At 45.7% G+C, this 72,089-nt stretch overlaps 1 pseudogene; it reads right to left on the bottom strand.

Annotated features, from left to right (window-relative positions):
- Positions 1 to 34,179: 34,179 nt before the first annotated feature.
- Positions 34,180 to 67,609, bottom strand: LOC123080063 (uncharacterized; annotated as a pseudogene).
- Between the last annotated feature and the right edge of the window lie 4,480 nt (positions 67,610 to 72,089).

Below are 72,089 nucleotides of genomic sequence, written 5' to 3'. Positions count from 1 at the left end.
CCCTCCAGCCCTCTCCCTCCTCAGCCACCGCTCTCCCTCCACGGCTGTTTCCGTTGCCTTTCCATCCTCCACTACGTCAAGGATTGCCGAGACCCTGTTCGGTGCCGGCGGTGCCGCGTGTCTGGTCACCGCGCCTCGCCCCCCCGCTGCGCCATGGCTCCCAAGCCCCGTCCCACCCCTCCCAAGGCTGCGTCCTTCCCCGGCCGCTCGGCCCTGGACCACCCCGCCCCCATGCCCGTCGTCAGTCCACGCCCTACCCGCGGGCGCGCCCATCCACTCCCTCGACGCGCGCCGCGTCCATCCCGCCACGGCGCCTGGAGGTGGGCGAGTCCAGCTCCACCCCTCCTCTGCGGTGAACGGGGCTACGACCCCGCTCGTCGTGCCGGCCTTGGAACGGGGAGAGGTGGCGACACCTGAGTCTCCTGCGGCGGTGGCTGCCATGGCTGCGCCTCCCCCGCGCCCCCGTGACATCACCATCTCCGGGGTCGTCAGTTCACCGCCCCTTCCCCGCCGGGCGCATTGGTGCAGCGCGGGGCCCCGGACTCTCCGGCCCCGGCGTCTGCCTCGGCCGACATCCCCCCCGAGCTGCTGCGGTTCCGCGACCAAGCTTCCTCCTCGTCTGAGTCGAGGGTTTCCCTCTGCTCCGCCTCCTCTGTGTCGTCGGGGAACTCGCTTCCGTCTGTCATCGCGAACTCCGAGCGCCCGGACGCTGTGGAGGTGTTCATGCCGGAGGGCCACTATGCGGCTGCGGAGCGACTCACGGTGGTGGTCATCGTCCCCCCCAACGCCTTCCACAACGACACCCTCGCGGTGCAGGCCGCCGTGCTCGACAACCTTGGCCACCTTCTCCCGGAGGTGGTTCAGTCGTCCGTCGGCGCCATGTACCTGCGCTTTGCGTCTTGGGAGGATAGGAGGGAGGCTCTCCGGCGCCAGCCTTTCATGCACGAGGTAGCACGCATCAACCTCTTCCCTGAGGAGGGGTACGATCGTGTCTCCCCCCGCCTGGACGTGTGCGCGGTGCTGGCCGCCACCGGATTTCCGACGGAGTTCATCAACCCCACCTGCATCCCTGCCATGTTCTCGGGGTTCGGCAGGGTGCTGGAGATCGATCCGCTGGTGCTCTCCGGCAGGGAGCTGGCCACGCTTCGCGCCATGGTCCTGCTGAAAAACCCGCGGAGCGTGCCTTGCGACGTCTGGCCTCTGGGCGGCCGATGGGGGGCGCGCATTGTCGCGGTTCGCCCCGTCCGTGCGTGGAGCCGGGACGACTCCTTTTCGGCTGACGGGACCTACATCCCTTTCTTTGCCGAGCCGCCTCCTCCGTTCGCGCACAATCAGGCGGTCCTTCTTGGGCAGCCTGTGGGCGCGCGGGCTGGGGGGCCCGATCCCATGCACGTTGGCCGCTGCGGGGGCGGGCTCCAGCTCGCCTCCATGCTGCGGCTCTTGCGTGCCCCCCCCGCTGTCAGGCAACACGGTGCAGCGCCTCCCTGCTCCTTCCTCGGGCGCGGCGACGCCGCTTGCCTGCATTGCTGCGGGTTCGCCGGGGCGGGCGTCCGTGTCCAGTGGCCGCTCTAGCGTGTCACTGGTGGAGATCGAGGAGCCTGCTGTGGCTGTGGTCGTGCCCCTCCCCGTGCATCGCCGGAGCGCCCGGATCGCCCGGGACGAGCCATCCAAGTGCATGGGTATGGAGGAAAAAGCCATGCGGCTGCGGGCCCTTCGCGCCGCTCTCTCTGGCTGTTCGCCTCGCCTCAAGTCCAAGGTGGCGAAGGACAAGATGCTCGATGGCGTCGTCAAGCCGCTGAACTCCGTGGAGGCGGCTGCTCTCCGCGCGTCGGTGGCCATCCCGCGCGCTCCGGTGACCTCACGTGCTGATGATTAGGGTGCCTCCCTGTGTCAGTTCCGGTATCCATCGCGCGGCTGCGCCTATCCCCCCGTCGCGGCTAGCATCGTTAGGATGCATGGGCGGAATACTACAGCGTTTGTGCTGCACCGCCCTGCCGTTTACTTCTGTTCTTCTAATCATGGCTTGTCGCTGAGGTCGCGTGATGGCCGTTCTGTTGTCGGTGCCCCGTTATGTAATGGATAATCCTCCCCGCGTTAAGTTCTCTTTCTTGTGCTGGAATGTGGAAGGGCTTGGGGACGTCGACAAGTGCGACGTGGTCCGAGATTCTATCAACGCGGTGGATCCTGTTGTCGCTTGTATTCAGGAGAACAAGTTGTCGGAGTTGTCTATGTCTAAAGCTCGTTCGTTCCTTCCTTCTCGCCTTGACACTTACGTGGTCAAGGATGCCGAGGGGAGTCGAGGAGGGATTGTGATGGCTTGGAACAGCCGTGTCTTTACACTCACTTCCTCCTCGACGTCTCGCTTCTCTCTCACTTCTCACCTGGCCTCTACGACAAGCGCTCTCCCTTTCATGATCACCAACATATACGCGCCCGCATATCCTGCCTTGACGGCTGATTTCGTTGATGATCTCATCACGGTTGCCGAAGGCGTCTCGGGTCCGTGGCTCCTGCTTGGGGATTTCAACCTGATCGGGTTTCCTCACGAGAAGAACAACGATCGGTTCGACGCCCCGCGCGCGGCGACTTTCAACTCTCTGATCAAAACCCTTGCTCTCCACGAGCTGGCTCTGTCCGATCGTCGGTTTACCTGGACGAACAAATACGACCCCCCCACACTGGCTCGCCTGGACCTGGTCTTCTTTGACTTCGCCTGGGACACGGCCTTCCCAGACTCGGCTTTGTCGTCCCGTCCCCGCCCTACCTCGGATCACGTTCCCCTGGTGGTGGAGACGGCGACCAATGTTCCAGCTTCCTCGCGTTTCTTCTTCGAGAGTGCCTGGCTCCGCAATCCTCAATTCCTTCCCTTCACTCTCCCCTCCTGGTCTAGCGTTGGTGACGGGCGGTGTGCTGCGGGGTCCCTGGCGGCTCGCAAGAAACAATCCAGGGCCTCGGCCAAGGTTTGGAAAAGATTACACAAACGTATTCCAACCTTTGATAATGACTGCAAATTCGTGATTGACTTGGTGGACTTCTGGGAAGAATGCCGCCCCCTAACCTTTGATGAGTTGCAGCTCCGAGGCGACTCCAGGCTAGCACTAGCCGACTCGATCAGGCGCCAGAGCTCGTACTAGAAGCAGCATGGGAAGTGCCGGGCGGTCTGCGAGGGAGACAAGAACACTCGTTTCTTCCACGCGAGCGCCTCCAATCGTCGCCGAGCCAACATGATCCGTTTCCTGGACGTGGGCGGGGTGATGGTGCTCGACCACGCCGGGAAGGCGGAGGCGCTGCTCTCCTTCTACTCCGAGCTGTTGGGGAGGGCGCGTCCCTTCGTCTGGCGGTTCGGCCTGGCTGGCCTCTACCGCGACGCCACTCAGGTCAACGCGGCTGCCCTGGAAGCGCCGTTCTCGCCCGACGAGATCAAGGATGCGGCCGGGCTTCTTGATCGGTCCAGCGTGCCTGGGCCGAACGGCCTCGGCCCCGCTTTTTACCAGGCCGCCTGGGACACCGTTTCCGGAGACCTCCAGCGCCTCTTCGCCGCGGTCCACGCCGGGACCGTGAACCTCAACGCCATCAACCGGGCATACATCACGCTTCTGCCCAAGGGCGTGGGTGTGCCCATGCCCGGTGCCTTCCGGCCCGTCTCCCTTCAAAACGGGGACGTCAAGATCCTGTGCCGCGGGCTCACCTCGAGGCTGCAGCAGCAGATCAGGGGCATCATCGACGTCGACCAGTCCGGGTTCCTGGCGGGGAGAAGCATCTCTGAAAATTTCGTGTACGCCGCCGAGGTGATCCAGTGCTGCCACCGGCACAGCGCCCCCGCCCTTGTCTTCAAGCTCGACTTCACCAAGGCGTTCGACTCGGTCGATTGGGGGGCGCTCCGGCGCATTCTCGAGGTGCGCGGCTTCCCCGCCAGATGGTGCGCTTGGATGGACTTGATCTTTCGGTCCTCCCGGTCGGCGGTTCTCCTTAACGGTGTACCGGGGAAGTGGTTTATGGTGCGCCGCGGGCTGCGCCAGGGGGACCCGAGCTTGCCCTACCTCTTCCTCATCGTCGCCGACGTCCTGCAACAGATGATCCGGCAAGACGGCGAGCTCCGCCACCCGCTGGTGGAGGGTGCCCCCCCTTTGGTGCTCCAGTATGCCGACGACACATTGGTCATCCTCAGGGCGGAGCGTGGCGCGGCTGTCCGCCTTCGCCGCATCCTCGACGATTTCGCGGCCGCGACGGGGCTGGACATAAACTTCTCCAAGAGCACGCTTGTCCCCATGCACGTGCCTCCGGAGGTGTTGGAGGAGGCCGTTGGCGTGCTCGGCTGCGCCGTCCAGGGATTCTCGCAGGCCTATCTCGGGCTTCCGCTGTCATGGGAAAAGCTCATCTTCTCCGACTTTATCCCCATGCTTGCGAAGGTGGACAAGTACCTGGCGGGCTGGCGGGCTCGGCTACTCTCCCCTGCCGGGCGACTGGTGCTGCTCAGCACGGTGCTGGATGCCCTCCCGACGTACGCGATGGCGGCCATGCTCCTTCCTCTAGCGGTGCTCAAAAGGCTGGACTCGCTGCACCGCGCCTTCCTCTGGAATGCTGCCGACCGTGCCATCGGCGCGCAATGCCTCGTGGCCTGTGAGCGGGTCTGCCAAACCAAGGAGGAGGGGGGCCTCGGCGTTCGGGACCTTGCAACGCAAAACCGGAGCCTGTTGATCAAGATGCTGCACCATCTCCACGCGGCTCCCACGTCCTCGCGATGGGCGGTGTGGGTATGGGCGGGGCTGGACGGGCACTCCATGCTCTCGGCTTTGGGCTAGGTCGGCCGACGAACACGCCCGGGCGCTGTCCAAGATGCTGCCACTCTACCGGAGTCTAATGACGGTGGAGGTACGGGACGGGCGGCGGACGTCCTTCTGGTTCGATCATTGGCTGCCGTGCGGGGCAGTCTCGGCGGCCTTCCCTGCCCTCCTTTCGCACGCCACGGACACGGAGGCCACTGTGTGGCAGGTGCGCGCCCGCGGCCTAGACCGGGTGCTCGTACCCAGGCTCACCACCGTCGGGGGGGGGGGGGCGAGCGGGGTGCCCTCCTGGCGTTGCTAGCTGAGGTTCGGGAGTCCCCTGGCGACGACGAACGCTACCCTGTGATGTGCCGAGGCGTGGGCGGGGGCGTCGCTACGGCTGCCGTCTACACCCTAGAACGCTTTGGCGGCACGCGGGCCTCCTTCACGGACTTCATTTGGGGGTGCGATGTGCCGTCCCGTGTCCGGTTCTTCGGGTGGCTCCTTGTGCAGCGGAGGATCCACACGAGAGATGTCCTGCTCCGGAAGACTATTGTAGCGGCTGCGGAAGCCTCCTGCCCCATCTGCGCATGTGTGGTCGAGACGGCGGATCACCTGATCTTCGATTGCCCCTTTGCCCGCTCGTTCTGGCTGGCCGTGGGCGTGGAGGTGGTCGGGAGGAGTTACCATGTTGGAGTGCTCCAGGACGTGGACGTGCGGGAGGCGGCTGGTGATGTTGCCCATGCCTCCTTCACCCTCCTTTTGCTGTTGGCAGCTGTGGAAGCATAGAAATGCCGTGGTGTTCCAAGGCGCCCGACCTTCCCTGGCCCGTTTGCTCGGGTGCTGCCGGGAAGACTCGGTCCTTTGGAAAGGCCGTTTGAAAGTGGCTGACCAGGCGTGTATAGATAGGTGGCTCCGCGTGTTCTCTCGGGCGGTTTAGCCTTGGTGCTCTTGGGTCTGGCGTTTGTGCCGCCCCCCCCCTCTCCCCCTCTCTCTCTTCATCGCTCTCCATCTCTCTCGCACGCATGTGTAAAACCCTGCCCCTTCCTAGGGGTGTGATGCAATAGAAAAAGAAAAAAGATTCAGGTGGAGGGCTTCGCCCTCCCCTGGTGACCTTAAAAAAAATAAAATAAAAATAAATCTGGGGATAAAAAGAGCACAAGTAACTGACAACCTAATTCTGTCCAGAAATTACAAGTGTACCTTAGTAATCCCCCAGGCCAACGTATTACCATAAACTGGGTCAGCATTTTCCCATATGCCTGCCACTCACATGATCGGTTTCAAAATAAAATTTCGGCAGCATGACGCATGTCCCTTATTTTCAGTTGAAAAAAAAGAACTCTTCCCTTCCATGTAGAAACTTTGAGCTATCAGAGGTAGTCAAATCATGAAGTTTAGTGGCATGCAAATTTTCAATGATGCTACACTAGAAAAAAAAACATAAAAACAGTTTTAAAAGAAACTTCTAAATTGAATATACCTGCTGTCAGCCATCGTTGTTTAGTACTGAATTTCTTAATAGTTCATTGTGCATAGCTCCCCAAAATGATTTGTCTAGATAAAATAAATTGGGATGATATGAACTTCTCCACACTACAAGCACATTGGGACTAATCAGGCTTGAACAAAACACAAGATGGGACAAGCAAGAATGGAAGGGGGGACCCCATTTTTCAGCATCCACATGCGAAGGGATCGGTGAAATCCAAATCACGGACATGCATGATATCTGAAACATCATGCCGACAAGCTACTGTAAAACAAAGCCGAGCACCTCTAGAAGCCCTGTTCTGCATCTGAAGCATCCTATATTGCCTATCAAAAAATTCATCATTATGATTGTGGTATTCAACCGCAAGTTTAAGTGATTCTAGGATTCTGGCATTCAGCACAAAGAACACGATCAGTTATTTCCCAAGTTTCATTTGCCAAGATGGAATCCATATCACTACGGACCGCTTCCTTCCAGTAGTCAGCATCTTCAGATGCATAGGCCTCTGAAATAGAACTGGGAGTATCATCTATGAGATACACAAGAAATTCATCACCAAAGGACTTTGCAGTCCTCTGTCTCTTGCTCCTAGTAGGAACTTCATTGTTCTCCTCCACAGGACTTTCAAAATGTTCCATCAAAATGGAAGGTTCGGTAGTTGTAACTGATTCCTGATTCAATGAACTAGGCATCTCCTGACTAGATGAGGTAGCCATATCCTTCATGGGAAAGATATCTTCAAAGAAAGTTGCATCATTCGACTCCATGATCGTACTGACATGCATGTCAGGTACCTCAGATTTTACAACCAAGAATCTATAACCAATGCTATGAAAAGCATATCCCAGGAAAACACAATCCAAAGTTTTTGGTCCCAGCTTTTGCTTAATTGGCACATTGACTTTCGCCAAACAACCCCAGGTTCGTAGATAAGAGAGCTTTAACCTTTTCTTCTTCCATTCCTCGAATGGAGTTATCTCTTTGTTTTTTGTGGGAACTCGGTTTAGGACATGACATGTCGTCAATATCGCCTTCCCCCACCATGCCTTGGAGAGACCCGATGTGTCTAACATGGCGTTAACCAAATCAGTTAGAGTACGATTCTTTTTTCCAGCCACCCATTTGACTGAGGTGAACAGGGAGGCATCCTCTCATGGATTATACCATGTTCCTCAAAAAAGGAATCAAATTCATTTGAGAAATACTCTCCACCACGATCGGACCTAAGCCTCTTGATCTTTCGATCAAGTTGGTTTTTCACTTTAGCTTTATAGATCTTGAAATAGTTCAAAGCCTCATCCTTAGATTTCAGAAGATACACATGACAATATCTACACTACAAGAAATATGTCAACTTGTGACCTTCTGTGAGTGACCCTGGAAGAATTGGTCATAAATCTATGACCATTTGAGACCAATTGGTCAAAAGCCGTTCGGGGGGCTCCAAACCCTAAACTATATCGACCATTTTGGTCAGAAAGGTCGTAATTTCCTTACATGGAATGGTCATAAAGCAGACAACACTGGTCCGCTGCCTTATCTAGCTGATCATGACCAATATAGATGGCCATAACCTTGTAAATTGTGGTGGATTGCTATGACTAGGCGCCACCTCATTAGTTTTGCCTATGTGTCATGTTCGTGTGTCAATTTTTGCCCTAGGTTGTTAAGCAACCTATATTTCTGTCATTCCCAAAATTCCCCAAAAAATCTCATAAATTCTTTGGGTCATATCTTTGCCAAATATGTAAAAATCCTTCCTTTCCTAGTTCAAAAGTAATTCAACAATATTAATTTTCCTATTCTGTTCACAACAACATTTTGTGAAGGAAGTGCTATTTATATATTCTTGATTGCCCTCAAAATTTTTGGGCACTCTTTCCTGTCCAAATCATTGCCTGTGACAAAATTCAGCTCCATTTGCCTAGTAAATCTTCCTCGGCAAATTCCCAAAGTTTTTGTCCACCTAGAAGCATTGTGAAGGAAGTACCATTTTTATATATCCAAATGACATGAAATTTATAAAGTTACTTCATATGCCCAAATTATCACCCTCCTCCAAATTGCAGCTCAGTCAAATCATCATGTGAGCCTAGGTTCAATTTATATTTTATGGCCAGATTGGCACACTGCAAAGCAAGTGTTATCTAGACACCTCCTATTACCCTCAAACTTTTTGGGCACTCTTCCATACCCAAATCATTGCCACATGATAATATTAAGCTCCATTTTCTTGGTAAATCTTTCTCAGGAAATTTCCAAAGTTTCTATCTCGAGAGAAGCTTTGTGAAGTAAGTACTAGCTAGGCTTACCCAAAATGATCTGAAAATTTACCAGGGCATGACCATACCTATGTAACTTACCTACACCAAATTTGAGCTCATTTTATTTATCCAATTTCTCTCGCTAATTTTCCCAAGTTTCTGTCCATAGAATAGCATTGTGAAGGAAGTACCACTTTGGCATGTCCAAATGGTATCAATTTTCTATAGCGCTTTCCTATGCCCAAATAACCATCCTCCACTTCAGATCAATCCATTCATTATTTTGAGCTCAGCTTGAACATTCATATTTTTCTCAAGTGTGGTACTTTGCAAAGCAAGTACCACCTAGGATCCTCCTTTTGAGCTGAAAAATTGTGAAGATAGTCTTCTTAGTAGATGATCATCCTCAGCCAAAACACACGCCAATTCGCCATGTGCATTTCTCGTACCGCTAAACAAACACTTGGCTGCTAATTCATATTTGAGCATAGTTCGGTCTCCTCGTGATATTCTTCTATTGTCTTCTTCTTCCTGACACCTACCAGGGGAGTGCCCGACCCACTAGACATGCCTAGGCCGCCCGGAACGCGTGGCAACACCACGGTCATGCGGTGACCATGCGGCGGGCATGTGAGTTTACGCGCTCTGGAGTTGCGGCCCTCGGCCACCATCCAAACCTCAACGTATCGCCACCAAACCATGTATTTCTGATTAAATAGATACTTATGTACCTAGAAATCATTTTTGGAAAAAATAAAGAGCAAACTATGAGGCAGGTGTAGTTAAAATTTGACCCACTTCCAACTAGTTCGGCGGAAATTTGTCTTTTTCATGAGAGGTATATAAATACTTTTGACGACCAACCATTTTGTCAATTGTACATTAAATATGGCCTAATATATTATAAAAATGATTTGGTCCAATATTACAACAAATATATGGTAGGTCCTTCACAAAAAAAACTCATTTTGGACACTCGAAAAATATAAAATGATTTTTTCGTCCAAAGGAAATGAAAAATTCCTTAGGCAACATTGTTTGCCATCCCAATATGAACCCTTGTGCACAATATGAGATTATTTGAACAAACTATGCCATGAATGTGGCCATAAGATTGATCATTTGGCTTGAAAGCCATGCATCTTCACACCTGATAACTCGTTTCTGAGAACACTTTTTCAAAAGAATTGTCGTATTACAATTTTATTATTTTTCCTAATAACTAGGTCACATGTAATGACACAATGCGAAGGTTTTCCAATTTCTTGATTATTTTTGAATTTTTTATGGCCATTTCAAAATGGGCTCCAAACGGCGGGAATGACCGTTCCTAGCTAGTGGTTGAATCTTGGAATTGTTTTGGTGTTTCTCTGATTAAATATTCATTTATGTACCTATAAATGATTCTTGGAAAAAATAAAAAGCAAACTATGAGTCAGCTGCAGTTCAAATTTGACCATTTCCACCTGGATCGGCGGAAATTTGTCTTTTTCATGAGAGGTGAACACCCAAGTATTTGGTCAATTATACATTAAATATGTTCTAATATTTTATAAAATTTATTTGGTCCAATTTTGCAACAAATATATTGTAGGTCCTTCACAAAAAATGCTCATTTTGGGCACTCAAAAAATGGAAAATGATTTTTTCATGCAAAGAAAATGAAAACTTCCTTAGGCAACATTGTTTGTCATTCCAAGATGCACTATTGTGCACAATATGAGATCATTTGAACAAACTATGCCATGAATGTGGCTATAAGATTGATCATTTTGGCTTGAAACCCATGAATCTTCACACATGATAGCTCATTTATGAGAACATTTTTTTAAAGAACTGTTGTATTACAAGTTTATTATTTTTCCTGTTAACTTGGTCACATATAATGACACAATTCAAAGGTTTTCCAATTTTCCATTTTTTTGATTTTTTCATGCCCTTTTCAAAATGTTGTCAAAACTGCGGGCATGACCGTTCCTAGCTAGTGGTTGAATCTTGAAAAACTTTTGGTGTTTCTCTGATTAAATAGATACTTATGTACCAAAAAATGATTTTTGAATTTTTTTTAACAAACTATAAGGTAGCTGCAGTTCAAATTTGACCCGTTTCCAACTGGATCAACGGAAATTTGTCTTTTTCATGAGAGGTGAATCAAAACTTTTGACACCCAAGTATTTAGTGAATTATACATTAAGTATGTTCTAATATTTTAGAAAATTGATTTGGTCTAATTTTTCAATAAATATATTGTAGGTCCTTCACAAAAAACTCATTTTGGGCACTTGAAAAATGGAAAATGAATTTTTAATCAACCATGACCAATTTTTTTAGTCAACTACGACCAATTTAGATGGTCATGACATCGTACCCATGTGCTGCATTTTGATTGGTCTGTGGGCGTTTCACGTGGATCGTGGACCGAATACCGTCGGATGCTCGCGGATCCAATGGCAATCCTCACCCAAGCCCACCTAAGCCGAAACCCTAGTCCTCGTGGACATTTTCCATCCACCCCCGCCTCTTTTCTTGCTCCCCCCTCCACAGTCCCGTGACCCCCGACCCCAACCCCTCCCTCCCGCGACCTCCTCTCCCCCGATCCCATCGGCCGGCGCGACCTCCGCTCCACCAGCCCCGCCATCGACCTGCAACCCCACCGCCAGCGCGCGGCAGATCCAACCCAGCAGCAGCTCAGGTCGAGCCCCTACCCCACGACCATGGCAGGGGGAGCTCGAAACCCTACCCCGTGGCGGCTAGGGTTTCAGTCGGCTCCAACTCTGGCGTTGGTGTGCCTCCGGCGACTCCCGAGCCCTCAAGCGCCACTACGTCTCCTGGATGGCATCGAGGACGGCAGGTTCTTCCTGAACCTCGAGGACACGCGCCGCAGTCGGCCATCTCTGCCAAGCCCACCGATGGCGACCTCTAGATCTGGTATGAATTCCCCCTCTTTCTCGATCTGTGTGTGTAGGAGCTTCCTCAACTCACCTTATCTCCTTCCCAGGATGACTAGAACACGTCCGCCATGGGAGAGGAAGGCCTCTGGACGCCATGCTAGGCTGTTTCTCGGGACGCCATGGCCCTTCATCCTGCTGGTTCTCCTCGCTCCTCAAGGTCCACACATCTCCAGTCAATGGAGTCAGCTCCAGCGTCAAGGACACAACAGCAGCACCGACAGCAGCAAGGTTCACCCCGCCTCTTGATTTCATATTCTTCCACTCCATTGCCTTCTGATGCTCAGGGACTCCTTCTTCTTCTTCTACAACTTCTCATCATCTCCTATTGATGTGTGCTTGTATTGTGTCAAGGAAAGGAATTCAAGGCCATGGGATCTGCTTCTAGTATAGGACATGCTGGACCTGCTGCTGCTGCCGGTTGTGTTCCCCGACCAAGTCCCCAAGATGCATCCTGCTGCTCCTACCCCGGCCGTCCTCAACTTGCTCCTAGACAGCTACTGCAGGTGAGACAATTTCCTCCATCTACTCCAGGTAGGACTACTATGTAGTTTGGTTGTAGTTGTAACCGTTGTAGGTTGGGTGAAATCTTAGTTTGCCCGCCTTCAGATAATGAGATGGAAATAGCGCATAACATTGCCTCAGACATTTGCAATACATCTCTTAATTTAACATCCATTGGAATAAATTAGATGGGAATATATATGTGGTTTGATAAGCTGGTGCTGCTAGTTGTTATGGGAATATATATCTTAGTGCTTTTGGGGTTGTTCCTGTGGATTCGGCGAGTTTAGATTGTGGTCGGTTTAGAGGAGTCTCAGATGCGTCAGCTACGGACGACAGGGGATCTGGCTTTGGTGATTGGTGCATCTGGATCACCGATTCCTCGGTAGCTTCGGTTGGATTTGAAGTTCCTCGAGGGTTAGGATTCCACCACGGTCTAACTTTATACTGTAACTTTGTATTGCATATACTGCAAGTTTGTACAAGATTTTTTGTTTGCTAGGAAACATGGACATATATTCAGCTTTAATGCTAGTTGTATTGTTAGCACATCCATATGTGCAAGAAAAGGGTTCAGACAGAGAGGGGTACCTGTTTATCATGATTTTTGCACTAGTTTATCATCTTGGTCTCATGTATTGTACTTCAAAGTTTATCATGTTCTAAAGCTGACCCTTCAAATTGGGTTGCAGAGGAGGTATGGTTGCCGCGCAATGATGCTGGAGACTGTTGCCGCAGTGCTGGGGATGGAGACAGATTGCATTGGAAATATTCGGTTATTCCTTGCCTAATGTTCTTGTTGCTGATAATAGGGCATGTAGATAGCAAGTCGTTTTCCTAGTGGTACTTATGCTTATTGTGTATCCCATTTAAAAAGAAAATGCACAATGAGCTTGTTTGATCTTTTTTATACTTATGTATGCTTGATCAGGGTAGTTCTTTTTTAGTTTGATGACAATGAACCAATATAACCAGTCATCAGTAGCTAGTGTGCATTGCCAAGTACAACAGTTCTACATTGTATGGAATCATCTATAGATATTATTTCTTTAAGTTTTGCTGGCTATATTGAAATTATACTCTAAGGAGCTATAGCATTAGTGTCTTGTTTTGCTTTTGGTCTTCTCTATCTATGTGCTTATAAGTTAGGTTGTTTTTGTGGCATCCAGGGGCACAATGCTGGAGCTATCTCTCCCTGTTAATGATGTTAACTAATGTGAGTTTGTGCATGATACGTCTCCAACGTATCTATAATTTTTTGTTGCTCCATGCTATTATATTACCTGTTTTGGATGTTTATGGGCTTTACTTTACACTTTTATATCATTTTTCGGACTAATCTACTAACAGGAGGCCAGCCCGAATTGCTGTTTTTTTTGCCTATTTTAGTGTTTTGAAGAAAAGGAATATCAAACGGAGTCCAAACGGGATGAAACCTTCGGGAGCGATCTTTTTGGAACAAATGCAAACCAGGAGACTTGGAGTGGATGTCAAGAAGCAGTCGAGGCGGCCACGAGGGTGCCCGGCGCGCCCTAGGGGGGTGGGCGCGCTCCCCACCCTCATGGGCCCCTCGAGGATCCACCGACCTACTTCTTCCTCCTATATATATCCACGTACCCCGAGAACATCCAGGAGCACCACGAAAACCTAATTCCACCGCCTCAACCTTCTGTATCCGCGAGATCCCATCTTGGAGCCTTCACCGGCGCTCCGTCGGAGGGGGAATCGACCACGGAGGGCCTCTACATCATCTCCAAGGCCTCTCCGATGAGTTGTGAGTAGTTTAGCACAGACCTTCGGGTCCATAGTTATTAGCTAGATATTCGTCTCTCTCTTTGATTCTCAATACATAGTTCTCCTCGATCTTCTTGGAGATCTATTCGATGTAACTCTTTTTTGCGGTGTGTTTGTCGAGATCCAATGAATTGTGGGTTTATGATCAAGTTTATCTATGAGAAATATTTGAATCTCCTCTGAATTCTTTTATGTATGATTGGTTATCTTTGCAAGTGTCTTCGAATTATCATTTTGGTTTGGCCTACTAGATTGATCTTTTTTGCAATGGGAGAAGTGCTTAGCTTTAGGTTCAATCTTGCGGTGTCCTTTCCTAGTGACAGCAGGGGCGGCAAGGCACGTATTGTATTGTTGCCATCGAGGATAAAAATATGGGGTTTATATCATATTGTTTGAGTTTATCCCTCTACATCATGTCATCTTGCCTAATGCGTTACTCTGTTCTTATGAACTTAATACTCTAGATGCATGCTGGATAGCGGTCGATGTGTGGAGTAATAGTAGTAGATGCAGAATCGTTTCAATCTACTTGTCACGAACGTGATGCCTATATACATGATCATGCCTAGATAATCTCATAACTATGCACTTTTCTATCAATTGCTCAATAGTAATTTGTTCACCCACCGTAATACTTATGCTATCTTGAGAGAACCACTAGTGAAACCTATGGACCCCGGGTCTATCTTTTATCATATAAGTTTCCCATTTACTCTATTTTGCAATCTTTACTTTTCAATCTATATCATAAAAATACCAAAAAATTTATCTTATCTTATTATCTCTATCAGATCTCACTCTCGCAAGTTATCGTGAAGGGATTGACAACCCCTTTATCGTGTTGGTTGCGAGGTTCTTGTTTGTTTGTGTAGGTACGAGGGACTTGTGAGGAGCCTCGTACTAGGTTGATACCTTGGTTCTCAAGAACCAAGGGAAATACTTATGCTACTTTGCTGCATCACCCTTTCCTCTTTAAGGGAAAACCAACGCATTGCTCAAGAGGTAGCAGTGCACTTGATGTTTTATACTTGGAAGACAAATGAACTTGTTTTGGTTATATCTCTCCCTGTTAATTATGGGTGATTTCTTTCTTGCAAATCATATATGTTCTATTTTGAGCTATCTCTCTGTCTGGTAATAAAAGTATGAGCATTGGTTGATATTTAGTATTCGTATGTCTAGTTCACGGTGATGGTCACTTGCGGGAGAGGCAGACGATGTTTCAACCTTCACTGTCGGGTTGCTGCTACTTGCCACACGACCCTCTGGCACCTCTCGTGTTTTTCAGTAATCTGAAAAGCATCTCCTACTTGATGATTCGGTGTCTGGATTTTCGTCGCCGATAACTACGGGTACACTGCTTGTATATACCTTGTTTTACTGCCTAGTACAGAACGTGCCTAGCCCCAGTTGCCTACCTCAATCAAAGAAACTAAGAATTTTCACAATAATATGAAAAGTATGTCCTTCTTGATATTTCGGTGTCTAGATATTCGTCGTGGATAACTAAGCACACAATGCTTGTATATACCCAGTTTTTACTACCTAGTAGTGAACACACCTAGCCCCAGTCACCAATTTGAATCAAAGAAACTAAGAATGTTCATAGTAATTTGAAAAGTATCTCATGCTTGATGCTTATACACTTGCATACACATCCCTCCTCCTCCTCTTCTCTTCTTCTTCCTCCTCTTGTCTCCCCCAATTTGATGTGTGTGTGCATTTATTTTTGCAGGTGCATGAAGAGGCCAATCTGGTGTTGTGAAAGAAGGGGGCTGGCCATGGAGAAGATCCCATGGCGAGCTCCTCAGGGTAGGTTATCCCACATATCTCTTCAATTGGGATGTGAAGGTGCAGAACTTCTGTTTGTTCGGGAGCTGCTTTATTATATCAAATGCACCAGATACTTATGATTTCTTTTATGATCTTGTGGCTGGGCTAGAGCAACAACAGAGTTGCATATGATTTCTAGGTACTAGTGGTCTAAAATGTTGGCCTATCTAGTGTACTATAGGAACCTGTTGTAACACCGCCCCCTAGATGGAGGATTAGTTCAGCTGGTATGTAACTAATAACCCTTCATATATACTGCATGTTGTCGTTTATTGAAACCAAATAAATTATCTACATGAAATAGAGCTTAAAATTTGCACCGAAGATCACTATACTAGTATGAGGTGCCTTTTGCATTTCTCTGTTTGTGCTGCTATTACTATGGCATGCATTGTCTGTGTCTAAATTTTGTGCTGCTGCTTCAAATCACTAAGGATTACTGGTACCTTTTTATGTCTTGTGTACTAGCATTAAAATCTTACAGCAAAATACATATTTATTTTGAATAACAGTATTTGAGATTAGCAAGAAATTATATGGTTTGAAGTATTTTGGCGCTGACCTTGTTCTCAATTATTTTGTAGACTGCTTTCAATGGGGGGGGGGGGAGAAGCTTAGAGAACTTCAATTAAATATAAGAATTATCCATGATTTCATTGCTGTGAAGGTGATTGAGTTGGTGTTCTATACCGGTTCCTTATTTACTTTGATGGTTCTTGATACGTGAACTGTTTCATAGGGCATAGTTATCCATGTTGCATTCCAATTCCTTATTTAACTAGATGCTTCAAATGATGAGGCTAGTTGATTATCCATGTTGCATGTGAATGGGTTGAGTAGATAGAATTGGAGTGAGCCGATCACTATAAGACTAAGGAAAAATCAGAAAGTATGTGTAGGAAAATATCATCGTTCTTGCTCACTTTGCAAAAATGGCGAGTACTAGAAATTGTCCCCTTTCACTAATATTTGCTGTTTGCTGATGGTTATACGTCTTTTGCTTGATCTATTGTGATTCATGCACATAGGTTGGCTAGAAATAGCCCAGGTTATAGATATTTTTTATTATGTTATACATTAATGTATGCTGTTATTATTTGTATGTGTGATGCTTTCAGCCTGTTTTACTGTTTCCTCCTCGATTGATCTATTCATGTAAGGTTCTGTTCTTGTAGGAAGGCAAGTTGTCGCACCTGGAGAACTTTCCCATCAGAGGGAGCAATGAAGACATTGTTAGGACAGTACCAGATGTGCCCCTACGTGTTGAACAATGTTATGTAGTAGTGAGATAAGACAAATTATGTAGACAATGTTAGGAAAGTACCAGATGTGTTCCTGTGTAATGAAATTTTGTATTCCCTGTGTACATGTTGCTTTAATGCCAGATTGTGAAAATTACTCAATTGCCATGATAGTACGGGGCCTGAATAGGCCATGACACATACCAAGGTGGTACAAACGTGGTGTGGGGTGAAAAGGCCATGGCCCAAACAATATTTTTTTGGAAGGACGGAGACTAATAAGAAATGCACTATAAGAGGCCATGGCCCAGAAATAAAAAAGGCTAAAATGTGGGCTTGGCCCATGTGGTCGACCAAATTAATAGGGGAAAAATATTCTAAAAAGGCTGAATTGTTGAGCTAGGCCCATGTAGAACACCGAATTGGACCGGGCTGATTCTTATCAACGAACTTTTCATTTGGTCGCAGTTTTTCCACGTCAGCTTGCCACGTCGGATCCGACGTGGCCAGGGCAGACAACTAGTGACCTAAACAGAAGGTCGTTGAACTAGTGACCTTTTGTTTTGGTCGTGGAATTCCATGACATTCTCATAGAGAAGGTCATTAATTTTAGTTTCTGACAGCCAGCTTTTGACCATCTGTTTTTGGTCACAAAAAGGTCGCAAATGAAAAACAATGACCTTTCAGCGACCAATAGTGATGGTCGCAAGTTGACATATTTCTTGTAGTTCTAGTGGAGTCATCAATTAATGTCATAAAATACTTCTTTCCAACTTTTGTCGAAACACCATTCATTTCACATAGATCTGAATGTATGAGTGCTAGTGGTGCAAGATTTCTCGTTTCCGCAGTCACATGATACTTATGAGGTTGCTTAGCTTGCACACACACTTGACACTTAGATCCCTTGACATTGGTGAAACTAGGGATAAAGTTCAACTTTGCTAACCGCGTCATGCAACCAAAGTTAACATGACAAAGACGTGAATGCCACACATTTGATTCACTATTATTGCAAACATGATTAAGAACTTTATTGCAAACATCTGACAAGAATAAACGAAACAGGCCTCCTGACTCATAGCCTTTACCGACAAAGGTTCCATACTTGGATATTACAAATTTATTTGACTCAAAAACAAGCTTGTAGCCATCTCTACACAGAAGAGATCAGCTAACAAGTTATTGACGGAGGGAACATAATGCACATTTTTCAGCCGCACGATCTTCCCCGAAGTAAACTTCAGATCGACCGTGCCAACACCACGAAAAGAAGCACTTGAACTATTGCCCATCAACACGGTGAAAGTCCCTGCTGTGCAGCATCCTTCATGTCAGTGTCTCCAATGACAACATTAGCGGTGTTGCCGCCCTTCCCAAGATGACACTTGTCATAGCGATTAGGGCAACTAGGATCCCAATGATCAGGATCTCCACACACATGAAAAACACCTTTCTTCTTGTCATTCTTCTTCTTGAAGTTCGTGTGCTGTACAACCTTGTTCTTCCCATCAAACTTTGCTTTACCATCAAACTTGCCCTTGTTCTTGAACTTGTGGTGCTGGAAGTTTTTCTTCTGTACCAGATTGGCACTAGAACCTCCCTCAATACCTCAAGCGCAGTTGTACTTTGCTCTCGCCTTTTCTTCCACATCAAGAGTACCAATGAGATCCGGAATGGAAACTCCTGCCTCTTATGCTGCAGCAAGGTAGCAAAGTTCCTCCACGTGGGAGGAAGCTTAGTGATGATACATGATACGTCCATTTTGCATCATGCTTTTACGACAATATTTATTGCATTATGGGCTATTATTTCGCGTTATGTCACAATACTTATGGCTATTCTCTCTTATTTTACAAGGTTTACATGAATAGGGAGGATGCCGGCAGCTGGAATTCTGGGCTGGAAAAGGAGCAAATATTGGAGGCCCATTCCGTGCAACTTCAAAAGTCCTGAAACTCCACGGAATATCTTAAAATAAATAAAGAAAAATCGTCGCCAAAGATGAAGGCCAGGGGGCCCACACCCTGCTCACGAGGGTGGGGGGCGCGCCCCCTATCTCGTGGGCCCCCTAGTGGCTCTCCGACGTCCGTCTTCTCCTATATGAAGTCTTTCGATGAGAAAAAATAGAAGGCAACCTTTCGGGACGAGACTCCGCCGCCACGAGGCGGAACCTTGGCGGAACCAATCTAGGGCTCCGACAGAGCTGTTCTGCCGGGGACACTTCTCTCCGGGAGGGGGAAATCATCACCATCGCCATCACCAACGCTCCTCTCATCGGGAGGGGGCAATCTCCATCAACATCTTCACCAGCACCATCTCATCTCCAAACCCTAGTTCATCTCTTGTATCCAATTCTTGTCTCCAAGTCCGGGATTGGTGCTAGTAGGTTGCTAGTAGTGTTGATTACTCCTTGTAGTTGATGCTAGTTGGTTTATTTCGTGGAAGATCATATGTTCAGATCCTTTATGCACATTATTACCCCTCTGATTATGAACATGAATATGCTTTGTGAGTAGTTACGTTTGTTCCTGAGGACAAGGGAGAAGTCTTGCTATCAGTAGTCATGTGAATTTGGTATTCGTTCGATATTTTGATAAGATGTATGTTGTCTAGCCTCTAGTGGTGTTATGTGAACGTCGACTACATAAGACTTCACCATTATTTGGGCCTATAGGAAGGCATTGGGAAGTAATAAGTAGATGATGGGTTGCTAGAGTGACAGAAGCTTAAACCCTAGTTTATGCGTTGCTTCGTAAGGGGCTGATTTGGATCCATATGTTTCATGCTATGGTTAGGTTTACCTTAATACTTTTGTTGTAGTTGCGGATGCTTGCAATAGAGGTTAATCATAAGTGGGATGCTTGTTCAAGTAAGAACAGCACCCAAGCACCGGTCCACCCACATATCAAATTATCAAAGTACCGAACGCGAATCATATGAGCGTGATGAAAACTAGCTTGACGATATTCCCATGTGTCCTCGGGAGCGCTTTTCCTATTATAAGAGTTTGTACAGGCTTGTCCTTTGCTACAAAAAGGATTGGGCCACCTTGCTGCACTTTATTTACTTTTGTTACTTGTTGCTCGTTACAATTTATCTTATCACAAAACTATCTGTTACCACTTATTTCAGTACTTGCAGAGAATACCTTGCTGAAAACTGCTTATCATTTCCTTCTGCTCCTAGTTGGGTTTGACACTCTTACTTATCAAAAGGACTACGATAGATCCCCTATACTTGTGGGTCATCAAGACTCTTTTCTAGCGCCATTGCTGGGGAGTGAACCGCCTTTGGTAGGTGGAATTTGGCAAGGAAAAATTTATTTAGTGTGCTGAAATTTTCTGTCACTTGTTACTATGGAAAGTAATTGCCTGAGGGGCTTGTTCGGGGTATCTTCACCCCGTCTAGTGGAACAAAGAGTTGCTCCTCAAACTACTGAACCTATTGAAAATGAAACTCCTTTTGAGATTCCTTCGGGTGTGATGGAAAAATTCTAGCTAACACTTTCACAGGAGATGGAACAAAGCATCCTGATGAACATCTACGCTATGTGGATGGTGTTTGTGGACTATTTAAGCTTGCAGGTATACCCGATGATGTTGTTAAGAAGAAGGCTTTCCCTTTATCTTTGAAGGGAGACACATTGACATGGTATAGGCTATGTGATGATATGAGATCATGGAACTATAAAAGATTGAAATTGGAATTTCACCAAAAGTATTACCCTATGCATCTTGTTCATCGTGATCGCAGTTATATATATAATTTTTGGCCTCGCGAAGGAGAAAGCATCGCTCAAGCTTGGGGGAGGCTTAAATCAATGTTACATTCATGCCCCAATCATGAGCTCGCAAGAGAAGTGATTATGCAAAGTTTTTATGCTCAGCTTTCTGATAACAATCGCACCATGCTCGATACTTCTTGTGCTAGCTCTTTTATGATGAAGACTATTGAATTTAGATGGAATTTATTGGATAGAATTAAACACAACTCTGAAGATTGGTACCTCGACGAAGGTAAGGAGTCAGGTATGACACCTAAGTTTGATTGTGTTAAATCTTTTACGGATACCGATATTTTCTGTAAGTTTAGCACTAAATATGGACTTGACTCTGAGATAGTAGCTTCTTTCTGTGAATCTTTTGCTACTTATGTTGATCTCCCCAAGGAGAAGTGGTTTAAATATCATCCTCCCATAGAAGTAAAAGTAGCTGCTGCCTACACCTATTAAAGTTGAAGAAAAAAATGTCACTTTTAATGATCCTATTGTTCCCACTTCTTATGTTGAGAAACCATCTTTCCCTGTTAGAATGAAGGATCATGCTAAAGCTTCAACTGTTGTTCGTAAAAGCAATACTAGAACTTATACACCTCCTTAGAAAGTCAAAGTAGAACCCAATATTGCCATTGTTAAAGATCTCTTGTCTGATAATATTGATGGGCATGTTATTCAATTCTGTGGTGAAACTGCCAGAATTACTAAACCTTGTGATAGAGATAAACATAGACCTGTGGTAGACGTGCCTGTTATTTCTGTTAAAATAGGAGATCATTGTTATCATGGCTTGTGTGATATGGGTGCTAGTGCTAGTGTTATACCCATTGACTTATACAAAGAAATTATGCATGATATTGCACCTGCTGAGTTAGAAGATATTGATGTTACAATTAAACTTGCCAATAGAGATACTATATCTGCAATGGGAATTGTTAGAGATGTTGAAATCTTGTGTGGGAAAACCAAATATCCCGCTGATTTTCTTGTTCTTGGTTCTCCACAAGATAGCTTTTGTCCCATTATATTTGGTAGACCCTTCTTGAATACTGTTAATGCTAAGATAGACTGCAAAAAGAACGTTGTTACTGTTGGCTTGGATGATATGGTTCATGAGTTTAATTTCTCTAAATTTAGTAAACAACATCGTGAGGAAGAATTGCCTAGTAAGGACGAAACTATTGGTCTTGCTTCTATTGCCGTACCTCCTAGTGATCCTTTAGAATAATATTTGCTAGACCATGAAAATAATATGTTCATGAATGAAAGAAGGGAAATAGATGAAGTATTCTTTAAACAGGAACCTATTCTGCAAAACAATTTGCCTGTTGAAATTCTAGGGGATCCTCCTCCACCCAAGGGTGATCCCGTGTTTGAGCTTAAACCGTTGCCTGATAATCTTAAATATGCTTATCTTGATGAAAAGAAAATATATCCTATCATTATTAGCGCTAACCTTTCAGAGCATGAAGAAGAAAGATTATTGAAAACTCTGAAGAAGCACCGTGCTGCTATTGGATATACTCTGGATGATCTTAAGGGCATCAGTCCCACTCTATGTCAACATAAAATAAATTTGGAAGCTGATGCCAAACCAGTTTGTGATCCTCAACGACGTTTGAATCCTAAAATGAAAGAAGTGGTAAGAAAGGAAATACTCAAGCTTCTGGAGGCAGGTATAATTTATCCCGTTGCTGATAGTCAGTGGGTAAGTCCTGTCCATTGTGTCCCTAAGAAGGGAGGTATTACTGTTGTCCCTAATGATAAAGATGAATTGATTCCGCAAAGAATCATCACAGGTTATAGGATGGTAATTGATTTTTGCAAATTAAATAAGGCAACTAAGAAAGATCATTACCCCTTACCTTTTATTGATCAAATGCTAGAAAGATTATGCAAACATACACACTATTGCTTTCTAGATGGTTATTCCGGTTTTTCTCAAATACCTGTGTCGGCTATAGATCAATCAAAGACTACTTTTACATGCCCTTTTGGTACTTTTGCTTATAGACGTATGCCTTCCGGTTTATGTAGTGCACCTGCTACCTTTCAAAGATGCATGATGGCTATATTCTCTGACTTTTGCGAGAAAATTTCTGAGGTTTTCATGGACGACTTTTCCGTCTATGGTTCCTCTTTTGATGATTGTTTGAGCAATCTTGCTCGAGTTTTGCAGAGATGTGAAGAAACTAATCTTGTCTTGAATTGGGAAAAGTGCCACTTTATGGTTAATGAAGGTATTGTCTTGGGGCACAAAGTTTCTGAAAGAGGTATTGAAGTTGATAAATCCAAGGTTGATGCTATTGAAAAGATGCCATGTCCCAAGGACATCAAAGGTATAAGAAGTTTCCTTGGTCACGCCGGATTTTATAGGAGGTTCATTAAGGACTTCTCAAAAATCTCTCGGCCTCTGACTAATTTATTACAAAAATATGTACCATTTGTCTTTGATGATGATTGTGTAGAAGCATTTGAAATACTTAAGAAAGCATTAGTCTCCGCACCTGTTGTTCAGCCACCTGATTGGAATTTACCCTTTGAAATTATGTGTGATGCTAGTGATTATGCTGTAGGTGCTGTTCTAGGGCAAAGAGTTGATAAGAAATTAAATGTTATCCATTATGCTAGTAAGACTCTAGATAATGCTCAAAGAAATTATGCTACTACCGAAAAGGAACTTTTAGCAGTTGTATTTGCTTGTGATAAATTCATACCCTATATTGTTGATTCTAAAGTAACTATTCACACAGATCATGCTGCTATTAAATATCTTATGGAAAAGAAAGATGCAAAACCTAGACTCATTAGATGGGTTCTCCTGCTGCAAGAATTTGATTTACATATTGTTGATAGAAAAGGAGCTGAGAACCCCATTGTAGACAACTTGTCTAGGTTAGAGAATGTTCTTGATGACCCACTACCTATTGATGATAGCTTTCCTGATGAACAATTAAATGTCATAAGAACTTCTCGTAGCACTCCATGGTATGCTGATTATGCTAATTATATTGTTGCTAAATTTATACCACCTAGCTTCACATACCAACAAAAGAAAAAGTTTTTCTATGATCTTCGACATTACTTTTGGGATGACCCACATCTTTATAAAGAAGGAGTAGATAGTGTTATTAGATGTTGTGTACCTGAGCATGAACAGGAACAGATCCTACGCAAGTGTCACTCCGAAGCTTATGGAGGACACCACGCTGGAGATAGAACTGCACATAAGGTATTGCAATCCGGTTTTTATTGGCCTACTCTCTTCAAGGATGCCCGTAAGTTTGTTTTGTCTTGCGATGAATGTCAAAGAATTGGTAATATTAGTAGACGTCAAGAAATTCCTATGAATTATTCACTTGTTATTGAACCATTTGACGTTTGGAGCGTTGATTATATGGGACCTTTTCCTGCCTCTAATGGATATACTCATACTTTAGTTGCTGTTGATTATGTTACTAAGTGGGTGGAAGCTATTCCAACTAGTAGTGCTGATCATAACACTTCTATTAAAATGCTAAGGAAGTTATTTTTCCGAGGTTTGGAGTCCCTAGATATTTAATGACTGATGGTGGTTCACATTTTATTTATGGTGCTTTCCGTAAGATGCTTGCTAAATATGACGTTAATCATAGAATTGCATCTCCATATCACCCGCAGTCTAGTGGTCAGGTAGAATTGAGCAATAGAGAGCTCAAATTAATTTTGCAAAAGACTGTCAATAGGTCTAGAAAGAATTGGTCCAAGAAACTTGATGATGCATTATGGGCCTATAGAACTGCATATAAAAATCCTATGGGTATGTCTCCATATAAAATGGTTTATGGAAAAGCTTGTCACTTACCTCTCGAACTAGAACATAAGGCATACTGGGCTATTAAAGAGCTCAACTATGATTTCAAACTTTTCGGTGAGAAGAGGTTATTTGATATTAGCTCACTTGATGAATGGAGAACCCAAGCTTATGAAAATGCTAAGTTGTTTAAAGAAAAGGTTAAAAGATGGCATGACAAAAAGATACAAAAGTGTGAGTTTAATGTAGGTGATTATGTATTGCTATACAACTCTCGTTAAAATTTTTTGCAGGAAAACTTCTCTCCAAATGGGAAGGTCCCTACGTTATCGAGGAGGTCTATCGTTTCAGTGCCATAAAAATCAACAACTTCGAAGGCACAAATCCAAAGGTGGTAAACGGTCAAATGATCAAACACTATATCTCAGGTAATCCTATAAATGTTGAAACCAATATTATTGAAACCGTAACCCCGGAGGAATACATAAGGGACACTTTCTAGCCTGTTTTAGACTCCGAAAAGGAATAGGTATGTGTTACGGTAAGTAAACCGACTCCAAAACAATTTTAAGGCAATATTTCTCCGTTTTGGAATATTTAGAAAAATAGAAAAATAAGTAGCAGTCCGGGGAGGACACGAGGCCTCCACGAGGGTGGAGGGCGCGCCCTACCCCCTGGGCACGCCCCCTACCTCGTGAGCACCTCGTGTGCCCTCTGGACTCCGTTTCCTTGCACGGTACGTATTTTGGTCGGTAAAAATTCATTATATATACCCCCGAAGGTTTTGACCACTGTATCACGCAAATATCCTCTGTCTTTTGTTTCGAGCTGTTTCCATTGCAGATTTAGAGCGCCATGATTTCTCCCTCCTCCAACAACGAAGACAAGGATGCTTGGCTATTGAAGATAGAGTTGAAAAGAGAGGAGCCAGAAGAGATCAAGAAGGCCATTGAGGCTCAAGCTCCGGTGGTGAAAGAAGAAGACATCCCTGAACCTTTACCTAACCTTTTCACTCCAACAGAGATTGAAGCTTTCAAGATGATTGAGTTAGCCCGCATACAGAACAAGTATCGTACATAGGAGAATATTTTGTTGAAGGATCATATTGCTGGGCTCAAGGGCATTATCCGCAAGTTGGAGGAACTTTTACGCTCGATGTGCGATTATCCACCGTCATCATCATCTCCGAGGACATAATCACATGGGTTTGGGCACTCCCCTTGGCAACTGCCAAGCTTGGGGGAGGTGCCCTGGTATCGTATCACCATCACAACTCCTATCTTTACCATTTTCTTAGTTCGATCTATTTAGTAGTATCTTGATTTAGTAGAATAAAGTCATGGCATGATCTAGTTTTGAGTTTTGCTTTATGATCCTTCTTTGTAATCGAGTCCGTGAGCTATATAATAAAGATTAGTGTTGAGTCAAGGGCTTGAGTATTTTGCCATGATCTTGGGTGATTAGAAGAAAAATAATAAAAAGAATCAAAGAGTTCATATTGATCTTAGTGAAAGTAATGACTTCACATAGAAAGAGTATGATGATTAAAGGTTGTTGGGAGTTGGCAAATATAGATTTGATCATCTTTGCAATTAATAGGAAGTAATAAGGAAAGAGAGGTTTCACATATAGATATATTATCATTGACATCTTTTATGATTGGGAGCACTCATTAAAATATGACATGCTAAAGAGTTGATGTTGGACAAGGAAGACAACATAATGAGTTATCTTTTCTTACATTTGAGATAAAGCATGCTGTCATGGATCCTCTAATGTGTTGAGCTTGCCTTTTCCCCCTCATGCTAGCCAAATTCTCAGCACCAAGTAGAAATACTACTTGTGCTTCCAAATACCCTTAAACCAGTTTTGCCATGAGAGTCCAACATATCTACCTATGGATTGAGTAAGATCCTTCAAGTAAGTTGTCATCGGTGCAAGAAATAAAAATTGCTCTCTAAATATGCATGACTTATTAATGCGGAGAAAATAAACTTTGTACGAACTTGTTGTGGACGCAATAAAAGCGACGGACTGCATAATAAAGGTTCACATACAAGGGGCAATATAAAGTGACGTTCTTTTGCATTAAGATTTTGTGCATCAACCCTAAACGCGCATGACAACCTCTGCTTCCCTCTGCGAAGGGCCTATCTTTTATTATTTTCCTCTACCTTATGCAAGAGTCACGGTGATCTTCACCTTTCCTTTTTCATTTTATCCTTTGGCAAGCTCAGCATGTTGGAAAGAACATGATATATATATCTAATTGGATGTGGGGGAGCATAAATTATTATTGTTGACAATACCCTTGAGGTAAAAGGTTGTGGGGCAAAACTATAAGCCCCTATCTTTCTCTGTGTCAGATTAAAACTCCGTAACCACAATTATCGCGTGAGTGTTAGTAATTATGAAGGACTAAGTGAAAGTTGAGTATGTGGACTTGCTTTTAAGCTCTGACATAGACTCTTTCCGATGTTATGATAAATTGCAATTGCTTCAATGGCCGAGGTTATAATTTGTTGGTGCTCAATAAGGTTTCTGATTCATTCTTTTGGCTTTGTGAAAAGATCATAACTTGAACATAAGTAATCATATGACAAAATCTTTATATGTTGCTGTTATGAAAATAATCATGATGCCTTCATGTCCGTATTTTATTTTTTTCGACGCCTCTACCTCTAAACATGAGGACATATTTATGGTTATCGGCCTTTCGCTTGAGGACAAGCAATGTCTAAGCTTGGGGGAGTTGATACGTCTATTTTGCATCATGCTTTTACGACAATATTTATTGCATTATGGGCTGTTATTTCACGTTATGTCACAATACTTATGGCTACTCTCTCTTATTTTACAAGGTTTACATGAAGAGGGAGAATGCCGGCAGCTGGAATTTTGGGCTGGAAAAGGAGCAAATATTGGAGGCCTATTCTGCGCAACTCCAAAAGTCCTAAAGCTCCATAGAATATCTTAAAATAAATAAAGAAAAATTGTCGCCAAAGATGAAGGCCAGGGGGCCCACACCCTGCTCACGAGGGTGGGGGGCACGCCCCCCTGGGCGTGCCCCCTACCTCGTGGGCCCCCTGGTGGCTCTTCGACGCCCGTCTTCTCCTATATGAAGTCTTTCGATGAGAAAAAAATAGAAGGCAACCTTTCGGGATGAGACTCCGCCGCCACGAGGCGGAGCCTTGGCGGAACCAATCTAGGGCTCCCGCAGAGCTGTTCTGCCGGGGACACTTCCCTCCGGGAGGGGGAAATCACCACCATCGTCAACACCAACGCTCCTCTCATCGGGAGGGGGAAATATCCATCAAAATCTTCACTGGCACCATCTCATCTCCAAACCCTAGTTCATCTCTTGTATCCAATTCTTGTCTCCAAGTCCGGGATTGGTGCTAGTAGGTTGCTAGTAGTGTTGATTACTCCTTGTAGTTGATGCTAGTTGGTTTATTTCGTGGAAGATCATATGTTCAGATCCTTTATGCACATTATTACCCCTCTGATTATGAACATGAATATGCTTTGTGAGTAGTTACATTTGTTCCTGAGGACAAGGGAGAAGTCTTGCTATCAGTAGTCATGTGAATTTGGTATTCGTTCGATATTTTGATAAGATGTATGTTGTCTAGCCTCTAGTGGCACTACTAGAAATACCACTACTAATGGCGCACCTAATATGGCCATTAATGGCGCATCACTGGTGCGCCATTGATAGCACGCCATTAGTAATTTTTACTAATGGCGCACCACCTGGTGCGCCATTAGTATCTGGTATACTAATGGCGCACCACCTGGTGCGCCATTAGTATATGCGAGGGTGCGCCATTAGTATGCCTCCCAGGGGGCATGTATACCCAGGTGCTTTGGCATACTAATGGCGCACCACCTCTGGATGCGCCATTAGTAACCGCAGCATACTAATGGCGCACTACCCGGTGATGCGCCATTAGTATGCACTGTCATACTAATGGCGCACTGTCGTGTGATGCGCCATTAGTATGAATATTAGGTTTTTTTTATTTTTTTATTTTCTGTTTTTTGCGCAGGTTACAAAATGTATAATTTGACAAAATATAGACAGCACACATCAACAATAGATTCATCAAATACAATAGAAGATTAGTCTTTGAATACAATTCATCATATTAGTCTCCGAATACAATTCATCATATTAGTCTCCGAATTAAAAAGACCGAACAAAGATAGAACATTATATTACAAGTCTCGAGACCGCGAGTAGCGAGTTTGTCTTCGCATTACAAGTCGATATCGATCATCTAAACTACCATCACATAGAAGAGAGCTGCGGTCATCACGATGAGCATCATCACGATGAAACTCGTCTTCATCCGGTTCCTCCAACGCTCCCTCCCCTCTCCCGCTAGATAGCGGGCGTATCTAGATTCGGCCTCGGCCCTAGTGGTGTACCCTTTGTAACTGTTACCGCTGAATCGGTGAACCTGTCTCCGACACTCCTCCCAGTCATCGTAGACTCCGGGAACCTTACCCTTGTACACGACATACGTCGGCATCGCTATGCACTAGCCAAACGAAACGTTAGTACCAATTCACAGACAATACATAAGCAATATATAATTATGCAACAGAACGATCGGAAGAGAAAAGCAAGACATTAATAGCATCGATTACATCTAAGTTGAACGACTCTCGAAACCAAAGAGACATACTACAAGTTCATTAAAGTTTAATTACAACATGAGCCAATCGATGTTTCAGAACTAGACAACTCGACTCAAGGGACCGGAGCGTGGATGAAGCCGCCGTCTATCGTGGGAGTCATGAAAGAACGGGCGTTGTCATCCTGCATTTGTAGCATTGTGTCGATGTCACTGTTGGACGGTTGATTTCTGAGGTAGAACTGCCCCGAGGTACGAAGGACATCTTGATGGATGATTTCCGCAAACTCCGACTGGATGCGAAAGAATTCTTGTCGGAGGTCCGCGTCCTGGATTGCCGACACGCTCGCGGCCCAATCTTGGAGTTTACTCGGTAGCAGAAGTTGATGATGGTCCCGTACGATCGCCCGCATGTGATGGATGGCGTAGTAGGCACCCTTCTGACCGCCAGGCGGCTGCTTGACGCAGCAGAACGTCGTATTGTGGGAGAACACGTGCTTGCCGTACTTACGAATAGGCCTGGTGAAGGTGCCTCCAGATTGGGCGTAGCCGGGGAGAACATCATCAAGAACCTTCTTGACATTTGTGTAGTCTACGTTCGACTGACGGTCCGGGTCGAAATACGTGGCCATGGAATATTTGGGGCTTAGGAGGATGAGCGTGCAACGTGTGTCACTGCAGAAAACACGGAATGTTAAAAGAAAAACGATCGAAAAGTAAGAATTCATATGTTACGGGCCGGTTGAGGGGAGGACTTACTCGGGAAAGTAAGGCACGAGGAAGTTATCCTTATCTTGGTTTGCCAGAATGACGCCTTCGAGGTAAGAACTCGCGACTTGCCGGTCCCCAGCGCTGCCCAAGATCTTGGCACGCATGTAGAAGGGGTCGACTATCACGATGTCCGGGGTCTTGTCGCGAATGATCCGCATCTCCATACTCAGCGAAAATAGCCGAACGAAGGTGTAGTGCAGCGGATGAAGGTTAAACATAGCAAAGATGTCATCAAACCGCAGGACGATCGTACCCCCGATGTCGCCATCCACAAAGCCCTTGCCCTCTGGCACCTTGGCCACGAAAACCGGGTATGCCACATCCTTCTCTCTGAGACGCCGCTTCTCCAAAGAAAGAACACTGTCGTGCAGACTCCGCATAGCACCGGTTGCAGCATTGAGCATATTTGGTGGTAGCATCGCCCTACCCGCCACATGCACCCTCCTCGAGATATCCTGCGGTGAAGGTGGCCCGTCCTGAGCACGGATCGTACTCGGTGCCGGCTGGCTCGCACCCTTCTTAGTCTTTCTTTTGCGTGCCTTCTTCTTCTCCTGTAATGGGACCGAGTTCTGCTCACAGACCGCCTTCTTGAGTGTGTTGGGGCTGATAATATTTCGCACCTCGCCTATCTGAGGCTCGGTGAAGTCGGCAGCTGGAGGCGTCTCCTGAGAGCTGAACGCCAGACGGCGCCTGTTGCAACTTGGCTTCTCCGCGGTACGAGCTAGATCGCACACGTCTTTTGTTGGGTTTGGTTCTTGAGAAGGAGGCCCCATGAAGTCGCCATCGTACCCATGCTCGGCAAAGTACTGATCGACGTTGCCAAATGTATCATCGTCGTCGTCGTCGTCGTTCTGATCCTGTGCCATATGCATGTTTGGATCCAGTGGCATAGGGATGTCCGGCACCGTTACGGCGGTCTTGCCATGGGGCCGACTTGGCGCCGGCACGACTGGCGGTGTTGTCTTTGGGGTGGTGTCCCCCGCCCCCAAACGAATCTGGCTCTTCGGCCAAAGCAGGGGCCAGCTCAGGCAGGCGCTGAGGGTCATCACGTCATCATCGTCGGCCCCGACGGGTCGAATCGGAGGTAACAAGTCGTCGCAGCCTGGCAGCACCCGAACCAGTTGAACCCTAAACAAGTTGGGTGGCATCTGGGTACCGTGGAACAAGGGGTTGCCCGGTTGAACGATTTTGCCCTTGGCGACATCGACCAACTCGTTGTTCACGAAGTGGAGGAGAGTGCACGGAACGTCGGCGGCGCCCTGCGAAAACATGTAGGGCGTCAGGGATGCCCAGTCAAAGGCAAGGAGATGAAGTCCTCGGCCGAGAGAGGCTTAATTAGTTACCGTGATGATGGCGTCGAGCTCGGCTAATGTCGAGGCACCGCCAACGGCGGGCGTGCAGTTGACGGAGCGGCCGCTTGCTGAAGAGGTGCCGGCCGGCGTACACCCGGGTGCATTAAGCTCCCGTGCCGGCGTCGGAGACACCAATGCCGCCTCCGCCGGAGGCACCAATGGCCCCGCCATCGCATTATGCGAGTTGCTGGCCGTGAAGCTAGGAATCGGGGGCGGCCCCTGTTGGCCGCCCGCAATCCACGCACTCAACCCCGAGATCAAGGTAGGCACAAGGGCGGTGATCGTCGCTCCGAGTCGTTGTTCCACTTGCTCTTGGACAATCTCCGGAATCCGCGCCACCTGTGCCTTGAGTTCTTGAACCTCTCGCGCCTGGCTTTCCGAGCTGGTCTTTTTCTCCTTCCGCACACCAGCGGTATAGTATGACCCCCATTTTGTCGACAAGCCTTTGCCGGCCACACGACCAGCTGACGTCGGCTTACTGAGCTTATCCTTGTTCTTCATTATATTCAACCCCCTATTTAGAGTGGTGTCCCAAGGGTTGCTCTGAGTCGACCCCGCGCTACTGCTTTCAGTCGCCTGCGGAAGGAATGTGAACCATTTAGAAATTCGGCTTCATTAATTAGAATGCAACCATATGGAGCTAATTACGCGGGGGTGTATTCCTTACCAGAACAAGCTCAAGCCGCCTGGTCTTCGGATCCGTGGTAAGCTCCTTTGTTTTCGGGTCCTTCTTGTACCGGGCCCTGACAAAGTTCCTGGTCTGCTTGTCACCGTATTTATCGAAGAGGGGCGGTAGGCCTTGCTCGGCACGGTCCGCCTCCTCCTTGTCCCATATAGGCTCCGCCACTCTGTAACCGCCGGGACCGAGTGTGTGTTCCCCTATGTTCAGCTCCCGCATTTGTTTCCCCCACTCACTTGATTGGGAGCTTGCGGTGCTCGAGCAATTGATCTTGAAGTCGTTGTAGTCATCTTCGGTGATCGAAGGATTTTTCTCCTTGATCTTCTCATAACTCTCACCTTTCTCGATCATTCTCTTCACATTGCTTTTCCAAGTAGACAGGGCCTTGCTCATCTTCGTGAGGGCAGCATTGTTCACTTTATTCCCTTTGAGGCTTGTGTTTTCGAATTCAGCGGGGAACTTGTATCGTTCGTGCAGCTTCGTGAAGAGGAGGTGGCGCAAATTCCCCCGGTCAGGATGCCTCAGGTTCTCGGTGTTGATCGAGACGGTGCTCCGGACAATGCACCCGAGCTGAAGCGAGTACCCCTTGACTATTCGTTCGGGCGCCGTTGGATTCCCGTTGGAGTCCACTTCAGTAACTTCCTCCTTGAGGGTGCGGAGCACGATCGGGCGCCGGTCCTTCCGTTGCCTCTTCGGCTGGCTGCTATCTGTGCGTGCGCCGCCATCATCAGTGGTGGCATCCTCGGCGGCACCATCAGTGGTGGCATCAGTGTGGTCATCCTCGGCGGCACCATCCGTGGTCTCAGGATCGGTGGGGAAGGCGGCGGCCTCATACAAGTGAGGTTGTTCCTCCATCTCCTGGGACAGCTCCCAGAATGCCTTGCCGCCCGAACCCCCGGCCTCATCGTTGTGGGCCATGTTTCTCTCTAAATAGAAACAAAGTTTGGTCAAAAAGTTGGTTATTGTCAAGGAACAAGATCATGGTCTCATCATTTAGGGTTTGTCGACACCGAGGCATCCTAAAATCTAAGCTTTTATCATTGAGGGTTTTTCGACGCCAAGGCACCCTAAAAGCCTAACTTTTCATCATTTCGGTTTTTATCGACACCGAGGCACCCTAAAAGCCATGCATTAGTCACAAGTACGCCGGGGCACTTGATCCTACTTAATTAACTACTAAGATACCCCGGCCCATGCATTAGTCACAAGTACCCCATATGTCCTATTTTTAGCAAAGTCATGCTAAAATTCACGGAAAATTTCAGCATGACCTTTGCTGAAAATAGGACATATGGAGTACCCGAATTTGCCGGAACGGAAGTTAATCGACATTCCGGCAAACTCAAGGGCCTCTCGGGGTACCTGCAAAATCATCACGACACGATGGTCGGAGACAAAACCCAGCAAACTAGCAAAATCATCACAAATTGTTTTCTGTTAAAGATGATCATCATCTTTACAAGTCTTTCTCAATGTGATCACAAGTAATTCAGAGGCATCACAAGTAATTCAGAGCATCACAAGGCATTAGTAGTTCAGTACATGAACAAGTTTTACAAACCCATATAAGAACAAGTGAATTCTAGTCCCATTGACACTCCTGGTTTTCTACAAACACCAAGTACTAGGGCACACAAAAGTTCTGAAATTTGTGTGCCTAACTGAATTAACTGAATTTTCAGTAACCGAATAAACTGAATTTTCAAAACTGCAAGAATACAATCGAGAAAAATCCAACAGCACTAGAACTGAGCTGATTGACAGTAGTTTTGTTCACTGTTATGTTGGCCTAACTGGATGTTGGCTATCTTTTATAGTGTCTCTGTTACATGCCAGTTTGGTCATTGCTAACTCTTGATGTAACTGATATTTTGATTCCTGAACCCCCGATATGCTGTTGTGGTTAATCCTAAGAGAAGATTTTGAACAATGAGAAGTCCATGGATATGTTGTGTTTCTGACTTCCGTTGAGGATCATGGAAATTGGATATGTGAGTGGTCGGTGGAAGGTTATGCCTACTGTACTGCCAGCTTAAATATAATGCCTATTTCATCAAAAAGAAAAATGTAATGCCTAAGATCCACTATCCTGAACCATCTTAGAACAATTACTGCTGTCGATATTTTTTAGTTTCAAACTTCAAAATGATAGCTATACTGTTCTGAATTTTTAGGATATCAGCAGTTGTTCAAGAGATTTTTCCAAAAATTCAAGCAATTGTACCAAATTTTGAAAGAGATTTTTCCAATTTATATTTAAATAGAATTGGGGTATATACCTTGGAATCCTCCTAATGGAAACAGCACTAACTGGCGTCTCTATTTCAGCTGTGGCCCCGGGCAAGAATTGTACCAATTGTTTCCCTGTAAATACAAGTAAAGAAGGTTCACTATAAATAACAGTATGTGATGAGCATGTCAAAGGTTGCATAGTGGAGTCCTCTCGATATATACTATTCACAACAATGTGCGTGCTAGAACACCATTACCGCACGGTTCATGGCAAGCTGCTTACGTGAGTCTGAACCCCGTTCCCCTGAATCTGTCGGGATTTGTGGGGTTAATGGAACCAATGTTTGTCATTATAAGTTATGAAAGGCTATTATTGTACCCAACTTGTTTAATGCAGCAATGTGCGATGCTAGAACACCATTATCATCAGTGGTGAGATGTTATTCTCTACCAGTTGGTAGAAGATCGAACTCATAGGCAGAAACGTTGATGACCAAGAGAGCAATAAGACGGAATTGTTTCGATCAAGCGGTGTAAATACTGATCATGCACTCAATCAAACCTACTCAGTTCATCTTAAACTGGGAAATAAAGATAATCTTTTCATGCACCACATTTTACAATGAAGTCGTCAAAAACGCCTCTACAGAATACAACTAAGTACAAAGGTTACTACTCACCTTGTCAGCTTTGAGCTTTGGGGACCAACTGGAATAAGACCTGCAGAGAGCAAAAAGGTATTAGAGTCATCCGTAGCGAACCAGTGATCAAAATCCAAATAGCACTTGTTCAGCTACTAACCTGAAAGTTGACTGCTGTAGTTTCTGACATGTGTATAGCTCCTCAGGAGGCCCAATGTCTGCAAGTAAATGGAAACAGTGAGCACGAAAAGATAACATAAGAAAATAATCCATGTACTCATATACTCTGCGAAGAGATGTTGCATGAAGTATAACATCTTGTATCTGCTGTATTGCTAGTTGCTACAAATGATCAAAAGAAGATAAAGTAAAATAGTAAACCAATGAGAGCAACAAAGGCAAGCAGGACTACCACCAATCTGAACATTACAACTTAGAGCCTAGATCTTGTCAAATGCACACCAAAATGCCCTTGTTATTCACACAACATGAAATAGGGCATGGACAAATCAAACTTTATGACAACAGATTGCATTCAACAAGTACTGTAGTGTATGAAAAAATGCAACATAAGCATAGATCATACACTATGTAACTAGCAGCCAATCAGACATATCCAGTGTTTGTTTATTGCATGCCCTGATGAAACAGAAATGAAGTCCTATCTGTTGGCAAGAACTAGACAAAGCAAACAATCCTACCCCAGATATTCAAGCATGTGCAACCTATTCTACATTCTCCGTTCCACACAAGCACAGAAATGGGGGAAACAGCAAGGTGCTTGCATACTCTGCGAAGATATGTTGTATTTAGTATAGCATCTTACATATGATCACATTACAATTTAGAGCAGTAAGGATTGGTGCCAATATGAACATTACAATTTAGAGCCTAGGTCTTGTCAGATGCACACCAAAATACCCTAGTTACTAGCATGGCATGAAATGGGATAGTGACAGGCCACAGTTTATGACAGCAGATTGCACTTCACAGGTTGGGTAGGGTGTGAAAATTGCAACATAAGCGGGTGGGGTTAGGGTTACCTCCTCGTAGAGAGGCAGGGGTCGAGGCGGCGTCGGGGCGGCGGGGCAGCGTCCGGGCGGCGGGGTCGGGGCGGCGTCCTGGCGGCGGGGTCGGGGCGGCGTCCGGGCGGCGGGGTCGGGGCGGCGTCCGGGCGGCGGGGTCGGGGAGGGGTCGAGGCGGCGTCGGCGCGGCGTCCGGGCGGCGTCCGGGCGGCGAGGAGAGGGCGAGGGAGGGAGAGGGCGAGGGCGAGGGCGAGGGCGAGGGCAGCGGCGGCGGCGGCGGTGGATCGAGAGGGAGAGAACTGGCGAGGGGGATCGGGCGAAGGGGGATCGGGCGAAGGGGGATCGGGCGAAGGGGGGCCACAATACTAATGGCGCACCTCACCGTGGTGCGCCATTAGCATGTCCATACTAATGGCGCACCTCACCGTGGTGCGCCATTAGTATTTTTTTTATTTCAGCTCGAGCCAAAAGGTTATGTAGTACCAGAACCTATCTATGTCAAGCCCACTCTACTAGCTCGACTGGTCAGCAGCCAGTTCTCACACCAGGAGGTCCTGGGTTCGACTCCCAGGCTCCACAAATTTTTTTTAGCATTTAAAAAGCTGTTTGATACTTATTTATGTTTAAATATGTTCAAACTTGTTTAAATAATAACAGTAATATTTTTTTTATAAGACAGTAGCATTTAAAAAGCTGTTTGATACTAATTTTTTTATAAGACGGTGCGCGGGGTGCGGGGGGGTCGGCGGCGGCGGTTGAGTAGGGGAATCGAGGGTGCGGGGGGTCGGCGGCGGCGGCCGGTGGACTGGGGGGGGTGCTCGGCGGCGAGGGGGGCCGGATCTGGCGAGGTGGGATAGCGATCGAGATGGAGGGGGGATCGAGAGGTCCTGGGTTCGACTCCCAGGCTCCACAAATTTTTTTTTAGCATTTAAAAAGCTGTTTGATACTTATTTATGTTTAAATATGTTCAAACTTGTTTAAATAATAACAGTAATATTTTTTTATAAGACAGTAGCATTTAAAAAGCTGTTTGATACTAATTTTTTTATAAGACGGTGCGCGGGGTGCGGGGGGTCGGCGGCGGCGGTTGAGTAGGGGAATCGAGGGTGCGGGGGGTCGGCGGCGGCGGCCGGTGGACTGGGGGGTGCTCGGCGGCGAGGGGGGCCGGATCTGGCGAGGTGGGATAGCGATCGAGATGGAGGGGGATCGAGATCGAGTGTCCATGAAATTTAAAAATATTCATGATAGTTCAAAAAGTACCCATGAAATACAATCGAGAAATGAAGGCTACGATTTAAATACAATCGATCTTAGCTAGCTATCTGTTCACAATCTTCTTGCCCTTCTTTTTCGCAAATGGAGTTCTTCTGTGGAACGGACGTCCTTTAGGTAGGGTGGTCCTGCTTCTTCTTGTGGTGTATGCTGCTACTTCATCATCGTCGTCATGTTCGATCCTCGGGTCGCCGTACTTGTCGAAGTCTTGCTCATTGGCTACTCCATCCATTCCGATGATCTTCCTTTTGCCTCTCCTCACGACAACACGACTGGGCTTTGGCGGGTCGGTAATGAAGAAGCATTGGTCCACTTGGGAAGCCAGTACCCATGGCTCATTTTTCGCGGTGACGTTTGCGCCCGCGGTCTTGGATTTGGCTTCGGGTATAACCATGGTGGTGAAATACCGGTCTTCTTTTATGACGTTCTTGGCCCATCTGACACGGAACATCGGGACCTTCTCTCCAGCGTAGCTCAGCTCCCAGATCTCCTCGATCCTTCCGTAGTATCTGTCCTTGTCGTTACCGGTGTAGGATTCCATCGTTACCCCGGAGTTCTGATAACCATCGCTCTTCATGTCCTTGGCCTCGGTGTAGAATGTGTAGCCGTTGATATCGTACGCCTCATAGGTCATCAGGTTGTGCTCGGCGCCCTGTGACAAGGCGAATATGAGTTGTTCTTCCGCGGAAGAATCCTCATGTAAAGGGTACGACAGAAGCTTATGCTTGAACCAACGCGTGAAACATGAGTTGTGCTCTTTGAGTGTATCTCCGTCCGTCCTCTGTTGGCCTCGGTCATTGTACGTCTTTTTAATAAAGGTTTTGTGCTCTACCACCCAAGGATCGACCACGTCTATGTGTTGTAGCGCGACTAGGTTTGCTCTTTCAAAGTCGGCGAGTCGACCCTCGAAGTCGACATGCATTTCGCGGCGACCCTCACGGTGACCCCATCCAGCGAGCCTGCCGAGGTGCCTGTTGACGGGCAGACCAACGGGGTTCTCGATGCCTAGATAATTCGTGCAGTAGGAGATGCACTCTTCGGTCAGAAAGCCCCTGGCTATGCTTCCTTCTGGACGTGACATGTTGCGAACGTATCCTTTGATGACACCATTCATCCTTTCGAACGGCATCATGCTGTGCAGGAACGTCGGCCCGAGTTGGATGATATCCTCCACTATATGGACCAGCAGATGCACCATAACGTCGAAGAATGCGGGCGGGAAGTACATCTCAAGCTCGCATAGTATCACCACGATCTCTTCCTGTAGCCTTCTGAGTTGCCTCACGCCAATCGACTTCCGAGAGATGACGTCGAAGAAGTTGCATAGGCCAAATAGCGTTTCACGGACGTGCGCGTCCATGATCCCACGGATTGCAACTGGAAGTATCTGCGTCATCAGCACGTGACAGTCGTGAGACTTCATCCCGCTGAACTTCTGCTTCGCTGGGTCTAGGTATCTGCTTATCTTCCCCGCGTAACCGTAAGGAAGTTTTACTCCTAGGAGGCAGGTGAAAAACTGCTCGATCTCCTCCTGACTTAGAGTGAAGCACGCGGGAGGGTAGTCATTTCCGGTCTTCTTGGCCTTTTTGCCTTTGCGACGACTTTCTGTGTCCTGCTTCGCCTCATCATCATCATCATCATCATCATCATCATCATCATCATCATCATCATCATCATATATAGCGTGAAGCTCCTGCCTGATGCCCATTGATTTCAAGTCTGCCCTTGCTTTCGGCCCATCTTTGGTCCTCTCTGGCATGTTGAGCAGGGTACCAAGCAGACTCTCGCACACGTTCTTCGTGATATGCATGACATCAAGGCTGTGAGGCACACGGTGGATCTTCCAGTACGGCAAGTCCCAGAAAACAGACCTCGTTTTCCATACCTTCAGCAGCGGCTCTGGCGCCTTTCGCTTCTTTCCCGGCTCTGGCGCCTTTTGCTTCTTTCCCGGCAGTGGGCAGTCTTTCCAATTTTTCAACAGCTTGTCTATTTCCTCGCCGCTCCTCGTACACGGGCGTTTTCGGGGTTCGGTTTCACCATCGAACAGATCCTTGCGTTTCCTCCACGGGTCATCGTCGCGAAGCCACCTTCGATGTCCCATGAACACGGTTTTCGAAGACCCGGGATCTCTATCTAGCTGGCGATACGTTGTGTCATCCATGCACCTTACGCATCCAGAAAATCCGTGGACTACCTGCCCCGCAAGATATCCGTAACCGAGATAGTCGTGCACCGTCGTGAGCAGTGCGGCTCTCATAGGGAAATATTCTTTCTCTGCGGCGTCCCACGTATTGGCTGGCGTTTTCCACAGCGTGTCAAGCTCCTCTTTCAGCAGCCCCAGATACAGATTGATGTCGTTCCCTGGTTGTTTCGGCCCTTCAATTAGCATACTCATGTGAATGTACTTCCTCTTCATGCACAACCAGGGGGGAAGGTTGTACATCCACACAAACACAGGCCAGGTGCTATGTGTGCTTCTCTGGCTGCCAAACGGATTGACTCCATCGGTGCTCGCGCCCAGCACGATGTTCCTTGGATCGTTCCCAAATTCTGGGTATTCGAAGTTCAATGCTTGCCACTGGCTCGCATCCTTAGGGTGACTCAGCATCTTGTCTTTTTTATCTATCTCCGGATCATTTGCGTCATCTTCTCGCTTCTTCTCCTCCCTATCCGCGTGCCAACGCAGGAGCTTTGCTACCTTAGGATCCGCGAAATACCGCTGCAGACGAGGAGTGATCGGAAAGTACCACACCACTTTTCGAGGAGCTTTCTTCCTCTTCTTGTATCGAGTGACACCGCACACCGGACATATTGTAGACTCCGCGTGCTCGTCCCGATAAATGATGCAATTGTTCATGCACACATGGTATTTCACGTGCGGTAAATCCAGAGGACACACGATTTTCTTCGCCTCCTCCAAACTGGTCGGGCACTTGTTCCCCTTGGGAAGACGTTCGTGCCAGAATGACATGTTCTCGTCGAAGCATGCGTCGGTCATTTTGTGTTTTACCTTCATCTCCAGGGCCATGAGCGTTACTTTCAGGCGGGTATCCTCGGGCCTGCATCCTTCATACAATGGAGTAACCGCGTCTAACTCAAGTTGATCCATCTTGGCTTTCTCTCGGGCGGCAGCTCTTGCGTTATCCGTCTGCTTGAGAAGCAGCTCTTGAATATGAGGGTCCTGCACCCAGCCCATCGATGGTCCAGCGTCGTCTGCTCCGCCGGCATCATCATCTTCATGATCATGCCCGTCGCCTGCTCCGGCATCTTCCTCATCATCATGTCCTGCATCTTCTACATGATGACTGTGTACAGCATCACAGTCGTGATCATCTCCTGGGGATTCTTCGTCTTCTCGCCCGCCCGAGCCGCGGTGGTTGTCTTGCTGCCCTTCCTCATTTCTTGCCCGGCCCGCATGGACGACTTCGTAGTCATCTTCATCACCTTGCCACCGATAGCCATCCATGAAACCACGCAACAGCAGGTGGTCCCGCACCTGCCCGGAATCCGGGTCCGCAATAAGGCTCTTCAGCTTGCATCTTCGACACGGACATCTTATCTCCGTCTCGTTCTTTTGAAGCATCTCGGCCTTCGCGGACCTCAAAAACCTATTCATGATGCCTTCGGTCATCGTGCGGACCATGGTCGCCTGCGGGGTAGAGCAAAACGATATTTTAGAACCAAACAAAAATTTGGCATGACTTTCCCTAAAAATAGGACCAAAAAGAATGCTTAATGCCAAAATTCTCGCCGAAACGGAAATGAATCAACATTCCGGCAAAATATTGGCAACTATCGCATATCAAATACCGGTACACCTCCAAACACAAACACATATGCAACACCACAAACATATGCAACACCACGAACATACATAGATCTAGCTAGGCCGTAAAAAGTGCATGTGCACATTGTTGTAAGGAGAACAACCTAAATATAGCTTCCCCCCTTACTTACCTATTAAAACAAGGTAATTTAACCACTTAATTTGAATGAATCTATGGTGGAAATGAGGTGAAAAAGAGGAGGCACCCGAGACAAGGAGGAGGTGGAGAGAATGAAGTGGGGAGAAAGTGAGTGTGTGGGTAGGAGAGGCTGTCCCAAATATCTTGTTGCTGCCCACTTACTAATGGCGCACCTCTTGCATGGTGCGCCATTAGTAGTTACAACTACTAATGGCGCACTTAAGCAGGATGCGCCATTAGTATGTTTGGATAGGCGCACTAGTTCAAAAAAAAATTCTATACTAATGGCGCACCCACTGCCTGGTGCGCCATTAGTAGTTACAACTACTAATGGCGCACTTGGGCAGGATGCGCCATTAGTATGTTTGGATAGGCGCACTAGTTCAAAAAAAAATTCTATACTAATGGCGCACCTGCTGCCTGGTGCGCCATTAGTAGTTACAACTACTAATGGCGCACTTTGCCCGGATGCGCCATTAGTATGTTTGGAGAGGCGCACTAGTTAAAAGAAAATTTGATACTAATGGCGCACCCGTAGCATGGTGCGCCATTAGTAGTTTAAACTCTAATGGCGCATCAGATTGTGGTGCGCCATTAGTATATACTAATGGCGCACCATCTTTCTGGTGCGCCATTAGTGTCAATCCCATCTATAGCCCTTTTCCTAGTAGTGTGGTGTTATGTGAACGTCGACTACATAACACTTCACCATTATTTGGGCCTAGAGGAAGGCATTGGGAAGTAATAAGTAGATGATGGGTTGCTAGAGTGACAGAAGCTTAAACCCTAGTTTATGCGTTGCTTCATAAGTGGCTGATTTGGATCCATATGTTTCATGCTATGGTTAGGTTTACCTTAATACTTTTGTTGTAGTTGCAGATGCTTGCAATAGAGGTTAATCATAAGTGGGATGCTTGTTCAAGTAAGAACAGCACCCAAGCACCGGTCCACCCACATATCAAATTATCAAAGTACCGAACGCAAATCATATGAGCGTGATGAAAACTAGCTTGACGATATTCCCATGTGTCCTCGGGAGCGCTTTTCCTATTATAAGAGTTTGTCCAGGCTTGTCCTTTGCTACAAAAAGGATTGGGCCACCTTTTTGCACTTTATTTACTTTTGTTACTTGTTGCTCGTTACAATTTATCTTATCACACAACTATCTGTTACCACTTATTTCAGTACTTGCAGAGAATACCTTGCTGAAAACTTCTTATCATTTCCTTCTGCTCCTCGTTGGGTTCGACACTCTTACTTTCGAAAGGACTATGATAGATCCCCTATACTTGTGGGTCATCAACACCTCCAGCAATAAACTTGTCCGGTAGGATACAATTGAAGTGCTAAAGTTCTCTAGCAAATGACTGTATCTCATGAGCTTGCTCAACCACGGAGCGCTCTTCAGTCATCCTGTAATCATAGAATTTCTCCATGATGTACAGCTCAGAGCCAGCATCCAAGACCCCAAACTTGGCCTCGAGTGCGTCCCACATATATTTTCAATTATCAATTGATGCATAAGCATCAACTATGTTCTCACCAAGAACACTCAAGAGAGTAGCCTTAAACAGAGTATCCATTTTCTAAAAAGCTTGTGCCTATTGAGCATCATGCTCTCCTTCAGGTTTGCCAAGAGTGGCGTCATATCATCTGATGGTTTGAAACCATAGAATGTCTCTCACGCGCCACCTCTTATAATGGATACCCTCAAACATAGGAGGTCTCATGGATGCAGCAAAACCACTTGGGGTAAATTGCATATAATAAGGTTTTTGGATTGTTGGAAATATGAGCAATTTACCGAATAATTTTACTAACATAAATACTAGATAAAGCATGACTAATATAGCAGGGATAAAGTAAGTCATGCAATCTGACAGAGAGAAGGTAAATAGTATCTTCACATATGAACTATAGGCAAACATATCTAGAGCAAGCAGCATATATGAAGTAGAGCCTAACATATCTAGGGCAAACACTAGAACAAGGAACTATTGCAGGACCTCTAACTGAAAGAGTAAGAACACGTACGGGACATTAGGAGTAGCGGTAGCACTAGACTTTGGGTCGGTGTCCTCGACAACCATGTCGTCGAGGAGGTTGTCGACGTCGGGGAAGAAGTTGTCTTCGGGGAAGTAGTCGTCGGAGTCCGTGATGAAGGAGTCAGTAGTCGGATGGGGAAGAACGTGGCAGTAGCGCAGTGCTAAGGAACTTGGTGGCGAGAGGGAGATGGTCTTTCTGACGTGTCTCTCAAGAGAGGAGCGACCTCTCTTATATAGGCACAGGAGAGAGAGGCGAACAGGCTGCGACGGGAGGTGAAGCAACAAAGGGAGACGAAGCGAATAGGCGGTAGGCGAAGAGGTGCGCCGTTCGTATTCAATCGCCACTACAGCAAAAACGTTTTAGCTCCCATGTGACCGTTTGTATACCCATCATGCATGGAAAAAATTTAGACATCGGCTCGGCTCATTCCCGCAACCCGCGTCGCGTCACGTCGCGTCATGACGAGGCATGGCATGGCGAGGCGGACGACGGAGGAGGAGCGCGCGTGGATGCCCCTCTTGTTCTCATGCTCATACATGTCGGGAAAGAACCTCCCTCATAAATCCCAATCTTCAGAGTTGCATTTAATTCTTTGCAATAAATCCCATTTGAATTCAATAGTCTTCATCATAAAAGACCAAGCACAAGAAGTATCGAGCATGGAGCGATTGTTGAGAGAAAGCCGAGCATAAATTTTTTGAATAATCATTTCTCTTGAGAGATCATGATTGGGGCATGAATATAACATTGACTTAAGCCTACCCTAAGCTTGAGTGATGCTTTCTCCTACGCGAGGCCAAAAATTATATATATAATTACGATCACGATGAACAAGATGCATAGGATAAAACTTTTGGTGAAATTCCAATTTCAATCGTTTATAGTTCCATGATCCCATATCATCACATAGCCTAAACCATGTCAATGCATCTCCCTTAAAAGATAAAAGGAAGACATTTTTCTTGACAACATCATTGGGCATACCTGCAAGCTTAAATAATCCACAAACTTCATCCACATAGATTAAGTGCAAATCGGGATGCAATGTTCCATCTCCTGTAAAAGGATTAGCTAGCAGTTTCTCTATCATACGTGAAGGAAATTCAAAGTAAATATTTTCAGTAGGTTCAGTAGGTTGAGGAGCAACTCTTTGCTCTACTGGTCGGGGTGAAGATACCCCTAACAAGCCCCTCAAAGGATTATGTTCCATAGTAACAAGTGACAGTAAATTTCAGCACACTATATAAATCTTTCCTTACAAAGTTCTACTTACCAAAGGCGCTTCACTCCCCGGAAATAGTGCCAAAAAAGAGTCTTGATGACCCACAAGTGTAGGGGATCTACCATAGTCCTTTCGATAAGTAAGAGTGTCAAACCCAACGAGGAGCAGAAGGAAATGACAAGTGGTTTTCAGTAAGGTATTCTCTACAAGCACAGAAATTATCGATAATAGATAGTTTTGTGATAAAGTAATTCGTAACGGGTAACAAGCAATGAAAGTAAATAAAGTGCAGCAAGGTGGCGCAATACTTTTTGTAGCAAAGGAAAAGCCAGGACAAATTCTTATATAGAGAAAAGCGCTCCCGAGGACACATGGGAATTATCGTCAAGCTAGTTTTCATCACGCTCATATGATTCACGTTCGTTACTTTGATAATTTGATATGTGGGTGGACCGGTGCTTGGTACTACCCTTTCTTGGACAAGCATCCCACTTATGATTAACCCCTGTTGCAAGCATCCGCAACTACAAAATAAGTATTAAGGTAAACCTAACCATATCATGAAACATATGGATCCAAATCATCCCCTTACGAAGCAATGCATAAACTAGGGTTTAAGCTTCTGTCACTCTAGCAACCCATCATCTACTTATTACTTCCCAATGTCTTCCTATAGGCCCAAACAATGGTGAAGTGTCATGTAGTCGATGTTCACATAACACCACTAGAGGAAAGACAACATACATCTCATCAAAATATCGAACGAATACCAAATTCATATGACTACTTATAGCAAGACTTCTCCCATGTCCTCAGGAACAAACGTAACTACTCACAAATCATATTCATGTTCATAATCAGAGGAGTATAAATATGCATTAAGGATCTGAACATATGATCTTTCACCGAATAAACCAACTAGCATCAACTATAAGGAGTAATCAACACTACTAGTGACCCACAGGTACCAATCCGAGTTTTTGAGACAAAGATTGGATACAAGATATGAACTAGAGTTTGAGAGGAGATGGTGCTGGTGAAGATGTTGATGGAGATTGACCCCCTCCGGATGAGGGGATCGATGGTGATGATGATGGTGATGATTTCCCCCTCCTGGAGGGATGTTTCCCCAGTAGAACAGCTCTAGCAGAGCCCTAGATTGGTTCCGCCAAGGTTCCGCCTCATGGCGGCGGAGTCTCGTCCCGAAATCTTGCTTATGATTTTTTCCGGGGTAAAAGACTTCATATAGCAGAAGATGGTCACTGGAAGGTTTCCAGGGGCCCCCCACCCTCGTGGCCATGGTGTGGGCCCCCTCTGGTACTTTCTTCACTCATTATTTTTTATTAAATCCAAAAATTACTTTCGTGGAGTTTCAGGACTTTTGGAGATGTGCAGAATAGGTCTCTAATATTTGCTCCTTTTCCAGCCAAGAATCCCAGCTGACGGCATTCTCCCTCTTCATGTAAACCTTGTAAAATAAGAGAGAATAGGCATAAGTATTGTGACATAATGTGTAATAACAGCCCATAATGCAATAAATATCAATATAAAAGCATGATGCAAAATGGACGTATCAACTCCCCCAAGCTTAGACCTCGCTTATCCTCAAGCGGGAGCCGAAATCGAAAAATATGTCCAAATGTTTAGAGATAGAGGTGTTGATAAAAATAAAATATGGACATGAGGCCATCATGATCATTCTTATAACAACAACATATATATATATATATATTGTCATATGATTTCTTACGCTCAAGTAACAATCTATTCACAATGTCAAGTATGAATCAGAAACTTCATTGAGAACAACCAATTATGATCTTGGTCATTGAAGCAATTGCAATTTATCATAACATTGGAAAGAGTCAACATAAGAGCTTTTCAGCAAGTCCACATACTCAACTATCATTTAGTCTTCCACAATTTCTAACACTCACGCAATACTTATGGGTATGATGTTTTAATCGGACACAGAGAAAGATAGGGGCTTATGGTGTTGCCTCCCAACCTTTTACCTCAAGGGCAATGTCGACAATAATAGTTCATGCTAACTTACATTCAATTGGATATATGTATATATATATATATATATATATATATATATATCAGGATATTTCGAACACGAGGTGCTTGCCAAAGGATAAAATGTAAAAAGGAGAGGTGAAGATCACCATGACTCTTGCATAAAGTATAAGACGAAAGTAAAAGATAAGCCCTTCACAGAGGGAAGCAGAGGTTGTCATGTGCTTTTATGGTTGGAAGCACGAAATCTTAATGCAAAAGAACGTCACTTTATATTGCCACTTGTGATACGAACCTTTATTATGCAGTTCGTCGCTTTTATTACTTCCATATCAAAAGATCGTATAAAGCTTATTTTCTTCCACACTAATAAGTCATACATATTTAGAAAGCAATTTTTATTGCATGCAACATGCCAACTTACTTGAAGGATCTTACACAATCCATAGGTAGATATGGTGGACTCTCATGGCAAAACTGGGTTTAAGGATAATTGGAAGCACGAGTAGTATCTTTACTTGGTGCAAAGAGTTTGGCTAGCATGAGAGGGAAAGGCAAGCTCAACATGTTGTATGATCCATGACAATATACTTTATTTCAAATATAAGAAAACATAACCCATTATGTTGTCTTCCTTGTCCGACATCAACTCTTTAGCATGTCATACTTTAATGAGTGCTCACAATCATAAAAGATGTCCAAGATAGTGTATTTATATGTGATAACCTCTATTTCTTTATTACTTCCTATTAATTGCAACGATGACCAAAACTATGTTTGTCAACTCTCAACAACTTTTATTCATGATACTCTTTATATGTGAAGTCATTACTCTCCATAAGATCAATATGATCTCTTTATTTCTTTTTATTCTTTCTTTTATTCCCTCAAGATCATAACAAGATAGCAAAGCCCTTGACTCAACACTAATCTTTATTATATATAGCTCACAGACTCGATTACATAGAAGGATCATAAGGAAAAACTAAAAACTAGATCATACCAAAAGCTTTATTCTACTAGACCAAGATATTTCTAAAAGGAACGAACTAAGAAAAACGTTAATGATAGGGGTGTGATGGTGATACGATACCGGGGCACCTCCCCCAAGCTTGGAAGTTGCCAAGGGGAGTGCCCATACCCAAGTGTTTATGTCTCCCTCTTCGGAAGTGGCGATTATGGAGTTGTTGATGATGTAGGCTTGTCGTCCGTCTTCCAAGGCATGGGCTCACCATCATAGAAGGATGATCGAGTCTCCAGGATCCTCAAATCTATAGCCAAACTCATTCTCTTGAATCTATATCAATACTCACAGTTTTGGTTTTGCAGGTCATAGATCTGGGCTTGGAGGTGCTCAATTTTCTCATGAAGCTTGAAGATGGATTCCCCGATGTTCTTGGCTTCCAGCTTGTGATTGTTGGTGAACTCCGCGATCATCATGTGGTTGGAGTTGAGTCCGCGTTCCACCATCCCTTGGCACTTGAACACTTGTTGTTCCATTGCTTCAAGTTTTGTCTCCACGCTTCCGGTCCTCCTTGGTCCCTCAACATCGCGGATGTGTAGAACCCCCTCATGCATCTCAATGGTTTGAGGGTGATGCAGCACCTCAGCGAGGTAGGGTTGATGACCTTCTCGAAAAACTTATCCTTGGGGGAGCTTGGAGACGTCATGGAAATCTAGATCTGCCAGGAAAAACAGCTCGAAACAAAGACAGAGGATATTTGCGTGATACGGTGGTCAAAACCTTCGGGAGATTATATAATGAATTTTTACCGACCAAAAGAAGTGTCGTGCAAGAAAACGGAGTCCGGAGAGCACACGAGGTGCCCACGAGGCAGGGGGGCTCCCTCCACCCTCATGGACGCCTCGTGTCCTTCCCGGACTACTTATTTTCCTATTTTCTTAAATATTCCAAAATGGAGAAAAAATGCTATTAGAACTGTTTTGGAGTCGGTTTACTTACCGTACCTCATACCTATTCCTTTTCAGAGTCTGAAACATTCTGGAAAGTGTCCCTTATGTATTCCTCTGGGGTTACGGTTTCAATCACATTAGTTTCAACATTTATGGGATTACATGAGATATAATGTTTTTTTGACTATGTACTGCAAGGCAACATCCTCACATCCCTTTTTTTAAATAATAATAGTAGAAGTTACAACTTTACAAATGTACAAAGAAAAGTAAATATACTTACAAGAGAAAGACTAAGTAAGGTTAGCAATCCAAGAACAAAGACTATCTTTATATTTACATCTAATCCTATGAGATAGAAGAGAGATGTCATGTATAAAGTTTCTTCTCCAAACTCTAAATGAGGGTTGTTCGTTTCTGAAGATATTCCCATTCCTTTTATCCAAATATTCCAAGTAGCAGTGAAAATAACCTCAGAGAAGAAAGGGTGACCAAAATCCTTCCTAACTGCTTGAGCCATATCATATGTGGTTTGGTTCGGTTGAACAATCCAAGAAATCCCAAGATAGTTCCAAACCCGTTGGCTAAAATTGCAAGCAAAGAAAAGGTGAGCCCGATCCTCATGTTGTGCAAGGTTGCATAGCACACAAGTATCATCCTGGATGATCCATTGCCGACGTTGCAACATATCCCTGGTGTTCAAACGATCCATTAACAGAAGCCAACCAAAAACTTTTAGCTTTAGCATGCATGCACACTTCCAAATCCACTTGAATATGGGATCAACCACTAGGTGTGAGAAGCAAGAGTCATAATATATCTTTTCCCTAAAGACTCCAGACTTTGAAGGCCACTTCCAAATGTCCTTGCTCTCACCATCCAGATTGATCAAAGGCAGGAGGGCCTGTAATTGTGTGAATTCTGAGAAGGCCTCCTGCGAAAGAGGCAAATGGAAATGATCCAAGATATCAGGCTGTTCAATAAAGTCCTTAACTGTGATTGCATCATCCACAGCAAAAGAATGAAGCCTCGGAAAATAGTCGTGCAACAGGACAACACGATTTCCCAGCTGCCAACGGTCAAGCCAAAAGAGCACCGTGTCACCAGCATGAACTTGTGGAACAGCTAGCTTGCAGAATTTGGGATATAAGCGCATGATATCACGCCACCAAAAAGAACCACAGATCTGTGTGCTTTGGGGTGGTGACGAAGCATAATAAGTGTCCCAAATTAAAGATACCCAAGGCACATCCACTTTATTGAAGAACTTGAAGAGATATAATGTTTGATCCTTTGACCGTTCACCACCTTTGGATTTGTGCCTTCGAAGTCGTTAATTTTTATGGCACCGGAACGATAGACCTCCTCGATAATGTAAGGACCTTCCCATTTAGAGAGAAGTTTTCCTGTAAAAAATCTCAAACAAGAGTTGTATCACAACACATAATCACCTACATTAAACTCATGCTTTTGTATCCTTTTGTCATGCCATCTTTTAACTTTTTCCTTAAACAGTTTGGCATTCTCATAGGCTTGAGTTCTCCATTCATCAAGTGAGCTAATGTCAAATAACCTCTTCTCACCGGCAAGTTTAAAATCATAATTGAGCTCTTTAATAGCCCAGTATGCCTTATGTTCTAGTTCGAGAGGTAAGTGACATGCTTTCCCATAGACCATTTTATACAGAGTCATACCCATAGGATTTTTATATGCAGTTCTATAAGCCAATAATGCATCATCAAGTTTCTTGGACCAATTCTTTATAGATCTGTTAACAGTCTTTTGCAAAATTAATTTAAGCTCTCTATTACTCAATTCTACTTGACCACTAGACTGTGGGTGATATGGAGAGGAAATTCTATGATTAATGTCATACTTTGCAAGCATTTTACAGAAAGCACCATGAATAAAATGTGAACCACCATCAGTCATTAAGTATCCAGGGACTCCAAACCTCGGAAAAATAACTTCTTTAAGCATCTTAATAGAGGTGTTATGATCAGCACTACTAGTTGGAATAGCTTCTACCCACTTAGTAACGTAATCAACAACCCTAAAATATGTGTATACCCATTAGAGGAAGGAAACACTTCTTTGACAAGAGAATAATTCATAGGCATTTCTTGACGTCTACTAATATTACCAATTCTTTGACATTCATCACAAGACAGGACAAACTTACGAACATCTTTGAAGAGAGTAGGCCAATAAAAACCGGATTGCAATACCTTATGTGCAGTTCTGTCTCCAGTGTGGTGTCCTCCATATGCCTCGGAGGGACACTTGCGTAGGATCTGTTCCTGTTCATTCTCAGGTACACAACGTCTAATAACACCATCTACCCCTTCTTTATAAAGGTGTGGGTCATCCCAGAAGTAATGTCTTAAATCATAGAAACACTTTTTCTTTTGCTGGTATGTGAAACTAGGTGGTATGAGTTTATCAACAATGTAATTAGCATAATCAGCATACCATGGAGAACTACGAGAAGCATTTATGACACCTAATTGTTCATCAGGAAAGCTATCATCAATAGGTAGTGGGTCATCAAGAACATTCTCTAACCTAGACAAGTTGTCTGCAACGGGGTTCTCAGCTCCCTTTCTATCAATAATATGCAAATCAAATTCTTGTAGTAAGATAACCTATCTAATAAGTCTAGGTTTAGCATCTTTCTTTTCCATAAGATATTTAATAGCAGCATGATCAGTGTGAATAGTTATTTTGGAATCAACAATATAAGGCCTGAATTTATCACACGCAAATACAACTACTAAAAATTCTTTTTGAGTAGTTGTCTAATTTCTCTGGGCATTGTCTAGAGCTTTACTAGCATATTGAATAACATTTAATTTCTTATCAACTCTCTGTCCTAGAATAACACCTACAGCATAATGACTAGCATCACACATAATTTCAAAGGGTAAATTCCAATTAGGTGGCTGAACAATAGGTGCAGAAATCAAAGCTTTCTTAAGTATTTCAAATGCTTCTACACAATCATCATTGAAGACCAAAGGAATATCTTTTTGTAATAGATTAGTCAGAGGCCTAGAAATTTTAGATTAGTCTTTAATGAACATCCTATAAAAACCGGCATGACCAAGGAAACTTCTTATACCTATAATGTCCTTGGGACACGGCATCTTTTCGATAGCATCAATCTTAGCTTTATCAACTTCAATACCACTTTCACAAATTTTATGCCCCAAGACGATGCCTTCATTAACCATAAAGTGGCACTTCTCCCAATTCAAGACAAGACTAGTGTCAGTGTCAAAACCGACGGATCTCGGGTAGGGGGTCCCGAACTGTGCGTTTAGGCGGATGGTAACAGGAGATAAGGGACACGATGTTTTTAGCCAGGTTCGGGCCCTCTCGATGGAGGTAAAACCCTACTCCTGCTAGATTAATATTGATGATATGGGTAGTACAAGAGTTGATCTACCACGAGATCAGTGAGGCTAAACCCTAGAAGCTAGCCTATGGTATGATTGTTGTTCGTCCTATGGACTAAAACTCTCCGGTTTATATAGACACCGGAGAGGGCTAGGGTTACACAGAGTCGGTTACAATGGGAGGAGATCTACATATTGTATCGCCAAGCTTGCCTTCCACGCCAAGGAAAGTCCTATCCGGACACGGGACGAAGTCTTCCATCTTGTATCTTCATAGTCCAGGAGTCCGGCCAAAGGTCATAGTCCGGCCATCCGGACCCCCCCTAATCCAGGACTCCCTCAGTAGCCCCTGAACCAGGCTTCAATGACGACGAGTCCTGCGCGCAAATTGTCTTCGGCATTGCAAGGCGGATTCCTCCTACGAATACTTCATAGAAGGTGTTGAACACAAGGATAGTGTCCGGCTTTGTAAAATAAGCTCTACACACCACCATAGAGATAATAATATCTGCACACATCTAATCTGCTGACGTATTCCGTAGCGTGACGTCATGCCACAGCCAAACCTTTATTCGAATCGTTTTACTGTCCCACCTCAGCGTGTTTAGCGAGGCGGTTTCTTTGGCATGTCTTGTCAAAGCAGGGATCGTGTCCCCTTATTCCGGGATTCTCGGGATTCTCATCAATATGGGTGTGGATAACCCAACCACGCCATCGGTACGACTTCTTTAATCGAAGGTAAGTCCCAAACGTTCACGGGGAGGGCTCTTGGTTTTCAACCTCTTTATAAAGAGACCAAGGCTCACCTCCTCTTTTTCAATCCAATCAAGCCCGCCTCTTGCCTTGAGTTCCAACACCCAAAGCTCCAGATCCAGGCACTTCGGACCTTCGATGATGTCCGGCTCCGACCTCCAAGGCCGGTGGATGCCTTCCTTTGTTACGGAGGAAGACATGCGAAAGCTGAGAGATGCCAGGTACCTGACCGGTGAAATCCCGCATAGGCTGCCTGCTCAAGGGCAGGCTATTCCCACTCCCCAGCCCGGTGAGAGCGTGGTGTTCACATCTCACTTCCTTCGGGGGCTAGGCTTCCTGATTGATCCCTTCGTGAGGGGGCTCATGTTTTATTACGGGCTAGAATTTGACGACTTAGATCCAGAGTCCATCCTCCAAATTTCATCGTTCATTGTCGTGTGCGAGGCCTTCCTCCACGTTACTCCTCACTCCGGGCTGTGGCTTAAAACCTTCAAGGTAGAACCGAAGATGATCGAGGGGCAGCACGCTGAGTACGGAGGTGCAATTATAAGCAAGATTGCCGATCCTCCATGGCCCGAGGGCTCTTTCCAAGAGGAGTTCGGATTATGGCAACGAGAGTGGTTCTACATCACAGCCCCCAGGGGCACCACATGGGTGACGCCGCCTGCTTTTCGCTCGGGTCCCCCCCCACGGCTAGCGTCATGGGTCAATAAAGGACTTAACTGGGGGCCGTCCAAGGACGTGCCCTTGCTGCAGGGCTGTATTCAAGATCTCCGAGAGAGAGACATCAATTTGGTCGTAGCGGCGCAGGTTATGCTAATTCGCCGCATACTGCCCTGCAAACATCGCCCCCTCCGCCTGTGGGAATTTAATCCGAAAGGGCCACGAGCTCTCCAACACTTTATGGGCAAGACGCCCGTGGAGATGTACAAATTGTTTTTCGGATCACAAGCAAGGTGTCCGGACTTGTCCGAGGATGCAAGCCTGAGCTGCAATCACCCGGATACTCAAGTAAGTAGCCCCATACCCGGACACGCCATCCGTATATTTATCATAAAACTGCCCTTAAAAGAGCTATCCTTTAAACAAGAGTGGATAGCGAAAGCAAGGCTTATCAGGTGTCCGGCCCCCCTCCCTGAGATCACGCCGGATCCTGTATTGACCAGGATGCGGGAGATTGCGCCTTTTGAAGAAGGCAAAGAGGGGAACAAGGAAGCTACCACCTCCACGAAGGAGGCTGTCAGGAAGCGAGGAATCGGGAACTCCTCTATCCAGGGAAAGAAGAGGAATGCCTCTGAAAACCCGAAGGCGATCGCCTCAAAGCGGGGGAAGAAATCTTCGTCAGAGGGTCCGGCACCGGAGAGTGCTCCGGCTGCATTCTGCCCCAAGGGGATCAGCTCTCCAATGAGCCGTAAGTAAAGAGGGGGGTTTTAAAATGAGTGATATCCCTGTTTTCTTTCTGAGGAAGATAACCAAAATTTTACCTTGCAGTTCGGATCTGAACCCTTCTCAGCAGAGCTCATCCTCCAGGGATCTCCGTCCAGAGATGATGGAGAGAGAAACGCCTCCCCCAGCTGTACCATCTTGCGAGGCTGGTGACCCCGAGGTGTCGTCTCGGAGGATTTCTCCAAATCTGGACTTTGAAAAAGGTCGTCGGACTAGTCCAGCACCTTTAGGTGCACGGTCGGAGGGGCTGCAGGATCCGCTCAGGCGAGCATCTATCTCAGAAGAACACCGTGTGTTGATGAACACGGTGATTAGAAGGATTTCATCCGCGGAAAGCGGACTGTACGAGGCCGCCAGGAGTTTACTGACAGGTTTTGAGGTACGCGAAAAGATGTACCTTTTGACAGAGCCGCATATATAAAATGCGCCCTGTATAAATTGTAGCCCCTGAGACTCTGTGTGTTGTCAAAAATGACGGCATACAGAGGATCATAATCCCAGGTATAATATGTCGCCTTTCCTATGTAGGTGGCGAGGCGTTCAGTGGCTAGCCGGACTGATGAATCTGCCGAGCTAAAGCGGCAACTTGATGTAGCAGATGCCGACATCGCGCTTGTAAATGAGCGGCTAGATGAGGCACAAGGTATGTAATGTCTTCAAAGACATTTGATAAGAAGATCTTGATGCTCGTGCCTTATAACATATGTGCTTAATGCAGATGGTGCCGCTGCCATGGAGAACCTTCAGGCGGAACTTGCCCGAGCCAAGGAGCAAGCGAGGAAGAGTGATGCGGCTGCCATTAAAGCGGCTGAAGAGCTAAAAGCCGAACAGGCTGCTCACTGCCAGAGCAAGAAGGAAATGGCCGAGATGGCTGTAAAATTAAAGGATGCTGCCGACCATTGTAAGCTTCGTGAAGAAGAAGATAGGGTGGCGCAGAAGGACCTAGAAAAGGTCACTATCGAGGCCAAGCACACTCGCTCTGCAATGAGAGCTATGAAGGAGGAGCTACGTCAGGCCGGAGATATCGCGGCTGGAAAGCCCTATATGCTACGGATGAAGTTCGGGGATCCTAAGTATGCTTCGTTGGACCGGAAGTGGAGTGCGGCGAACACTTATCTGGATTTGGTGGCAAGTGCCGCGGACGCGACCGAACACTTCCAGGGTCTGGATGACCATAAATTGGAAGAACTGTTTTGGTCGCAATTCCATAATCCAGAGCGCCAACTTTTGGTGTGCGACCGTTTGGCCGCTTGGGCGGAGCTGAACAGGTTTTCTGGACTCACTATGAGGTACGTCACGAGTCGTCTGTGGTCGGAAGAGCCAGAGCCGAAGAGTTATTTTAGCTTGGTGCAGCAGTTCCTTGGTTCGGTGCCGCATGTTGATGCAATGAAGAGGTCAGCGTGCATAGAGGGTGCACAGATGGCTCTTGCCCGTGTCAAGACATACTGGGCGGATATGAAGGCCACTGTTGTTGCATCCTGGGATTCGGACGAAAGCTGAGTACCTGCCAAGCACTACTTTGAGGAAGTTCTACAGGGTGCTCGTTTAATAGAGACGCAGTGCTCGAAGGATGTTGTGTTCAAATAACATGTGCTATTGTAAAACAATATTTTTGATAGGATGTAAAAGCTTTTATACTTGTGCTTTCAAGAATTATAACGCCTCCTGTGCGGCCGTTAATGTATATGTGTATATAACCTGAAAGATGGCAGTCGTTGGCTTCAGCCCCCACACATATAATGTGGGGGTGTTCGGAAAAGGCGCCTTTTCACACTTGATCCAACGTCTTGGTCCTATAAAGGAGGTGATAGCGCAGCGAACTAGGCAACCAGACTATAATGCTTTATCACTTTCACTTAGCCATAGGAGTTTGACAGTGGGGCTACTGAATAACCCCTAGGGGCACCGCGCTCGCCCGAATTTGGGGCGCGTGTGTGCCTGACCGGGAAATGACCCTTCGTTAATGCGGAGGAATCCTAAAGATTCCGGCAAGTCATCGAGTGGTTGACCAGTCTCTCGCTAGATCATGATAGTCAGTTTTCGGCTTTCTCTACTGAGGTGCTCACCTGGCCGAACCAGGGCACAATCGCAGTAGTTCTCCTGGTGCCGCCTTAGCCGATAGAGCGGAACGTAAGGCAGCAAAACATAGGAGCCAGGCAAACCCAACATTTGACCAAAGACATGATTCGGAGCTGATGCATATAAGGCCAAACTCGCGACGCCGAACACTCCCTAAGGTATTCAGTCTTTATGAAGACGGGCCGAACAAAAGCCCTTGGTAAAAAAGCCCCTGTGTCCAGGTACACGCAAAGTTCTGGCGTGGCCACATGCCAAGACGCCAGCCTCCTCCTCGGGTATAGCAAAAACCGGGGGATGTTATCAACAAGAGACAGTGAAAAAGGTTTACATAGGGTCTTAATCTGAAAAGAATCCTTGAAATGGGTCCCTGCTGCACGTCTGCGCCTGTGTCTCCGTTGTGCCGTATCCTGGACGGGTGTAGCACGACGTTCGTGTGCAAAAGAGAGGAACTTAGTGGAAAATCAATATTGCGAGAAATCTATGTTAAAATAAACAAAGCATAATACAAAAACATTGATAGGATTGAGCTTTATTGTCGTGCGGAGCCCCTTGTACAGGGTTATGCGGCTATGAAGCCTTTGCATGTTTACGCCAGATTCGTCGAGCCATGTCCGGGGTCTTTAATGACCTTTGTAGGTGCTCTAAGTAGTAAAGCTGGGTAGGTGTGCGGCTGTCGAGGCGGTCGCACCATCCTTCGTGCTCGGGGAACACTTGATATTTCCCTTTAATGAGATGATGCCTCATGGATCGGGCATTTTGAGTGTAAGGGATGCATAATGCGGTATTGCGTTAAAGCGGGCGAAAGCTTTGCATCCCAGTAGCGCTTGATGGCGACTTATGAATGGGGCGATGTGGAAGGTTAGCATTTCGATTCGGAAGTTGTCGGGGGGGGGGGGACATAACTTCTAACGAGAGGGAACCCATATAATGGGTATCTGGGCCTGGCGTGACCCCTTTAAAGGAAGTGTTGCCATGGCGGATTATTGCTGGGTCTAACCCCATTTTGCGGATTGTGTCCTAATATAGTAGGTTTAGGTCACTGCCGCCGTCCATTAGGACTTGTGTAAAGTGGAGTCCGTCAATTATCGGTTCTAAGACCAAGGCAGTCCGGCCTGCGTTTCGGATACCTCTAGAGTAATCCTGATGGTCAAAGGTGATTGGTTGTAACAACCAGTGGCTGGATTCCTCTGGGACAGGCCGTATGGCGCGTATCTCCGTAGGCGCCAATATGTTTTTTCCTTTTGTCACATGAAGTGAATTTACTGTTTTGACTTCTTGTGGGAACTTCTTTTGTTCTCCAGTGTTCTGCTTATGGGATTCGCCGTCATCATCGCTTGGTATGTCGAGCCCCTTGTGTTCGGCGTTGAGTTTGCCGGATTGCTTGAAGACCCAACAATCTCTGTGTGTATGGTTTGCCGGCCTCCCGGGGGTACTGTGGATTTGACATATTTTGTCCAAGATTTTGTTGAGGTTAGATAGATCGTCACTGTCATCTTTGGGGGCGGCTTTTTATGATTTTGCCGAGAGCTTTTGAATCTGGCGTTGACTGCCGTGCTCTTCGGGCTGTTATCCTTGATCCGGCGCTGTTCCTTGCTACAGTGCGGTTTCTTGTTTCCATCTCTGAGTTCGGATGTACTTGGGTCGCTGGTGCTGCTTCTTGCCAACCAGCTATCCTCTCCTGCGCAAAAGCGGGTCATGAGGCTTGTCAATGCGGCCATTGTTCTTGGCTTTTCTTGGCCGAGGTGTCTGGCGAACCATTCGTCTCGGACGCTATGTTTGAAAGCTGCTAGGGCTTCAGCGTCCGGTCAGTCGACTATCTGATTCTTTTTAGTAAGAAATATGTTCCAGAGTTTCCGGGCTGACTCTCCGGGTTGTTGAGTTATATGACTTAGATCGTCTGCATCTGGAGGTCGGACATAGGTCCCTTGAGAGTTTGTCCGAAAAGCATCCTCGAGCTCTTCCCAACTTCCTATGGTATTTTTGGGAAGGCTTTTAAGCCAATGCCGGGCTGGCCCTTTGAGCTTGAGGGGTAAGTATTTTATGGCGTGGAGGTCATCTCCTCTAGCCATGTGTATGTGGAGGATATAATCCTCAATCCAGACTCCAGGGTCTGTTGTTCCGTCATATGCCTCTATGTTTACGGGCTTGATTCTCGCTGGAAATTCATGGTCCAGCACCTCATCGGTGAAACATAGGGGATGCGCGGCGCCCCTATATTTGGGTGTGCCGCGATGTTCGCATATTTGTTGTGTTGCATTGCTTACTAGAGCTTGCTTTCTTGGCCCGTAGATAGATCTGGTTGGGCCGTATTTTTGATGCGAATCCTTGTGCGGATCACGTGCCGGATTGAGTGCGGCGCCCTTTCTCGCTCGATGTCGGTCGTGGGGTCATCTATCTGACCTGGTGGCTTCCTTGTTTTTTGACTGTGGGGGCTCTAAGGCCTCCTCATCAAATTCCGGTAGTAATTTTCGCTTCGGATAGCTCTTTGTGTGGTGACTGTCACCGTACCTGTGTGCGGTGCTGAGTACTTTGCCCCATCTGATTCTGAGTGCATCTTCCGCTGTTTTGAGCTTCCGCTTCTGCTTTTTCAGGCTACGCGCAGTGGTGACGAGCCTTTGGTGGAGGTTCTTCTGCTCCAGCAACTTGTTCGACGTGAGGTCGTTCGGACTATTGTATTCGCCGGGGACGGGTTGTTTGGTTTGTTCATCCAAGTTGCCCTGTTCGGACGGTTGCTCGACGGCATGTTCGTTGTCCGGCGGTTCACCCTGCTCTATGGCTGGGTCTCTGTCGAGGTGGGGTTTGGCGCGGTGCTTACGCCGCCGCTTTGATTGCTTTTCGAGGGACGATCCCTCGTCGCGCCCTTTTGATCCTCGTCGTCGTTTCTTTTACGTGTGTCCACCATGCATACATCGTGTGATGAGGTGGTTGTCCAGTGCCCTACAGGTGCTGGTTCTTGTTCGTCTCCTTCATCGGCGTCCATACCGTCGATGTCTTCGAAGTCGAGGTCGAGCATGTCGGTTAAATCGTCGACAGTGGCTACAAAGTGGGTGGTGGGTGGGTTTCGAATTTCTTCGTCGTCCGCATCCCAACCTTGCTGACCATAGTTCGGCCAGGGCTCTCCTGACAAAGAGAGGGACTTTAGTGAATTCAGTATGTTGCCAAAGGGCGAGTGCTGAAAGACGTCCGCGGCGGTGAACTCCGTGATCAGAGCCCAATTGGGTTCGATCGGAAGGGGTGTGGGAGATTCGGAGTCCGGAAAGGAGTCTGGCACCTTGGAGTCACAGGCCTCACAAAGGACTAGGCTGGTATTCGGCTCGATCGCCATAGAGATTGCGGCTCCTGGGGCAGCGTCCAACCGTCCGTCCCTGACTAGCGCGGTTGGCTCCGAGCTAAGGGTCGGAGCAGACACCTGAGCGGCGCTCTGGGCGCTGTCCGGCGGTAGAGCTAGATCATGCCCATCGTGACAGTGCGGCACGCTCGGCCGTGGCTCGAATCCGTCGAAGATCAAGTCCCCACTGATGTCAGCCGTGTAGTTTAAACTTCCAAACCTGACCTGATGGCCAGGGGCGTAGCTTTCAATCTGCTCCAGACGGCCAAGCGAATTGGTCCGCAATGCGAAGCCGCCGAACACGAAGATCTGTCCGGGGAGAAAAGTCTTACCCTGGACTGTGTCGTGGTTGATGATCGAAGAAGCCATCGGGCCTAAAGGTGACAACACAGAGGAACTCTCAATGAAAGCACCAATGTCGATGTCAAAACCGGCGGATCTCAGGTAGGGGGTCCCGAACTGTGCGTCTAGGCGGATGGTAACAGGAGACAAGGGACACGATGTTTTTACCCAGGTTCGGGCCCTCTAGATGGAGGTAAAACCCTACTCCTGCTTGATTAATATTGATGATATGGGTAGTACAAGAGTTGATCTACCATGAGATCAGAGAGGCTAAACCCTAGAAGCTAGCCTATGGTATGATTGTTGTTCGTCCTATGGACTAAAACTCTCCGGTTTATATAGACACCGGAGAGGGCTAGGGTTACACAGAGTCAGTTACAATGGGAGGAGATCTACATATTGTATCGCCAAGCTTGCCTTCCACGCCAAGGAAAGTCCTATCCGGACACGGGACGAAGTCTTCCATCTTGTATCTTCATAGTCCGGGAGTCCGGCCAAAGGTCATAGTGTGGCCATCTAGACCCCCCCCCCTAATCCAGGACTCCCTCAACTAGTATCTTCGCATCTCTTCAAAACTCGATCAAGGTTGCTCAAGCAATCATCAAAAGAAGAACCATAAACGGAGAAATCATCCATGAATACCTCACAAATCTTTTCACAAAAATCAGAGAATATAGCCATCATGCATCTTTGAAAGGTAGCAGGTGCATTACATAAACCAAAAGGCATATGTCTATAAGAAAAAGTATAGAAAGGGCAAGTAAAAGTGGTCTTTTCTTGATCCTCTGCTGACACGGGTATTTGGGAGAAACCAGAGTAACCGTCTAGAAAGCAAAAATGTGTATATTTGGATATCTTTCTAGCATTTGATCAATAAAAGGTAAGGGGTAATGATCCTTTTTAGTAGCTTTATTTAGTTTGCGGAAATCAATTACCATCCTATAACCTGTAACAATTCTTTGTGGGATCAATTCATCTTTATCATTAGGAACAACAGTAATACCTCCCTTCTTAGGGATACAATGGACAGGACTTACCCACTGACTATCAGCAACGGGATAAATTATACCTGCCTCTAGGATCTTTAGTATTTCATTTCTTACCACTTCTTTCATCTTAGGATTTAACCAACATTGGTGATCAATAACTGGCTTAGCGTCTTCCTCCAAATTTATTTTGTGTTGGCATAGAGTGGGAATAATGCCCTTAAGATCATTAAGAGTATAACCAATAGCAGCACGGTGCTTCTTCAGAGTTTTCAATAATCTCTCCTCTTCCTGTTCTGAAAGGTTCGCACTAATAATAACAGGATATATCTTCTTTTCGTCAAGATAAGCATATTTAAGTGTATCTGGTAATGGTTTAAGCTCGAACACGGGATCACCCTTGGGTGGAGGAGGATCCCCTAGAATTTCAACAGGCAAGTTGTGTTTCAAAATAGGTCCCTGTTTAAAGAATATTTCATCTATTTCCCTTCTTTCATTCATGAACATATCATTTTCATGGTCTAGCAAATATTGTTCTAAAGGATCATTAGGAGGCATGACAATAGAAGCAAGACCAATAATTTCATCCTTACTAGGTAATTCTTTATCATGGGGTTGTCTATGAAATTTAGCAAAATTAAACTCATGAGACATATCCCCCAAACCAATAGTAACAACATCCTTTTCGCAATCTATCTTAGCATTAATAGTATTCAAGAAGGGTCTTCCAAATATAATGGGACAAAAGTCATCTTATGGGGAACCAAGAACAAGAAAATTAGCAGGATATTTAACTTTCCCACACAAGACTTAAACATCTCTAACAATCCTAATTGGTGAAATAGTATCTCCATTGGCAAGCTTAATTGTAACATCTATGTCTTCTATCTCAGCAGGTGCAATATCATGCATAATTTCTTTGTATAAGGTATGAGGTATTGCACTAGCACTAGCACCCATATCACATAAGCCATGATAACAATGATCCCCTATTTTAACAGAAATAACATGCATGCCTACAACAGGTCTATGTTTCTTAGCATCGGGTCTAGCAATTCTAGCAGTTGCATCACAGAAATAAATAACATGCCCATCAATATTATCAACCAAGAGATCTTTAACCATAGCAATACTAGGTTCAACTTTAATTTGCTCAGCTGGTGTATATGTTCTAGTATTACTCTTACGAACCACAGTTGAAGCTTTAGCATGATCTTTTATCCTAACAGGGAAAGGTGGTTTATCAATATAAGTAGTAGGAATAATAGGATCATTATAAGTGATAATATTTTCTTCAACTTTAATAGGTGCAGTTACTTTTACTTCAGTGGGAGGATTATATTTAAACCACTTCTCCTTAGGGAGGTCAACATGAGTAGCAAATGATTCACAGAAGGAAGCTACTATCTCAGAGTCAAGTCCATATTTAGTGCTAAATTCACGGAAGACATTGGTATCCATAAAAGATTTATTACAATCAAACTTAGGTGTCATACCTGACTCCTTACCTTCATCGAGATCCCAATCTTCAGAGTTGCGTTTAATTCTTTCCAATAAATCCCATTTGAATACAATTGTCTTCATCATAAAAGACCCAGCACAAGAAGTATCGAGCATGGAGTGATTGTTGAGAGAAAGCCGAGCATAATTTTTTTAATAATCATTTCTCTTAAGAGCTCATGATTGGGGCATGAATATAACATTGACTTAAGCCTCCCCCAAGCTTGAGAGATGCTTTCTCCTTCGCTTGGACAAAAATTATATATATAATTACGATCACGATGAACAAGATGCATAGGATAAAACTTCTGGTGAAATTCCAATCTCAATCGTTTACAGTTCCATGATCCCATATCATCACATAGCCTAAGCCATGTCAATGCATCTCCCTTCAAAGATAAAGGGAAGACCTTCTTCTTGACAACATCATCGGGCATACCCGCAAGCTTAAATAATCCACAAACTTCCTCCACATAGATTAAGTGCAAATCGGGATGCAATGTTCCATCTCCTGTAAAAGCACTGGCTAGCAATTTCTCTATCATACCCTAAGGAAATTCAAAGTAAATATTTTTAGTAGGTTCAGTAGGTTGAGGAGAAACTCTTTGCTCTACTGGTTGGGGTGAAGATACCCCGAACAAGCCCCTCAAAGGATTATGTTCCATAGTAACAAGTGACAATAAATTTGAGCACACTATATAAATCTTTCCTTACCAAGTTCCACTTACCAAAGACGCTTCACTCCCCGGCAACGGCGTCAGAATAGAGTCTTGATGACCCACAAGTGTAGGGGATCTATCGTAGTCCTTTCGATAAGTAAGAGTGTCGAACCCAACGAGGAGCAGAAGGAAATGACAAGTGGTTTTCAGTAAGGTATTCTCTGCAAGCACTGAAATTATCGGTAACAGATAGTTTTGTGATAAGGTAATTCGTAACGGGTAACAAGCAATGGAAGTAAATAAAGTGAAGCAAGGTGGCCCAATCCTTTTCGTAGAAAAGGAAAAGCCTGGACAAATTCTTATATAGAGAAAAACGCTCGCGAGGACACATGGGAATTATCGCCAAGCTAGTTTTCATCACGCTCATATGATTCACGTTCGTTACTTTGATAATTTGATATGTGGGTGGACCGGTGCTTGGGTAATGCGCTTTCTTGGACAAGCATCCCACTTATAATTAACCCCTATTGCAAGCATCCGCAACTATAAAAGAAGTATTAAGGTAAACCTAACCATATCATGAAACATATGGATCCAAATCAGCCCCTTACGAAGCAACGCATAAACTAGGGTTTAAGCTTCTGTCACTCTAGCAACCTATCATCTACTTATTACTTCCCAATGTATTCCTCTAGCCCCAAACAATGGTGAAGTGTCATGTAGTCGCTGTTCACATAACACTACTAGAGGAAAGACAACATACATCTCATCAAAATATCGAACGAATACCAAATTCACATGACTACTTATAGCAAGACTTCTTCCATGTCCTCAGGAACAAACGTAACTACTTACAAATCATATTCATGTTCATAATTAGAGGAGTATAAATATGCATTAAGGATCTGAACATATGATCTTCCACCGAATAAACCAACTAGCATCAACTATAAGGAGTAATCAACACTAATAGTGACCCACAGGTACCAATCTGAGGTTTTGAAACAAAGATTGGATACATGAGATGAACTAGGGTTTGAGAGGAGATGGTGCTGGTGAAGATGTTGATGGAGATTGACCGCCTCCCGATGAGAGGATCGATGGTGATGACAATAGTGATAAGGATGGTGATGATCTCCCCCTCCCGGAGGGATGTTTCCCCGGCAGAACAGATCCGTCGGAGCCCTAGATTGGTTTCGCCAAGGTTCTGTCTCGTGGCGGCGGAGTCTCGTGGCGCGCCCCCACCCTCGTCGCCAGGGTGTGGGCCACCTCTGGTACTTTCTTCACTCATTATTTTTTATTAAATCCAAAAATGACTTTCGTGGAGTTTTAGGACTTTTGGAGATGTGCAGAATAGGTCTCTAATATTTGCTCCTTTTCCAGCCCAGAATCCCAACTGACGACATTCTCCCTCTTCATGTAAACCTTGTAAAATAAGAGAGAATAGGCATAAGTATTGTGACATAACGTGTAATAACAGCCCATAATGCAATAAATATTGATATAAAAGCATGATGCAAAATGGACGTATCAAGGTCCAACTCTCTCTAAACTAGCACTGTGGGACTAAACTTTAGTTCCACCTCTTGCCTTGCACGAACGGGCTGCGTGGGCCTCTAGGATTTATTAGGAATTTCTGAAACTGCTATTGGGCTGGCCCAAAATAGAAAAAATTCCAGCACAATCACTAGCTCAAGTGGGATGTTGCGAATGCTCTCGCATAATCGGGGCCTCCCAATCCACAATTCCAGTTGCTCCTACTTCAACAGACTATTTTTTTACCTCTTTAGGAGACTATTTTTTTACCATGCCCGTGGGGATTCGTGCCTCATTTTTCACTAAGATGCTTCAGTTTTTATTTCTTTTTTTTGAAGGGAATAGCAGGAGCTCTGCTTTTGCATTATAGTAGAAGAGAGGAAAAACAAACAGTACAAGATCCTTCTGGGATAGGCCCCTCGATAGGAGAGAAACTGCTCAAAAACACTCGATGTTACTCACAGGGTAGGCTTTATGCAATAACCTGACCCTGACCATTCGCCTCATAGTATAATTTTACATCATCTCTAATTAAATCAGCCAACATGAACACAATCAATTCCTTCTATTGAAAGATCCTCCTGTTGCGTTCCTTCCACAGGTGCCATGCAATGTAGGCTGCCAACGTGATATCCTCCTGCACCTTGCTCACCGGACCGCGTCGGGAGCATAGTCTTCTCCACCAATCTGTGATCGAGCTAGCCGAAGACGCAATATGCCACATCCTGCTGTTAGATCCCTGGAAGTGGAACCATATCTCCTTTGCAAAAGAACACCCCGGCGTCAAATGCTCTGCTGATTCGGGCTCTTGATCACACAACTTGCACCGATCATTATGCGGCCAATTCCGCGCTATTAGTCTATCGGCCGTCCAAGTCCTGTTCTGCAGGAGCAACCAAAGGTAAAATTTGACCTTCCCCTCCATCTTGCATCTCCATATTCTCTCAAGATCCGGCTGCTCGATCCTGGCCGCAAACTAGATACCATACGTAGAGCTCGCAGAGTAGGAGCCGTTTGCTGTGAGTGACCCGCTGATCACATCCTTTGCTTCTGAAGGGCTCACCAGCTGAACCTCCTCCCAAATTCCGACAAATTGCGCTAGCTGCTCCTCGTTGTTCATTCTTTGCAGCCCTTGCATCCATCCGTCGTTTGTCAAAGCTTCTTTGACAGTAATTTTCTTGAAACGCGCCAACTTGAAAATCTCCGGTGCAATCATATAAGGGGCCTTCCCATGCATCCATCTATCCATCCAGAACAGCGCAAGCCAACCATTACCCAACTGAATAGAGGAGAAGCTCGAGAACAACTGTCTATCAATGGCGTCACATGGGGTAGGAGATCCTTTCCACGGTCGATCGACGTCAAACCATCTGAACCATTCCCATCTAAAGCGCAAGGCCCGCCTGAAATATTCGATGTTCTTGATACCTAACCCACCAACAATCTTGGGGGAGTAGGCCCGCTTCCAGTTTACAAGACACTTGCCTCCAGTTGCTCTTCAATTTCCCATAGGAAATTTCTACTGAGCTTGTCCACCTCTCTAATGAACCATTTATCCGGTTGGAAAGCTGTTAAGAAGTAAAAGGCAGAGCTAGTAACCACTGAGTTGATGTAAACCAGCCTCCCCATCCTGTTCAGCAATCTGCCTTTCCTAGGCGAGAGCTTTCCCGCCATCTTATCCAGCATCGGCTGCACCTCGGCCCTCCTGGGCTTCCTGACACCTAGAGGCAGTCCCAGATATGTACATGTGAGAGCCCCTTGCGTCCCACCAAAAACAGCCAGCATGGGTTCCAGTTCAATTCCATGACAGGCAATGGGATACGCCACCGTTTTGCTGATATTAGTGGACAGACCAGAAGCATTACCGAAGATCTTGAGAATGGCTTGAACAACAAGGAAATCATCCATGGAGGGCTTGATGAATAGAGCCGCGTCATCAGCGTAGAAACTGGATCGGAAGCGGGCAATCCGAGATCTCAACGGTGATAGGATATTTCGCTCTGCAACCATCGATAGGATCCACCACAATGGTTCCATGGTAATGATGAATATCAACGGGGACAAAGGGTCACCCTGTCGAAGCCATCGCAAGTGAACAAAAGGTAAGTCGGTATCCCGTTTAAAAGCACCATTGATGATGTGGAGGACAAAATCAGTGAAATCATGTTAAGCCATCTCTGACCAAACCCCATCGCCTCTAGGACCTCCATCAGGTATCCCCAACTTACCAAATCAAAAGCCTTGGCGACGTCAAGCTTCAGGAACACCAAGGACGAATTTGTGGAATGAGCAGCCTTGATCACGTTTTTGACGTACATGAAGTTGTCTTGAATAGCCCTTCCTCTTATGAAGGCGCTCTGATTATTTGTGACAAGCCCCTTGATCTTAGGAACCAGCCGGGAAGCCAACATCTTGCTAACAATTTTTGGAACACTGTGCATTAGACTCACCAGCCTAAAGTCACCTGCCTCCTAAGCATCGTCCTTCTTGGGCAGCAGCACTATATTTGCCGTATCTAGCACCTTCCAGTTGTGTCCATGGAGTGAGTGAACACAATTCACCGCGGCAAGGAGGTCCTCCTTAATCAGCTACCAACAATGCTTGAAAAACATGCCCGTGAACACGTCTGGCCATGGTGCCTTCTCACCGTGTATCTCAGTAACAGCCGCGTGCAGCTCCTTCTTGGTGAAGGGGTCGTCTAAGTGCCGTAGATCTCACCTTGGCATTCCCATGGCCTCCTAATTCAGTTTTGTGGTCCTCAAGAAAGGTGTGCCCATAATGCCTTTGAATCTATCGAACAGGATCTAAGCCTTCCCCTCGTGATCAGTCACCATTCCGTCCCTTCCGTTCAACCTTGGCATATGATTCTGGCGGTGCCTTCTACTAGCTCTGATTTGAAAAACCTAGTGTTTGCATCTCCTTCTCTTATCTTAGCAATCCTCGATTTCTGCCTCCATTTAGCTCTCTCGATAGCCGCTAGACCCAATAGCTTGGCTTTCAGCAGAGCACGCATCCTCCTCTCCTCAGCGGACAGATCCCTTTCCTCTTGCGCTAGATCAAGCCTGAAGATCACTTCACTCGCCAAGCTCGACATGAAACTGGCCCATCGCACCTTTTTCTTGTTCCATAGACGCAGAGCCTGCGTGGTTCTGGATAGCTTGATGTGCAAGACCCGAATAGGGTCATTAGATTTCACCTCTCTATTCCATGCCACTTGAACCACCCCCTGAAAATTAGTGCACTTAAGCCAATGGTTCTCAAAGCAGAAGGCCTTATAATACGAGCACTCCATCTTCTTCAGCACGATGGGGCAGTGATCAGAAATATTAGTGGAGGCTGGCGACATCTGATATTGAGGGAAACTGGCCTCCCAGTCATTTGTCACCATGATTCTATCAATCTTCGTGTGAGTAACATTCCCCGTTCATTTGACCATGTGAATCTCCTTCCCAACAACGGGAAATCAATCAGCTCCATCTCCTCAACGGCAGCCCTAAACCACCCCATCATTCTCAAGTTTAAATTGTTAATGCTCTTATCACTTGCCCTGCTGATCAAATTAAAATCTCCGAGGATCATCCACCGCGGCAGCATTTGAAACTTGATCCTCTGCAATTCATCAATGAACTGGATCTTCTCCTCTTCCAATTGTGGTCCATAAACGCTGGAGATGGACCAACACTACCCATTGGCTCCGCATCTGGTCGTTCCCGAGACTGAAAAGTCCCCAGCTGCAGATGGATCACTTGTGATCTCAAAATCCTCATTGCAAGCAATTATCACACCTTCCCTGGAGCCATTCGCTAGGAGGGAGACGAAATTTCACCTTGTCCATAGTCGACATACCCACCGTTGGGTTGGACGCTAGCCTGCCGCTGCTTCGCTTCATGGCGACCCCCCGCCGGGCTAGCCCCCAAGCCGCCGCCGGGCATCGGGGTGGGGAGGAGAGGAGCGGGGAGGGGGATACACAACTAATGAGAAACCGGTTCAACGGGTCAGCCCGCTCTTCATTCTGCGCTCTAGCCCCAGCCTTGTCACCATCCTCACTATATACTCTCATATACATAGCATGTTAATGTCAGGTATGTTACATATGTGTGTGTCACCATCGACATTGTGCAGTGCAACAACCCATCTACTCTCTCATTCAACAAACATACATTACAAAAAAAATACACTTCCGTGATGATACGTGTTTGTCACAGTAGGTCGCGTTTTTTGTCATGCATGTACATCCATGACAAATTTATGACAGAATCAAGATAGTCATACCTGTGCTGTCGTAGAAGTGTTCCATGACATTACCAGAATTATCATCACGGAAGTGTCCACTTCCATGACGATAAATCGCGCGTCACAAAAGTTCTTTCGTCAAGGGTGACCGACATGTTGCATCCACCGTAACGGAACACCGTTAAGCTATCGGGTCGGATTTTGGATCCGATAACCCATTAACAGCCCCAACCAATGGGAAATTTCCACGCGTAAAATTCTGATTGGCCGAAGGGAACACCTATCAGCTCGTCAGTGGGCCAGATGTCGCCAGTCCGTTGGAGGAGACATTGCTGGGGAACGTAGTAATTTAAAAAATTTCCTACGCACATGCAAGATCATGGTGATGCATAGCAACGAGAGGGGAGAGTGTTGTCCACGTACCCTCGTAGATCGTAAGCGGAAGCGTTATGATAACACGGTTGATGTAGTCGTACGTCTTCACGATCCGACCGATCCAAGCACCGAACGTACAGCACCTCTGAGTTTAGCACATGTTCAGCTCGATGACAATCCCCGGACTCCGATCCAGCAGGGTTTCGGGGATGATTTCCGTCAGCACGACGGCGTGGTGACGATGACGATGTTCTACCGATGCAGGGCTTCGCCTAAGCACCGCAACGATATGACCGAGGTGGAATATGGTGGAGGGGGGCACCGCACACGGCTAAGGAACGATCACGAAGATCAACTTGTGTGTTATGGGGTGCCCCCCTGCCCCCATATATAAAGGAGCCAAGGGGAGGTGGCGGCCGGCCAAGGAGCCAAGGAGGAGTCCTACTCCCACCGGGAGTAGGATTCCCCCCCTTCCAAGTAATAGGAGTAGGAGTCAAGGAAAGGGGGAAGAGAAGTGAAGGAAGGAGGGGGCGCAGCCCCTCCCCCTAGTCCAATTAGGACTAGGCCTTGGGGGGCACCCAACCTCTCCTCTCTCTTTCCCCTAAAGCCCAATAAGGCCCATATACTCCCCGACGAATTCCCGTAACTCTCCGGTACTCCAAAAAATACCTGAATCACTTGGAACCTTTCCGAACTCCGAATATAGTCGTCCAATATATCGATCTTTACGTCTCAACCATTTCGAGACTCCTCGTCATGTCCCCGATCTCATCCGGGACTCCGTACTCCTTCGGTATATCAAAACTCATAAACTCATAATATAACTATCATCGTAACGTTAAGCGTGCGGACCCTACGGGTTCGAGAACTATGTAGACATGACCTAGAACTATTCTCGGTCAATAACCAATAGCGGAACCTGGATGCTCATATTGGATCCCACATATTCTACGAAGATCTTTATCGGTCAAACCGCATAACAACATACGTTGTTCCCCTTGTCACCGGTATGTTACTTCCCTGAGATTCGATCGTCGGTATCCAATACCTAGTTCAATCTCATTACCGGCAAGTCTCTTTACTCGTTTCGTAATACATCATCTGCAACTAACTCATTAGTCACATTGCTTGCAAGGCTTATAGTGATGTGCATTACCGAGAGGGCCCAGAGATACCTCTCCGACAATCGGAGTGACAAATCCTAATCTCGAAATACGCCAACCCAACATGTACCTTCGGAGACACCTGTAGAGCTCCCTTATAATCACCCAGTTACGTTGTGACGTTTGGTAGCACACAAAGTGTTCCTCCGGTAAACGGGAGTTGCATAATCTCATAGTCATAGGAACATGTATAAGTCATGAAGAAAGCAATAGCAACATACTAAACGATCAAGTGCTAAGCTAACGGAATGGGTCAAGTCAATCACATCATTCTCCCAATGATGTGATCTCGTTAATCAAATGACAACTCTTTTGTCCATGGCTAGGAAACATAACCATCTTTGATAAACGAGCTAGTCAAGTAGAGGCATACTAGTGACACTATGTTTGTCTATGTATTCACACATGTATTATGTTTTCGGTTAATACAATTCTAGCATGAATAATAAACATTTATCATGATATAAGGAAATAAATAATAACTTTATTATTGCCTCTAGGGCATATTTCCTTCAGTCTCCCACTTGCACTAGAGTCAATAATCTAGTTGACATCATCAAGTGATTTAACACCAATATTCATATATGTATATGATTAACATCCATAGTTCACATCGTCATGTGATCAACACCCAAAGGGTTTACTAGAGTCAATAATCTAGTTCACATCTCTATGTGATTAACACCCAAAGAGTACTAAGGTATGATCATGTTTTGCTCGTGAGAGAAGTTTAGTCTACGGGTCTGTCACATTCAGAGTCGTATGTATTTTGCAAATATTCTATGTCTACAATGCTCTGCATGGAGCCACTCTAGCTAATTGCTCCCACTTTCAATATGTATCCAGATTGAGACTTAGAGTCATCTGGATCGGTGTAAAAGCTTGCACCGATGTAACTTTTTACGACGGGCTCTTTTATCACCTCCATAATCAAGAAGTATTTCCTTGGTCCTCACTAAGGATATTCTTGACCACTGTCCAGTGATCTACTATTAGATCAAAATTGTATTCCTTTGCCAAACACAGAGCAAGGTATACAATAGGTCTGGTTCACAGCATAGCATACTTTATAGAACCTATGACTGAGGCATAGGGAATGAATTTTCATTCTCTTTCTATTTTCTGCCATAGTCGGGTTTTGAGTCTTACTCAACTTCACACCTTGCAGCACAGGCAAGAACTCTTTCTTTGACTGTTCCATTTTGAACTACTTCAAAAAAATTATCAAGGTATGTACTTATTGAAAAACTTATCAAGCGTCTTGATCTATCTATATAGATTTTGATGCTCAATGTGTAAGCAGCTTCACCGAGGTCTTTCTTTGAAAAACTTCTTTCAAACACTCCTTTATGGTTTCCAGAAAATTCTACATCATTTCCAATTAATAATATGTCATTCACATATACTTATCAGAAATGCTGTAGTGCTCCCACTCACTTTCTTGTAAATACAGGTCTTTCCAAAAGTCCGTATAAAACCATATGCTTTGATCAACTCATCAAAGCGTATATTCCAACTCCGAGATGCTTGCACCAGTCCATTGATGGATTGATGGAGCTTGCACACTTTGTTAGCATCTTTAGGATTGACAAAAACTTTCTGGTTGCATCATATACAACTCTTCTTTAATAAATCCATTAAGGAATGCAGTTTTGACATTCATTTGCCAGATTTCATAAATGTGGCAATTGCTAACATGATTCAGACAGACTTAAGCTTCGATACGAGTGAGAAAATCTCATCGTATTCAACACCTTGAACTTGTTGAAAACCTTTCGCAACAAGTCGAGCTTAGTAGATAGTAACACTACTATCAGTGTCTTCCTCTTGAAGATCCATTTATTTAACATGGCTTGCTGATCATCGAGCAAGTCAATCAAAGTCCATACTTTGTTCTCATACATGGATCATATCTCAGATTTTATGGCCTCAAGCCATTTCGTGGAATCTGGGCTCATCATCGCTTCCTCATAGTTCATAGGTTCATCATGGTCTAGTAACATGACTTCCAGAACATGATTACCGTACAACTCTGGTGCGGATCTTACTCTGTAAGACATACGACGTTTGGTAGCAACTTGATCTGAAGTTTCATGA

Source organism: Triticum aestivum, chromosome 1B (assembly GCF_018294505.1).
Source record: "Triticum aestivum cultivar Chinese Spring chromosome 1B, IWGSC CS RefSeq v2.1, whole genome shotgun sequence".
NCBI classification, from domain to species: domain Eukaryota; kingdom Viridiplantae; phylum Streptophyta; class Magnoliopsida; order Poales; family Poaceae; genus Triticum; species Triticum aestivum.
The sequence above is the reverse complement of the archived record's forward strand: the minus strand, read 5'-3'. Positions and strand labels throughout refer to the sequence as shown.